This window comes from Vicia villosa, linkage group LG2 (genome assembly GCF_029867415.1).
Source record: "Vicia villosa cultivar HV-30 ecotype Madison, WI linkage group LG2, Vvil1.0, whole genome shotgun sequence".
Taxonomy (NCBI): domain Eukaryota; kingdom Viridiplantae; phylum Streptophyta; class Magnoliopsida; order Fabales; family Fabaceae; genus Vicia; species Vicia villosa.
The window spans coordinates 99,418,461-99,490,549 of NC_081181.1; positions in this window are offsets into that span (position 1 = coordinate 99,418,461).

Genomic DNA, 72,089 nt, shown 5'->3' on the forward strand with positions numbered 1-72,089 from the left:
TCTGTAAAGGAACATGTCATACCCCAAAATTTGCCCATCTGATTTCCCTATTCAAGCTAATACTAAAGTTCAAGGCTCAAAGACACACTCTCCTAAACAATGGCTCAAGGAATTAGGGCTTTGATTTCTCTGAAGGAAATCAATGAATCAAAGGCTCCAATGAATTTCATATAGCTTATGATTTTTCAAACTATCTCCATGCCAAAATTCATGCTTCAATTCCAAGGATTGACCACTCAATTGCTCAAAAAGTCAACAGTCGACTAGTTTGACCTAAAAGTCAACTGTGGTCAAAGTATAGTCAAAACTCCTGATTTTTTGTCATCAACCTTATTTTGAAGTATCATTCATCATTTGATCAAGGATTGATCATGATTCATCAAGGAAAGTTCAGAAATCAACAAAACCAAAAGTTTCTAAATTAGGGTTTTCATAGGAGAAAGTCAACTGAACTTTGACCAGCCATAACTTCCACATGGAATATCATAAAATTTCCATCCAAAGCTCAATTTGAAGGAAATTGAATTATATACAACTTTATCTCTCACATGCCAAGTCTAAAAATGCCTCATTTGAGAGATATGGACCAAAACATTATAGGTCCTTTTTGAAAGTCAACCAAAAGTAGTTTTTTGTCAAAGCCCATATCATTAAGATAAATTATTCAAATGGAAAAAAGCTTCTAAAGTGGCTTGTAGAGGACATCTTGAGGTTTCCAAAAAGTTCTAGAACTCATTCATATCTTAAAAATTGAGGGAGATATGCCTTGTCAAAGTTGGGCAATTTTGAACGAAAAAATATGAAGTAAAAGGTTTCAAATTGGATTTTCTTGCAAAAGGACCCAATCTTTTTTGGCCCAAACTTTTCCCCCAAGTCATCAAAGAGATCCAATCCCAAGGCCAGGAATTTATGTTGATTATTTGATTTTATATTGAATTTTATTCATTTAAAAAGTGATATAATTCAAATAAATAAAATAATTAGCAAATATATGATTGGAGTGAGCATTCCAATCATATTTAATCATCAATTAGAAAATATATTTGATCTAATTTCGTGGAAAGAAGATTGGCAAAAGATTGGATTGAAATTGGCCTATTTTAGTAGTTTTACAAGACAAATTTTCCAAAAAATTCAATCTTTGATTCATCAAGATTTTGCCTATAATTGTTGACCTAATGTGTTCTCTATAAATACATAAACATGCTCAAATGCTAGGGGACATATTTTCATAAGGATTTTCGCCCAAGAAAGTTGTGTGAAAACTCAAGAAATTCAAGAAACAATTCGAACTCGGTTTCTGAAATTGGTGTGGATTCAAGTTGTTTTGAGTATTCAAACACGTTCCTTAAAGATTCCTAAAGTAATTTGGATCATTACCAGGCCTTCAAGCACTCGTAATCATCCCTAAATTGTTCACGGTTTGCGTCCCCTTTCTTTAATTTCGATTACCATTATTCACGCATCATTTACACAATTTGGCCGCACATGTGTGTTTATCTTGATGTATATATTGTTTCTGGTTCGTTTGATTGAAGTTTTTGTATGGAATGAAGCTTTTGCTATAGCTAGGGTTTTAGAGCTCTAAATTAGGGGTTCGTGATGCAGGGAAAATCAGACCAAAATAGGGGCACCACGGTGTTCTTGAGGGTCGGTTTATTTAATCTGGATTATTTTTGTGCAATGTTTGCTGATAATTTGCAGAAATGAGAGATGAACACTTACGGCTACGAAGCAAAACCGTAGCCAAAGGTGTCTGTATTTTTTCTGGAAATCCCATGAAGAAGGAAGAAGATGCAGCGCGCTAACATGTTTTTTTTAAATTTTGTGAATCATTCGTTTTGTATATGTTAATTGGCAGTGGGTACATTAACAGCGAGAAACCTGTGGCCCAATGGTAGCACGCTTGTATTTGACTCCTCGCCCTCAGGACGCCGGTTCGATCCTTGGGGGACTGTAGTTTTTTTTGTTTAAATTGTGTGTTACAGCAATCCAGTTCTCTCTATTGGTGCAGCTTCATGGCGCGTCATCATATCACAGCCTTCAGATTACCACTCAAGCAGATCCAACGAACCAAGAGACGAAGGAGCATCATACACCCTCGGCCATGCGTCACACCCAATCGCAGCTAAGCTTTTTTTTATAATTTTTTTTATTTTTTTAATTACATAGTTTTCTATTTTTTTCCTTTTCTTCTTTTGTTTTGTTTACTAAATATTTATTTTGTTTAAAATCTTTTTTTATTTTATTAAAATTCATATTTTTATATTATTGTTTATTTTATTTACTTTCTTTTTTTTAATCGAAAGTTCAATCTTTTTACGATTTTATTAATAATTGTTGTTTTTTATTTAGAATTCAATATTATTTTCAAATAAATTTTTATCGATTAAATAATTAGGGTTCCATCCAATAATGATTTAATTGATAAATTGATTCGGACTCTCGACTTTTCCATTAACCTTTGGTATTATTTAAATTATTAGTTTTATTTAATCTTATGGTTTCTAACCCTGATTTATCTCGATGAGCCAGGGTTGTAGATCACTCATGCACTAAAATTTCTCTTCTTCTTACCTAATTTTTCAGGGTTAATTAAAAATCCTTCAGCCACGCGCCATACCAATCGAAAAGCTAAGTTCTAATTCTTTTCTTATTTAAATATCATTTTACTTTTAATTTTTGCCTTATAGATTAAATTAGGGTTTGCTTCAACTATTAATGAATTCCTCCTACACTCACCCCTTTTGTTTATTCTTCCTTTGCCAATTTTCAGGGTTAATCAACCGGTCAAAGCTCAAACCTTCGGTAACCCTAAACTCGTTCTCCTTTAATTCTTCTTTAATTATTAATTGTGTTAAACCTATTGCTTATTGGTTTATGTCATTTCTCTCTTCCCCTTCCCCATGGCTATATTCTGTAACTGCTCCTGGGTTGTACTGCGTGGCCTTGAAGGCACTTAAACTGTTATGCATTATATTATAACTGCGTGGTTAGTAATTTAGGGCGTGAAAACCTTGAACTGAATTTAGAATAATTAATTTATAAGATAATATTATCTGAATTGAATCACATGATTGTGCACCCACACACCTTTTATGGTAACCCCTTTTGTTGCCTGTTTCTTGTTGCCTTGTTGCCTTTTCAGTGCAGAATAGTCAAGTCCCTCGGATATGAGGACGCCTCAGCAAATGTTGCCCTCAGTTCATTCTCATCAAAAAAGATCATAAGTCCCAATGATGATGCCTTCGGTTCGGTTATATGATCTCGTCCCTCGAGGTTGCCTACAAATGATGTGATAGTCCCTTTCGATTGCTGAGGTGTCCTCTTGGTTGCCTAATAATGACTATTCTTATCCTTCCCTTAGACTACATGCCCTCTCTATGGCAGGGACAGTCTTATGGTGAACGATAACTACGACGACCCTTCAACCTCCAAATAAAAGGACTTCCTACCCTCCTATGGTATGGATAGCCCTGAAAGGCTAGAATAACTCTTTTACAATGTTAAGGTAATTAGCTCCTAATTGCTTGCTCTGGTTTAAAATCTTTTTCTTACCCTTTATCAAAATCCTTCAAAAAGGCTACGCTTATTCACAAGCTAAAGTCCTTATTCAAATCTTTTTCTCTATTCGCTGCAAACATTTTCAAACATTTCAAAGTGAGCTAAGCAATTAAGATCCCATGGAAAACCATGAATGCAAAGGGTGCCTTACACCTTCCCTTTGTATATATTACCCCCTGAACTCAAAAATTCTTTTAAAGGTTTTTTCTGTTCTTTTAGCCTTTCTTTAAATTGGATAAAATAAAAGCCGGTGGCGACTCTTGCTTACCGCGACATTTTCAATAAAGTCAGTTCACCGTATTATAGAACAGCTAACACTTCTGAACCTGATGTTATAAACTATGTCATAACATCCATGACTGAACAAACAACACAATGCATAAGATAAATAACACAGTTAATTGTTAATCCAGTTCGGTCTAACTACCTACTCTAGGGCTACCAAGCCAGGAAGAAGATTTCACTATCAGTAGTACTATTTTATGTAAACAACCTCAGGTTTACATATAAACAACCTATGGTTTACCTAGTCACTACCCAATGCAACCTTTATCTCAGAACTCCATCCAAGACAAGAGAACCTCTGCTCACTCCCTAGTGATACCTAACTGTTACAACCCTGCAATAGCTATTTACACAATTAACAATGAACAATAACTTGATCTTGCTTCACAGCTTTGATCAAGAATACAATACTCAATTCTTACCTACAGGTTTCGAGTGAGGACAATCACTTCTCTCACCTACAGGTTTCGAGTGAGGACAATCACTTCTCTCACCTACAGGTTTCGAGAAGGACAAGGCAGCCATCCCACAACCTAGGTGGTCTACCTGTAGAAACCCTAATGACTACATTGTTTGTAAACAAGGTTTTCTATATAAAACTAGGTTACAAAGATTTCTATTTATAACCTATTCCCAGTTGGACTTGGGCTTACAAATCGCAACACTCCTTGCTGTTACAAATCTGCATAAATCTTCTGCTACAATCAAAGTCTTTTAATCATGAGTTTCCTAATTTATCTCTAAATTAGAAACTGTTGAATCTTCAATCATCTGATCTGATTCTTCCTGAATCTTCAATCTTCTGATCTGATTCTCCAAATATTCTTTAGACCTTTAAATTTGCGCCACATAGGATTACAAAATATTCCAAGAATATTCTATATCTGTTGAGTATCAGACTGAATCTTCCTTCCAGTTCTGCAGGCGCGATGTCATGAGTTGATGTCATGACATTCCATATAACATCTTTCTTGTACCTGTTTTGTTCTTTTTATATTTGCAAAATTCACAATGCATTATTTTTCGATGCTTGTTATGTTTTAGCCAAACATGGATGCCAATCAGCCAATAAAAACACTAACAATTGTAATCCATAGGGGAAGAACACGGAGTAAATCAGCCTTCAATTCAAAATCAATAGAGCAATACTTGATAAAAAGCGGTTTACCATATATGAAGTAAGGTCCTTGTTTCATAACTTGACTCATTTGCTCGTGGCTCTTGAACCTAACAATGAAGTAACCCGATTCATTGAAATACAATTCTGGAAGGGATACAAAATTCCAAGTTTTCTCCATGAAGTTCTTCACAACGTACATAAAGAGAGATTCCCCTAGCGCAAAGAGGATTATCGCATTTTCCCAGTAGCTCAATTCCTCCACCACATCATCTTCTTCGATAATAATCTTCTCAACATCCTCAATGAATTGAGTAGTCACAAATTCCACAGGCATGCCCCGATTCAGATTCCTGTTGCCATGGATTATCTCCACCTAAGGTTTCAGCATTAACTTTTCCCTTTCCGGCGATTTCACAGTTTCCACCGGAGTCTCCGATTTCCTTGTCTCCATTACCACTACATTTTCCACATTTGGAATTTCTGGTTGTTCTTGTGTTACGGGAGTATTAGCTTTGTTTTCCGCTGAAGTAGGAGGCGCCGCAGCCGTGGATTTCGGCCGACCGACGCGTCGTTTAGCCTTGGTCATCAAAACCCTAGCAGAGGTTCAGCGAAAATTTTCTTTTTTGTTTTCTTTTTATTTTTTTCTTTTTTTTTATTTTTTCTATATTTCGAGTTAGGCTTTGTTAATCCTAAGTCTGGCCTGTAAAAAAAATAGAAGCCTAAGCCTGGCTGTAGTCTGTCGTAGGCTTATTTTTGGGCATGAGTCTAGCCTTTTCGAAGGTCTGCTTAGCCTGGTAGCCTATATAAAAGCCTATTTATTTTAGACATATGTAAATAAGCAATTAAAATAATATTTAAATAGACTAACTTATTTTAACTTACCCATTAGCATAAGTTCTAGGAGACTATTTGTTTAAGAGAACTTATGAAAACAATGTTCATATGGTGTTTTCATCTTATTTTCACAAGTTCTTCAAGATAACCAAGTTTTATTTATGTATTTTAATTCAAAGTACAAAACATAACATAATGATCATAGAAAAAGTATTTAAATTTATTTAAATAGGCAGGCCTGATAGGCTTAAAAGACTTTTTATAGGGTCTGAGACCTAGCCTTTTTAACTAAATAGGCTTATAAAGAAACCTATGCCTTTTCTATTTAAAAATAATGTGTGGTCTGACCCGAGTCTATATAGGCTAGCCTGTAAGCCCCTATTATTGGTCTAGCATATTTCAACCCCTAACGGGAATGTAGCAAGTATGAGTGTTTTTAAAATAAAAGATAGGAGGATTAAATCATAATTATTTCATTAGATATTTGGTCTTGATGAACATTAATTGTTTTTGATTTCATGTGACTTCATCAAGACCAAAAATCTAATCCAATGATTATCGTTTAATCCTGCAATCTCCTTTTTTAAAAACACTCATACTTGATACATCCATATATAAATATATATATATATATATATATATATATATATATATATATATATATATATATATATATATGTATGTATATACGTACTGAGAGTGTAGTGTGTAATGTGATTCATGTGATCAATGTTATGTGCAGGGAATTTAGTCTGTTTCAAATCCATCCTCATCGAAATTTATAGAACCGTCAGGATTTGTTGAATTAAACCTCCTAAAATTTATAGTTATTCTTGGATGAATTTTCTTATGGTTTCTCATTCTGTAGTATACTTGTGAATGATCTCCATAAAAATGTCCCTCAAAAAAGTCTAAATGAAGTGAGGTGGATGTGAATTCATTTAAATCACTGACTAAACATTTCAATTCATGTTCTTCAAAATCTTTTTCTATTATGTCTTGTAATGTCTCTAATGTTATTTTTTCTTGAAAATAAGAAAATTTTAATTTCTTTAGAATGATTTTAACTAGATCAGGGTATGGGAATGCCTGAAGTAAATATGTTATTTTTTCATCAAAATCTTGGATAAACAAGAGTCCTGATAATTGTTTGGTGGAGTTAAGTTCAGAATAATCAAATCCAAAATAGTTTGAAAAATACCTCTGTGTTGTGAAATTAGAATTTTTATTTTCGAGTTCCATAATGTAAATTTAGTTTCTTTTGAGTGAAAGGTGTTTTTGTTTTATATTAATATTCCTTCTTCTTATTGCTTGTTTCTCTTGAGGTATGAGTTCTTCAAATTGTTAAACTTATTTATTTATGTTTATTCTTATTAGTAGTAAATAGTCCTTGTCTATCTAGAAATCTCACCTTTTCATCCCTAACCTACTTCCACAGAGTTTCTTCCAGAGACAACCTCTGCGTCAATGTTCCTTATCGTCTAAGAACCTCATCCTAGAGGTACTATTTTTCCCTCTGGAGTTTCCCTATCGGATTATTTCTTTAGACTAGAACACATTCGGTTCAAGCAGGATTTACGTCTTTTGATTGTGAGATAAACATGAATTAATACTAGTAATAAAAATAAACATACATAAACAAGTTAAACTAATTGTTTAGAAACTCATACCTTTTGAGAGCAATAGGAATTAGGAATAAGGAATTTAGTGCTGGAAATTGAGACTAAGCATGTTAAAAAGCATAGATTATATTTGAGAGCATATGAAGAGTTATGAGTAGTAGTATTCGTAGTGGTGTGTTACAAACTTGGTGAGAGCTTCCTTTTATAAGTGAAGAGGAAGTCTCTAGAGAACAATACTTTATTATTTGTACATTACGAAGAGATAAGATACTAATCTCTAGCCTTATCTAAAGTACTATTTACTTTAATACAAACAAGACAACTTTACCTAACTTCACTTATTAATAATGTACATGATAGAAGTTGAAAGGGACAGGCTCCCTTTCGTAGCCTTGTGTGTCAGGATTACCCTTTCATGTCTTGGAAGGGTCAAGTAACTGTTCCCTTAATAATTGTCTTTTTTAGCCTTTTTCTTGTCGGCAATAATTTTTCCAAATTTTACGTCATCAGTGACGTATCCTTTTTGAAATTTACACAATTAAAGGATTATCCTGTGAGGATTTTGAGGATGGTGATCTTTTTCCCCAGGATGTGCTTCTTCTCCTATATGCCTCTACCAATTTCGGCCTTGAATGTTTGACTTCAAAAGGGAAAAAGAAATTTTTTGTAATATCTGAATTACAATAAATTTTCCCTGTCTTATCTTCTCTTAGAAGATTCTTTTCGTCCATTTTGTATTTGGACCAGCCAAAGTCTTTGGAAATTATTTTGGCTCTAGCAATTTCTATTTGCTGTGGGAGGTCTTCCAAGTGTAAGGTCTTTGGACCAGAATTTTGTACTTGGAATTCTTCAAATTCAATGTCCAAATTCTTGAAATATAGCCAAATTAAGTGATGACTTGGACAATTATTGTGAAAATCTGGATATAACGATCTTATTTCTAGTTTTTCATTTTGTGGAAATTTTGGAATTATAGTCTCTAATGTGTCTGCTAGAAATGCTGGTAAGTATGGAGTGAAGTCATATAATGGTGGAACATTAATTACACTTACCAGTCCATGTTTAAGCAAATTAGTTAATGATATAGGATAATCTCTAAATTTGAATGTTTTAAAAGTTGGCAAAGAGATTCTTGCCTTTCTAATGGCAGAATCTAGTTGACAATAACATTCATCCTCTTGATTTTCAGGGCAGTCTTCAAACATGTTTTGGCATTGTTTATAATTAATGTGAACAAAATCCCATTCAGTGGAGATTCCGTTGTGAATAATTTGGTTGTTACAAATTTGGCTCAAGGCTTCTTGTAACAAAATAAATGTTTTTATTCCCATTTCTTCTACAGAAGTCTTGGGAGGTGTTTGAATTGATGGTTTTCCCAAATTTACCAAACTTGTGGTGATTTTTGGGTTTTTTGAATAATTTAATGTTTCACTGAAAGTTTTTTGTTCTTTCAGTGGAATTTGTGGTCTTAAGGAAACTTCTTTTCCTTTGCCTTTAGGAACAATGTTTTGAATTTCATGTAAAAATTCTTGGTCACCAAAGGTTTCCAAGTGTTTTAAATAATTTTGGTATTTAAGAACTCGTGGTGATATGATAATATCATTTCCACAATTCTTAGTTACCGTGTCTATGGTCTCTTGTATATCATAGAATCCTTTATACAAGGGTTGACCATATCTTGGAAATAATTTAATTTCTTCAATTAATTGGGTCATTTCTTCCCAATCTAAATAAACTCCGGTCTTTGGACCAGTGAATAATGTATAGCAAACAAATGGTTTTTTGCTAAAATGTCTTCCAGTAGCAAAATAAGATGCTAATGCATTTATTAGTGCTACTTTCTTGCTGATACCTTGAGAGGTGGTGGATAAGTTCCAAATGTTGTCTAAAAGACATGTTTCTTCTTCTTTGAGCTGATTTCTCAAAGATGTTTTGAATTGCTCCTTTTCAGGAAATGTCTTTAATTTGGTTACATCAAAGTCAATGACTTTGCCTGCCATTTGTAATGTCTGAATTTCCTGTGTTTTTCTGAAAAATTCAGGCACTATTGTTAACTATCTAACTGTTGTGAAAAACGATACCAATAACAAAGTATAATAGGGAATTAGGGAAGAGAATAAGAACACAAGAATTGGTTATAACTGCTATTCTTTTACTTTCTCTTAAAACAAGATTACAAGTTTACAAGAATAACAAATAACCTCTCTCACCCTAAATTAGGATTTGCAGCTTAGCAATGATGAGAGACTAGTATGCTATTTATAATAAAACCTAACATACTAACTAATGGGCTTTTTCCACAAGGCCCATTACACAAGCCAACTTAATAAACAAGTTAACTTAACAAATTAGGGTTTAAACACTAAACCTAATTTAACATGCTAACAACCCTAGCATCTTCGACACAAGCATGTGAACAACCTTCGACTTCATGCTTAATCTTGTCGAACGAAGAAGCTACCCTTCGGTCATACTAGAGTTCGATCCAATATCTCACAAATCTCCACCTTGGACCTAACTCTACAACGTCAAGGAACAAACTAGCTTTCTTCATGCAGCTTTATCAACTGCATACAGTGGAAAAACTTGCAACTCGGCAATGTCTTGGTGATCATATCAGCAGCATTGTCTTCAGTCGAAACCTTCAGCACTTGGACTTCTCCACGCTCGATTACTCCTCTGACGAAATGCAGCCTCACATCAATGTGCTTAGTTCGCTCATGATAGGCTGAATTCTTCGACAGGTGTATTGCACTTTGACTATCACATTTAACAGTGATACCTCGACCTTGAAGTTTTAGCTCCTTCGCAAAACCTTCAAGCCACAATGCTTCTTTCACAGCTTCAGTTAGGGCAATATACTCCGCTTCAGTGGTTGATAGAGCAACAACCTTCTGAAGTGTTGCTTTCCAACTAATTGCAGCGCCAAACATAGTGAAAACATATCCAGAAATAGATTTTCTGGAATCCATACAACCTGCATAATCAGAGTCGACATATCCTTCTATTACTGCTTTACTATCTTCACCCAAGGCTCCACCATAAATTAGGACTCTATTCAGAGACCCATTTATGTACCTTAAAATCCACTTCAATGCTTGCCAGTGAGCCTTTCCAGGATTCGCCATGTACCTGCTTACAAGACTGACTGCGTAAGCTATGTCGGGTCTAGTACAAACCATAGCATACATCAAAGAACCAACTATATTAGCATACGGAATGCTATTCATATAGGCTCTTTCGATATCAGTACTAGGACACTGATCAATACTCAGCTTGAATTGAGGGTTTGTTGGAGTCACAACTGGCTTCGAATTCGACATACCAAACTTTTCAAGAATCTTCCGTAGATATGCCTTTTGAGATAAGCATAACTTCGACTTCTTTCTATCTCTTCGAATGTCAATTCCAAGAATCCTGGAAGCAGCTCCCAGATCCTTCATATCGAACTCCTTATTGAGTTCAGCCTTCACCCTCGTCACATCTTCAACTTTGTTGCTTGCTATGAGAATATCATCCACATAAAGCAACAAAATAACAAATGAATTACCAGATCGAAATCTGAAGTAAACGCAGTGGTCGAACTGACTTCTAATGAAACTTATGCGTGCCATGAACTTGTCGAATCTCCTATTCCACTGTCGAGGAGATTGTTTCAGCCCATACAAAGATCTCTTTAACTCGCACACATAATCTTCCTTCCCCTTTTCGACATACCCTTCAGGTTGCCTCATCAGGATCGTTTCATCTAAATCACCATACAAGAACGCAGTCTTCACATCCATTTGTTCCAGTTCAAGATCGAACTGTGCCACCATGGCAAGCAACATTCGAATGGACCTATGCTTCACAGCAGGAGAAAACACATCATTGAAGTCGACACCTTCTTTCTGAGTGAAACCCCTTGCAACTAACCTTGCCTTGTATCTTTTCGACGTCACTCCTTCAATTCCTTCCTTAACTTTGAAAATCCATTTACAGCTGACTAACCTTGCCCCAGCAGGTTTCTTGATCAGTTCCCAGGTATGATTATCATGAAGAGATTTTATCTCATCATCCATGGCCTTCAGCCATTCAGTCTTATTTCGACTCCTCATAACTTCCTTATAGTCTCTAGGTTCTTCGTCTAGAACCTCACTTGCAGAGATTAAGGCATAAGCTATAAGATCTGCATATCCAAGTCTTTGAGGTGGCTTGATGACTCTTCTCGACCTATCTCTCGACAATAGGTAGTCATCGTCAGTTTCCTCAACTTCAGCATCTTCTGCTTCTTCTTCGACTTCATCTGGGAAATGCAATTCAGCATCAACATGCTCCACCTCAACAGGAATCTCTACCTGTTCCAGCTCTTCGTCAGATGTTTCTGTACTTCGACCAACATCATCTATTTTCTTAAAAGCCATTTCAGCTTCATTGAAAACTACATCTCGACTGGTGATACACCTCCTGTGACCTGGCTCTAGGCACCATAGCCTATAAGCTTTGACTCCTTCAGGGTATCCCATGAACATGCATTTCAGAGCTCTAGGTTCGACCTTGTCTTGCCTAATGTGAGCATAGGCTACGCAGCCAAATACTCTCAGTTTGTCGAGATCTGGTGGATGTCCCGACCAAACTTCTTCAGGTGTCTTCATATCTAACGCTGTCGAAGGACATCTGTTTATCAGATATGTTGCTGTCGAAACAGCCTCAGCCCAGAACACCTTTGTTAACCCCGCACTAGTCAACATGCATCTGACTCTCTCCAAAATAGTTTGATTAAACCTTTCAGCCAAACCATTTTGCTGTGGAGTACCTGCAATAGTTCTATGCCTTGCAATACCAGAGGCAGCACAAAAACTGTCGAATGCCTCATTGCAAAATTCAAGGCCATTGTCGGTTCTCAACCTCTTGACCTTTCTGCCAGTCTGATTTTCAACCAGAGTCTTCCAACTTTTAAAATTCTCAAAAGTTTCATCCTTAGTCTTCTGGATGAATACCCATAATTTTCTGGAATAATCATCTACTATGGATAGAAAATACCTTGCTCCTGAATGTGATGGACACCTTGCAGGCCCCCAAAGATCAGCATGGATGTAATCAAGGGATCCATGTGTTCTTTGTTTGCCTTTGTTGAACTTCACTCTGCAAGATTTTCCAAGTACACAGGGTTCACAATGTTAGAACAAGATTTGTTCTGATCAATATTCTTAGTTTTGATGATAACAAGGATATGAATTTTGTGTGAGATAATGTGGTACTCTAATACATTGCAATTTCCCTTTCAGGAAATATATAAAGAGTATGCACAAATCAGCGCTCAAAAGCTTTGTCTCAGAAGGTTCAGCATGCAACATCAGAACATGGTCTGGCAAGACATCAGAAGATGGTCAAGGCAGAATCAGAACATGGGTCTATGAAAGCATCAGAAGAACTTGAGGTCAGAAGCAGAAGCACTGAAGTTCTCATGGTATCACGCTCAGAAGCACTTCAAGGTCAGAAGACAAGAAGATGCTATGCACCAAGCTGTTTGACTCTGATGATATTCAAATATTTTATTCACAAACATCAGATCAGAAGAAAGTACAGGTGGCAGGCTACGCTAACTGACAAAAGGAACGTTGGAAGCTATTAAAGGCAACGTCAGTAGACACAACGTGAACAAGGCTCGAGGTAGTTGACAAAAGCGTGAAACATTAAATGCATAGCTGTAAGGAATACGCAAAGCATTAAATGCGCTCAACGGTCATCTTCTCAAACGCCTATAAATATGAAGTTCTGATGAGAAGCAAGGTTACCAATTCTGAACGAAATAAATCTGAAAGACTTGCTGAAACGTTGTTCAAATCCAAAGCTCAGAAACTTCATCTTCATCAAAGCTCACTACATTGCTGTTGTAATATATTAGTGAGATTAAGCTTAAACGTTAAGAGAAATATCACTGTTGTGATTATAGCTTTTAAGAAGCATTGTAAAACTCTTATTTGATTACATTAAGTTGTAAGGAACTAGAGTGATCAAGTGTTGATCAGGATACTCTAGGAAGTCTTAGCTTATGTCTAAGCAGTTGAAATTAGAGTGATCACGTGGTGGTCAAGATACTCTAAGAAAGTCTTAGCTTGTGTCTAAGCATTTGTTCCTGGAGTGATCAGGTTGTGATCAGGATACTCTGGAAGACTTAGTCGCGGACTAAGTGGAAAACCATTGTAATCTGTTGCGATTAGTGGATTAAATCCTCAGGTGAGGTAAATCACTCTGTGGGGGTGGACTGGAGTAGTTTAGTTAACAACGAACCAGGATAAAAATAACTGTGCAATTTATTTTTATCGTTCAAGTTTTTAAGACTACACTTATTCAAACACCCCTTTCTAAGTGTTTTTCTATCCTTCAATTGGTATCAGAGCGCCGGTTCTAAGGTGCAAGCACTTAACCGTGTTTAGAAAAGATTCAGGAAGAGAAAAATGCTTCAGTAAAAGATGGCTGGTGAAATTCCAACAAATCCAGCTGCATCTACATCTGCCTCTGCTGAGCAATACAATGGTAACAATGGTTATACTAGACCACCAGTATTTGATGGTGAAAACTTTGAATACTGGAAAGATAAATTGGAAAGTTACTTTCTTGGTCTAGATGCTGATCTATGGGATCTTCTGTTGGATGGTTACAAACATCCTGTTAAAGCTACTGGTGTAAGGCTCACGAGAAGCGAAATGAATGATGATCAAAAGAAAGATTTCAAGAATCATCACAAATGCAGGACTGTTTTGCTGAATGCTATCTCTCATGCTGAGTATGAGAAGATATCTAACAGGGAAACGACCCATGACATATATGAGTCCTTGAAGATGACTCATGAAGGAAATGCTCAAGTCAAGGAGACCAAAGCTCTTGCACTAATCCAGAAGTATGAAGCCTTCAAGATGGAGGATAATGAAGATATTGAGAAGATGTTCTCAAGATTTCAAACTCTAACTGCTGGATTGAGAGTTCTGGATAAAGGCTACACCAAGGCTGATCATGTAAAGAAGATTATCAGAAGCTTACCCAGAAGATGGGGTCCAATGGTAACAGCATTCAAGATTGCCAAGAATCTGAATGAAGTTTCTTTGGAAGAGCTTATCAGTGCCTTGAGAAGCCATGAAATTGAGCTGGACGCAAACGAGCCTCAGAAGAAAGGTAAGTCTATTGCATTAAAATCTAATATTAAAAAATGCACTAACGCTTTTCAGGCTAGAGAAGAAGATCCTGAAGAATCAGAATCTGAAGAAGAAGATGAACTGTCCATGATCTCCAGAAGGGTAAACCAACTCTGGAAGAGCAAGCAAAGGAAGTTCAGAGGCTTCAGAAGTTCAAAGAAATTTGAACGTGGAGAATCTTCTGGTGACAGAAGATCTGACAAGAAGAAGGCTGTCTGCTATGAGTGCAATGAGCCTGGACATTACAAGAACGAGTGTCCGAAACTTCAGAAGGAGAATCCCAAGAAGAAGTTTCATAAGAAGAAAGGTCTTATGGCAACATGGGATGATTCTGAATCAGAATCAGGATCAGACTCTGAAGGAGAGCAGGCAAACTTCGCGCTGATGGCGACAAAAGATGATGGATTAGAATCTACATCAGAATCAGATTCTGAAGAGGTATTTTCTGAACTATCTAGAGAAGAGTTAGTTTCCAGTCTAACAGAGCTTCTTGAATTAAAAGCTCATCTTAGTATCAAATACAAAAAGCTGAAAAAGCAATTTGAATTTGAAACTAAGAAGCTTGAGTTGGAAAATTCTGAATTAAAAGAAAAAGTTTTAAAATTATCCAATAATGTTGGATCTCCTTCTGATTCAGAAAAATCCACTCCCAGTCTGAATCATATTCTGGAAGAATATGATTTAAGTTTCAGGAAGTTCTTATCTAGAAGTATTGGTAGAAGTCAGCTAGCTTCTATGATATATGTTGTGTCTGGAAACAAAAGAGTTGGCATTGGTTATGAGGGTGAAATCCCATACAAGCTTGAATCTGTGGATGATATGAAAATATCATACAAGCCTCTGTATAACCAATTTAAATATGGCCACTCCAATGATACTAAGCACACATCACATGCACAAAGTTTTCACATAACACACACCAAGAAGCATGTGACACAACCTAAGAAATATCATGGAACTCAGAATAAGAAGTATCATGCTGTTCCTCCTGTTAAATATTTTGCTAAACCCAGGTTCAATCAGAACTTGAGGAGAACTAACAAGAAAGGACCCAAGAAAATGTGGGTACCTAAGGAAAAGATTATTCCTATTGCAGATATCCTTGGCGGCAAAGAGGACAGAAAGCAAAATGTCATGGTACCTGGACTCTGGATGCTCGCGACACATGACGGGAAGAAGGTCTACATTCCAAGACCTGGTGCTTAAACCAGGTGGAGAAGTCAAGTTTGGAGGAGATCAGAAGGGCAAAATCATTGGCTCTGGAACCATAAGTCTTGGTAACTCTCCTTCCATAACTAATGTACTTCTTGTAGAAGGATTAACACATAACTTATTGTCCATAAGTCAATTAAGTGACAATGGTTATGATATAATCTTCAATCAAAATTCTTGCAAGGCTGTAAGTCAGAAGGATGGCTCAATCCTATTTACAGGCAAGAGGAAGAACAACATTTATAAGATTGATCTTTCTGATCTTGAGAAGCAGAAGGTGGCTTGTCTTATGTCTGTTTCTGAAGAGCAATGGGTCTGGCACAGAAGATTAGGTCATGCTAGTTTGAGAAAGATTTCTCAGATTAACAAACTAAATCTGGTCAGAGGACTCCCAAATCTGAAATTCAAATCAGATGCTCTTTGTGAAGCATGTCAGAAGGGCAAGTTCTCCAGACCTGCATTCAAGTCTAAGAATGTTGTTTCTACCTCAAGGCCGTTAGAACTCTTGCACATTGATCTGTTTGGCCCAGTCAAAACAACATCTGTCAGAGGGAAGAAATATGGATTAGTCATCGTTGATGATTATAGCCGCTGGACATGGGTAAAGTTCTTGAAACACAAGGATGAGTCTCATTCAGTGTTCTTTGATTTCTGCACTCAGATTTAATCTGAGAAAGAGTGTAAAATCATAAAGGTCAGAAGTGATCATGGTGGCGAATTTGAGAACAGACTCTTTGAGGAGTTCTTCAAAGAAAATGGTATTGCCCATGATTTTTCTTGTCCTAGAACTCCACAGCAAAATGGAGTTGTAGAGCGAAAGAATAGGACTCTACAAGAAATGGCCAGAACCATGATCAATGAAACCAACATGGCTAAGCATTTCTGGGCAGAAGCAATTAACACTGCATGTTATATTCAGAATAGAATCTCTATCAGACCTATTCTAAATAAGACTCCTTATGAATTGTGGAAGAACAGAAAGCCCAACATTTCATATTTCCATCCTTTTGGATGTGTATGTTTTATTCTGAATACTAAAGATCATCTTGGTAAGTTTGATTCTAAAGCACAAAAATGTTTCCTTCTTGGATATTCTGAACGCTCTAAAGGCTACAGAGTATACAATACTGAAACATTGATTGTAGAAGAATCAATCAATATCAGGTTTGATGATAAGCTTGGTCTTGAAAAACCAAAGCAGTTTGAGAATTTTGCAGATTTTGATATTGATATCTCAGAAGTTGAAGAACCAAGAAGCAAAGCTGCAGAAGCTGGCAGTCTCAGAAGCAATGGATCAGAAGATCAAGTTGCTGCATCTTTAGAGAATCTGAGAATTTCTGAAGAACCTACAGTCAGAAGATCACCTAGACTTGCTTCAGCTCATTCAGAAGATGTGATCCTTGGAAAGAAAGATGATCCCATCAGAACAAGGGCATTCCTTAGGAACAATGCAGAATGTCAATTAGGTCTTGTTTCTTTGATCGAGCCAACTTCTGTTGATCAAGCTCTAGAAGATCCAGACTGGATAATTGCCATGCAAGAAGAACTAAATCAGTTTACAAGGAATGATGTATGGGACTTGGTTCCTAGACCAAAAGGATTTAACATCATCGGTACTAAGTGGGTTTTCAGAAACAAGCTGAGTGAGAAAGGTGAAGTGGTAAGAAACAAAGCCAGACTGGTTGCTCAGGGTTATAGTCAGCAAGAAGGGATTGATTATACAGAAACCTTTGCACCAGTGGCCAGGTTAGAATCTATTCGTCTATTAATTTCTTTTGCCACTCAACACAACATCACTCTTTATCAGATGGATGTCAAGAGTGCCTTCTTAAATGGTTATATAGATGAAGAAGTTTATGTTCACCAACCTCCTGGTTTTGAAGACTCCATGTCTCCAAATCATGTTTTTAAATTAAAGAAATCATTATACGGATTGAAACAAGCTCCCAGAGCTTGGTATGAACGTTTGAGTTCTTTCCTTCTGGAAAATGGTTTCACTAGAGGAAAAGTGGACACTACTCTCTTTTGTAAAACATTTAAAAAGGATATGTTAATTTGTCAAATATATGTTGATGATATTATCTTTGGAACATCTAATGCTACACTTGGAAAGGAGTTTGCTGAGTCTATGCAGGCTGAATTTGAAATGAGCATGATGGGAGAACTCAAGTACTTCCTTGGGATTCAAATCAACCAAACTTCCGATGGAACCTATGTTCATCAAACGAAGTATGTGAAAGAACTTCTGAAGAAGTTTAATCTTTCTGAAAGCAAAGAAGCCAAAACTCCTATGCATCCAACATGTGTACTGGGTAAGGATGAGGTAAGTAAGAAGGTAGATCAGAAGTTGTACAGAGGTATGATTGGATCTCTTCTATATCTAACTGCTTCTAGACCTGACATTCTCTTTAGTGTTTGCTTGTGTGCTCGATTCCAATCAGATCCAAGAGAATCTCATTTAACAGCGGTTAAGAGAATTCTAAGGTATCTGAAAGGTACTACTAATGTTGGTTTAGTTTACAGAAGATCTAAAGAATACAACTTAGTAGAATTCTATGATGCTGACTATGCTGGAGATAGAATAGAAAGGAAAAGCACTTCAGGAAGTTGTCAATTTCTTGGAAGTCATCTAATCTCATGGTACAGCAAGAAGCAAGCCACTATTGCCCTCTCAACTACAGAAGCAGAATATGTTGCTGCTGCTGGTTGTAGCACACAAATGCTCTGGATGAGAAGTCAGCTGGAAGATTATCAGATATATGAGAGTAACATTCCTATTTTCTGTGATAATACTTCTGCTATATGTTTATCTAAGAATCCTATTTTACATTCAAAAGCTAAACATATTGAGATTAAACATCATTTCATAAGGGACTATGTTCAGAAGGGTGTTATATCTTTAAATTTTGTGGATACAGACCATCAATGGGCTGATATCTTTACAAAACCCCTTGCTGAAGATAGGTTTAAGTTCATTCTGAAGAATATCAGTATGGATTTATGCCCAGAATGAGAAGATGAGAAGATCTTATGTATGAGTATCTTCTGAAATGAAATTGGATTTTTGTTTATAAGAAGTTCTGATTGAAATCAATTATAAATTGTGATTCAGTTATTACTAACGTTTCATTGTCTAAGTTGATTCAGAATCTCTTTAAAAGCAAAACAGCTGTAACTGGCTATCCAGATGGTAAACACGTGTTCACTATTTCTGGACAAGCGTGCGTGCAGTTGAGGGGACGTCTACTTAGGTAACTGTGCAAATCACGTCTTTTGTCATTATTATCTCTCCTCACGTCAAATAACATTAAATGCCATTCATCATTTCTTTTATTGTCCTTCTTTTCTTTTTTATATTCCTCGAACGTTTCCCTCTTCTTTTTCCCTCTATTTATTCCTTCATTCCGTTGCATTTTTCCAATAAGTCTTGGCTCTCTTTCTCTTTCTTTTTCTCTCTTGTCCAACAAAGTTTTTCTTTGGCATAAACCCTAGTTCATTCATCTTCAACCTAGCGTTCTTCATGAATCCCTTCAACTCAATAAGAACGAATGGAAGGGTTAATCAGTTACAGGATGTGAAGCATATCTTGGGATGGCTCTCCAAGTCTCCTTCAAGACAGATCTCTTCTTCAATGCTGTTATCAACATTTATCCAAAGGAAGAAGACCTTCTTGAGTGCCTGGAGCCCGTTTGCAACATTAGCTCTCTGTCTATGAACTGTCCCTCACTTCCTCTTTGGTCTCTTGGATCTCTCCTACAGTGGAGGTTCTAGTCTGGACAGGCATGAAGAGCTTTCAAGCTTCCATGGCTGAACAAACTGAAGACCAGAGGGTTCTTGAGTTGTTTGCGCAGTCTTTGCGTAGGATAGAGTCTTAGGCTTTGTGTCTTTGTAGTTTTCTTTCCTTGTTGCATCTGTTTTTCTGCATACACCTTTTGTAATCCTTCCTGTTGAAATCAATGAAAAGTTATTTATGTTTCTTTCTTTTTTGTCTCTTGTTTTACATCTGAATTTTTTTATGCTTTTTGATGTTATGACAAAAAGGGGGAGAAAATATATGATAAATGATCTGATTAATATCATCAGTTACCGAGTAAAAAGACCCCACATTTACTAACCGAAGCTGCAAGCTTCGTATGTTTCTAGTTGTGTTGTTGCAGGAATCGAAGATTCAAGATCAACATAAGAAGCAACAAAATGAATCAAGCTCTTGGATTCTTGAAGCAAGCTGAGTGCTAGGAAGCTTCAGAATCAGAAGCAAAAAGAAAGAATGATCAGAAATTCTGATAATAGAATATGATCCAAATCATTGTCTATTTGCTCTGATACATTGTCTATTGGATCTGATATATTCTATATGGCCTATATGGCTCTGATACATATTTTGTGTTCTGATACACATTTTATGGCTCTGATACATATTTTGTGTTCTGATACACATTTTATGTTCTAACTCATTCATGCTGACTTTTGTCGTTTAGTTTTGTTCTGTAACATTTCAGGATGTAGAGATGCTCTGATGATGCTCTGGTACATTCAACAATGTTCTGATACAATCTAGCATGAAGTGATGTAAGAAGAAATTCAAAGCTCTGAAGCTATCCGAGGGAAGCAGAAATCAGAAGCTGTGAATGTTCTAAAGATCCAGAAAACTCAAGTTCTGAAGCTGTCCTAAATGGAAGCATGAATCAGAAGCTGTGAATGTTCTGAAGATCAAAGAAATTCAAGTTCTGAAGCTGTCCTAAATGGAAGCAGGAATCAGAAGCTGTGAATGTTCTGAAGATCAAAGAAATTCAAGTTCTGAAGCTGTCCTAAATGGAAGCAGGAATCAGAAGCTGTGAGTGTTTTAGGGATCTAAAGAAATTCAAGTTCTGAAGCTGTCCAATGGAAGCAGAAGTCAGAAGCTATGAATTATCAGAAGATAGAAGCTTATGTGATCGTCTCTACCGAAATAATCAGGGAAGTCTTTTATTATTAAAGTTCTTCGAGTATTTATTTCAGGGGGAGATTATTCATCTCAGGGGGAGATTGTTAATCTCAGGGGGAGACATATTCACATGCTTATGCTATAGCTGTGTAATTTGTCTTTAGCAGTCTACTCTTTCTGATCGCAAATTCATATCATTTATATATGTTTTTGTCATCATCAAAAAGGGGGAGATTGTTAGAACAAGATTTATTCTGATCAATATTCTTAGTTTTGATGATAACAAGGATATGAATTTTGTGTGAGATAATGTGGTACTCTAATACATTGCAATTTCCCTTTCAGGAAATATATAAAGAGTATGCACAAATCAGCGCTCAAAAGCTTTGTCTCAGAAGGTTCAGCATGCAACATCAGAACATGGTCTAGCAAGACATCAGAAGATGGTCAAGGCAGAATCAGAACATGGGTCTATGAAAGCATCAGAAGAACTTGAGGTCAGAAGCAGAAGCACTGAAGTTCTCAAGGTATCACGCTCAGAAGCACTTCAAGGTCAGAAGACAAGAAGATGCTATGCACCAAGCTGTTTGACTCTGATGATATTCAAATATTTTATTCACAAACATCAGATCAGAAGAAAGTACAGGTGGCAGGCTACGCTGACTGACAAAAGGAACGTTGGAAGCTATTAAAGGCAACGTCAGTAGACACAGCATGAACAAGGCTCGAGGTAGTTGACAAAAGCGTGAAACATTAAATGCATAGCTGTACGGAATACGCAAAGCATTAAATGCGCTCAACGGTCATCTTCTCAAACGCCTATAAATATGAAGTTCTGATGAGAAGCAAGGTTACCAATTCTGAATGAAATAAATCTGAAAGACTTGCTGAAACGCTGTTCAAATCCAAAGCTCAGAAACTTCATCTTCATCAAAGCTCACTACATTGCTGTTGTAATATATTAGTGAGATTAAGCTTAAACGTTAAGAGAAATATCACTGTTGTGATTATAGCTTTTAAGAAGCATTGTAAAACTCTTATTTGATTACATTAAGTTGTAAGGAACTAGAGTGATCAAGTGTTGATCAGGATACTCTAGGAAGTCTTAGCTTGTGTCTAAGCAGTTGAAATTAGAGTGATCACGTGGTGGTCAGGATACTCTAAGAAAGTCTTAGCTTGTGTCTAAGCATTTGTTCCTGGAGTGATCAGGTTGTGATCAGGATACTCTGGAAGACTTAGTCGCGGACTAAGTGGAAAACCATTGTAATCTGTTGCGATTAGTGGATTAAATCCTCAGGTGAGGTAAATCACTCCGTGGGGGTGGACTGGAGTAGTTTAGTTAACAACGAACCAGGATAAAAATAACTGTGCAATTTATTTTTATCGTTCAAGTTTTTAAGACTACACTTATTCAAACCCCCCCTTTCTAAGTGTTTTTCTATCCTTCACACAAAACTTCAGCTTTTCGATTTTGTCTCCACCAAGCAGATTTTGTTTCCCTAATTCGACCAGACCCCTTTCACTGACATGGCCCAATCTCATGTGCCAGATTTCTGTTTTCGACAAAGGTTTCGTGGATGCAACATTTGTTGAACCACTTACAACTTCAGCCTCAAGGGTATACAAGCCTTGTTTCTTCACGCCTCTCAAGACTTCCTTTGAACCCTTCATGACTCTTAGGATACTTTTCTCTCCTTGGAAAACATATCCTTTCTTGTCGAATTCACCAAGAGAAAGCAGATTTCTCTTCAAATCAGGAACATACCTGACTTCAGTCAACAACCTTATTGACTCATCATGGAGCTTGAATCTCACAGATCCAACACCTGCAATCTTGCAAGCCTTGTTGTTTCCCAGCAATACTGATCCACCATCTTGATCACATAATTCCTCGAACAAGTCTTTGTTTGGAGTCATGTGCCAAGTGCAACCTGAATCCATAATCCACTCCTTCTTAGAGTCACTGCTTGAAACCACAAGAACATCAGATGATTCGAAATCATCTTGAACAATGGCAGCGTTGCCATTATCCTTACCTCCATGATATTTCAAGCGTTCAGGGCACACCTTTCTTGTGTGACCCTCCTTCTTACAATGGTAGCATCGAATGCCAGATGCTTCGCCACTGTAAGTCTTCAACTGGCTTTTGCCTTTCTTCTTGTCGAACTTACCATCCTTTCGTAAGAGTTTTCCTTTAACGGCCAAACCTTCGCCAACAGTCGAAGGTTTATGCTCCTTTCGTTCATTCAAGTCCTTAGAGTACAAGGATGATTGAACTTCTTCAAACGTCAGGGACTCCCTTCCATACAAGAGAGTTTCTTTGAAGTGAGCATGTGATCGAGGCAAAGAACACAATAGTAACAGCGCTTGATCTTCATCATCGATCTTCACATCAATATTTTCAAGATCAAGAATCAGCTTGTTGAACATATCCAACTGCTCAGCCAATACTTTGTCTTCAATCATCTTGAATGAATACAAAGCTTGCTTCAGGTAGAGTCGATTTACCAGCGATTTGGTCATATACAAACTTTCAAGTTTCACCCATAACCCTGATGCCGTCGTCTCCTTTGATACCTGCCGGAGAACCTTATCACCAAGGCTCAACAAAATTGCGCTGTGTGCTTTCTCGATCATATTTGTCTTCTCCGCTGCCGTCAATTCTGCATTCATGGCTGCCTCTCCCTTCAACGCTTCCAAACAACCCTGCTGAACCAGTAGGGCTTTTATCTTCAAGCGCCACAGACCGAAATCATTCACTCCGGTGAACTTTTCAATCTCATACTTTGTTGAAGGCATCTTCTCCACGCTCACCGCACCAATTTGTTGTGAAAAACGATACCAATAACAAAGTATAATAGGGAATTAGGGAAGAGAATAAGAACACAAGAATTGGTTATAACTGCTATTCTTTTACTTTCTCTTAAAACAAGATTACAAGTTTACAAGAATAACAAATAACCTCTCTCACCCTAAATTAGGATTTGCAGCTTAGCAATGATGAGAGACTAGTATGCTATTTATAATAAAACCTAACATACTAACTAATGGGCTTTTTCCACAAGGCCCATTACACAAGCCAACTTAATAAACAAGTTAACTTAACAAATTAGGGTTTAAACACTAAACCTAATTTAACATGCTAACAACCCTAGCATCTTCGACACAAGCATGTGAACAACCTTCAACTTCATGCTTAATCTTGTCGAACGAAGAAGCTACCCTTCGGTCATACTAGAGTTCGATCCAATATCTCACAGTAACAATTTTCTAGACAATAAATCTGGTATTTTATTATCTTTTCCTTTAATATGTTCCCATTTTATCTTAAATCCTCTATTTAAGACAAATTCTCAAAATTTAAGCCATCTATTAGAGGTTAATTTTCTTTCATTTTTTGTATCTACAAATTTTACTATTGCTTCACAATCAGTTCTGATAGTAATTTGTTTTTAGATAAAATAAACAAAGAAAATTTTTCCAATACATAAATGATAGCTAAAATTTCATAGTCAAGGGATGTTAAATATCTTTTTTCTTTGAAAGTTCCTGAAGTATATCTACAATTTTTTTCTAATGACTTTAAAGAAAATTCATTGGGTTTTTTGATTAAGATTCCTCCCCATCCTAAAATGTCTTCCAGTAGCAAAATAAGATGCTAATGCATTTATTAGTGCTACTTTCTTGCTGATACCTTGAGAGGTGGTGAATAAGTTCCAAATATTGTCTAAAAGACATGTTTCTTCTTCTTTGAGCTGATTTCTCAAAGATGTTTTGAATTGCTCCTTTTCAGGAAATGTCTTTAATTTGGTTACATCAAAGTCAATGACTTTGTCAGTTTCTATAATTAAATAATCTGATTCTAATGGTAAAGCCAATGGTTCCAATGCTTTAATTTGTTCTTTCAATTGTTGAACTATTTTGATATCTTGATCATTGAATTTTCTAACTCCTTTTTGTTGTGCCTAATTATATAAGGGAGAAGTTAATTTAGACAAATTTTTGAAATACGGCCTAACATAATTTACTAATCCTAGAAAAGATTGTAATTGTTTTAAATCATCCAATTTATCTGAAAATTCTAAAATCTTTCTAGAAAAGTGAGGTTATAATTTAATAGTTCCATTTCCTATTTCCGCTCATAAAATAAAGATATAATTTTTTCCAATTTCAATTTTCTTTTCTAATATATATATATATATATATATATATATATATATATATATATATATAGATATATATATATATATATATATATATATATATATATAATCGATTTTTATAATTAAATCATTAAAATTATATACATATGTATAGATATATATATATGTATATGTATATGTATATATACATATGTATATATATACATATGTATATAGATATATATACATATGTATATATATATACATATGTGTATATATACATATGTATATGTATGTATATACATATGTATGTACATACATATGTATGTACATACATATATATGTACATACATACATATATACATACATACATATATATATATATATATATATATATATATATATATATATATATATATATATATGTAGATACATATGTACATATATATATATATATATATATATATATATATATATATATATATATATATATATATATATATATATATATATATATATATATATATATATATATATATATATATACATATATATATATATATACATACATATGTATCTACATATATATATATATACATACATACATATATATATATATATATATATATATATATATATATATATATATATATATACATATATATATATATATATATATATATATATATATATATATATATATATATATATATATATATATATATATATATATATATAATCAATTTTTATAATTAAATCATTAAAATTATTTGACTTTAAATACATGGTCAATGTGAAGCATTGTATAAGGCAAAGAAGAAAAATGAATGAATGTATATTTTCTCATTACTTGAATCCATTATATACAAAGTTTAGGAAATAGTTGGAACAATATTAACAAACTCAGTAACTAAGTGCTCACCAAGTAAACTTAAGCTTAACTAACTTATATTAGTCATCAATAACTACGCAGATAAACTAATATCTTCCTTCAAGTTAGATTATGTATGCTTCATAGACCTAAATTAGTAAAAATAGAAGAAAAACGAAGAGTGTAATGATTTAGTGAAGATATCTGTTAGCCGTGGTGCATTAGGAACTGGCACCATATATATGAGTTTTGATGGCATCTTTTTCCCATAAATATGGCAATCTATGTCAATATGCTTATACTTTTTTTTATGACTCATGAGCCATGTAAATTGATGACATTTTATCCTAGTACGTATAGGTAGGTTAGTAAAAGAAAATTTGCAAATCATTAAACAAGTAATTTAACCATTTTATATCACATGTTAATGGTGTTAAGGCACAATATTATGCTTCAGATGATTTAGATACAATGTTTGGTTTTTTTAACTTCCATGAAATAAGGGAAGAAGTAAAAAAATACACAATAACTTATAATTGATCTTCAAGTTTCAAATCACCTAGCCAAGTCAGTCCAACTAATCTATGGAGTTTAATTGCGCTAGATGAAGTAAAAAATTTACTTTTGGTTTGGAATGCTATAAGTATATAAGAATTCTTGTGGCATCCTGATAATGACTAATAAAAGGGTCAGAGACATACTGACTTAAATGTTGAACATAGAAAGAACTACAAGTCCTTGTATTTTTCAAATATATTAATCTTCTATAGGGTGAACAATCATCTAAAGAGATATTTGAAGGTTTTGCACCAAGGAAACATGTTTCCTTTTATTCATAAATATTCTTGAAGTTGACCGTGCTATTTCCAATCCAAAAAAATCTATGTATGTCAAGATTCTTGATTCTAAATTTCTCATCTCGACATTTATTCCCATACAATATTTCTTAACTAAAGTTACCTGCCAAAACTATGCCAACATATATCAACAATGTAGTGAAGTCAGTTCCATAAAAATTGGTATATAATTAATGTTAGCTTATTATTTCGTGTACCCCAAGGAAAGTAATTCATATGACAACGTCGAAGGCCATTCCCTATTGATCAACTTCAAGCCACATATATATATATATATATATATATATATATATATATATATATATATATATATATATATATATATATATATATATATATATATATATATATATATATATATATATATATATATATATATATATATATATATGATGAATGATACGGTTTAGAAGGGGGGTTGAATAGATCTGTTCCTTTTAAAACCTATTCCAAAACATTTAATTTTCACACAATCAGAGTTAAAAGCATGGATGAAAAATGTAACAAGCAGAAGAAAAATCATAAAAATGTAAATCTAAGGGGCTGGATGTCACCCACCATTCAGTATCTCACGCTAGATAAACTGCCAGATGACGAGATCGAAGTCAAGATCATAGGAAGGGTATCTCACCAATATCTTATGGTGGTCGATCTGTTGTACAAAACGGACAGGTCCACCCTGATGCTAATATGTGTAGCCGAGGAGGAGGTCGGGCTTATAATGAAGGAGCTGCATGAGGGCATATGCGGAAGTCGTATCAGGGAAGAGCATTCTCTGGAAAAATACTTAGGGTCAGGTATTATTGGCTGAGTATGCTCCAAGACTGCGCGCGATTCGTGAACCAATGTGAAAAGTGTTAGATCTACGCTACATTCATACACTCGTCGGCCGAGCTACTGCACTTCGTAATTTCTCCATGGCCGTTATATTAGTGGGGATCAGATATTCTTGGTACGTTTCCCTATGCAACGAGACAACTAAAGTTCCTAATAGTGACAGTAGATTACTTTACCAAATGGGTGGAAGACAAAGTCGTGCCTCGAATCACGACCGAGAGGGTGAGGCATTTCTAGTGGAGAAATATTATATGTCAATTTGGTTTACTCGACATCATTGTATCCGATAATGACACAGAATTTGCCAATTCGTCTATTGTAGTATTTTGCAGCCATCTTGACATACAGAACCAATTCAGATTAGTGGAGCACCCTCAGGCTAATGGTCAGGCGGAAGAAGGAAATAAAATCATCCTGTCTAGAATGAAGAAGAAGTTGGACAAAGCCAAGAGGCTTTGGACCAAGTACTTGTATGGGATTTTATGGTCTTACCGCACCACACCGCACTCGAGCACCAAGGAGACTCCGTTTTGAATGGTATTATGGGCCGATGCAATGAATCCAATGGAAGTCAGTTCACCATCTTGGCGTTGGATGCTTTTATTATAGTCTCAACTGAGAAGGATTAGAAGATTCAGTCGATCTCCTAGAGGAAGTCTGAGCAATGGCTCACATAAAAGTGGTCGCGACAAAGGTGAGAATGAACCGTCGATTTAACACCCGGGTTCATCTGAGGAGTTTCCAAGGTCATTTGGCCTTAAAGAAAGTCACATATACAAAGAAGGGTAAGCTCGCTCTAAACTGGGAAGGACCTTACAGGATAAGGGAGAAGGTTAACAATGGGGCTTATAAACTCGAAAACTTGGAAGGAATAGAAATGCCTAGGGCATGGAATGTATCCAGCCTAAAATTTTATTATAGTTGAAATATGTAATGATGACATTAAATAAAAATTGGGGTAATACTCTTTTCCCTTGCAAAGGTTTTAAATAAGGCACCCTTAAGTTTATAACATCCATGTATTGAGTTTTGCAGAAAGATAACAGGGAGAACAAAAATAGAGCAGCTTAGAATCACCAATTTGCGCCAGCATGTTCATGTTAGTAAAACCTCTAATCTCTTTCCAATAGGGTCATGTTAATAAAACCTCTATCCTCTTTGACGTCAACCTCCAAGGGGCTTTGAATATCGGCCATGTTAACAAAACATAAAAATGTTTTAATATGCAACAAAAATTAAGCAGAAAATAAAAGAGTTAACCGAAGAGAGAGAACACCAAAAATTTATAGAATTTAGGTCTTAAAGAATTGACTTACTTCTCTCCCCAAGAGTTGATCTTTAGAGTATCCAATAATATTTTATATTTTTTAGAAATTTAATCTCACGAACCCCCTTATACAAAAAATAAATAAAGTTTTAGTCTAACTTCCAATCTAGAAAATAATTGAGGAATGAAGCGGTTAGTCTTCACGCAAAACAAAAAACAGAGCTTCAACCAGTTAGTCTCTTAGACAAAATGAGATTTTGCACAGGATAATATCGAACCAATATGGACTTTTAAGTTGGCTATCCTCCAAACCGAATAAAGGTTTTACACGGGTTAACCACGAACGAAATCAAGAACTTTAAAAGGCTAATCTCGAACCTACTGAACTTTTAGATAGGTTAAACCCAAAAACCAAGTGAAATTTTATACCAAGCCAATCTTGAACTGAGTGAGCTTTTAACCAGGAAAAGCTCAAGAACCATTTTGAAGATTTTCCACTAGTTATTCTTCACAAACCCAAAAGAGAGCTTTTCTTCAATGGCAGAGCTCACAAACTAAATCGAGACTTATATTGATCCCCAAAAGAGTTTTTATACATGTTTAGCTCCAAACCAAAATAATAACTTCATAAGAAAGAATAATTTACTCAAGATAAAAAGGAATTCTTGGTATATTTACAATAAAGCCCTCATTTGGAACAATTTCCTCACTAAAATAAAAAACGATCTCAAAGAACTATGGTCAAATATATGAGGGAGAAAGAGAAATAATTTAAGGAGGTTAAGAGAAAGAAAAAAGTGAGGAATTTCACGTTTTCAGTATGGTTTGAAATGTTAAGGAAGCCTTCTATTCATAGGCCTTGAAATGGTTTATTTTGGAAACAATGCATGGCCAAATAAATGACATAATCGATTAACTAATTGATTGTGTACTTGCAATAATCAGTTATTATTGCCCAAATTAGAAGGTTTTGATAAAGACTTGTTACCATTTATTAAGACACTATCACAATCGACTATAGACTTGATTATTCCTTATCTAATTTATTAGGTCAAAAATCTAATCAATTAAAAAGTTATAAAAAATCATCTAATCAATTTGAAAAATTCCTAATCAATTTGACAAATTCCTACTCAATTTGCTAGGCTCCAAAACATGTTTGGTGATTTTAATTGAAAAAGAGAGGCACATAAATTGTTTTTAGTGTGTCTGATTTAGCCATACTACTTTTCTAAATGCCCTTGTGTCTTTATAATACACTTATCACTCTGACAAATACGATCAGAAGAGCTTTCACACATTCACTCTTTCATACTCTGAAGCTTCAAGTCCTTTTGTCGGATATACTAATCATACAAGCACTTCACTTGAATCTTTTGTTGGATGAGGCTTGAAATATCTTCAAGTTAGTCACCATCATCAGAGAGTTGTAAAGATATCATTGATGATCATAAACTATAATTTTTAGCTTGATCCGAAGGAATAACATGATCAACCACCTTGGGCATCATTGACCACTTGAGCTAGTTTTAGTACTTTCTTGTCTTCGTGCGTTATTATCATCAAAACTACTTTAAGTGTTGTTACTTCTTTAGGTGTTGTCTTCATCAGAACCATGACATCATCATGGGATGGTTATTATTGAGGGTTCCGCATAATTAATTGTCTCTTAGGCAACAACGATTCTTAGTTGAGGATCTTTTTAGAACAAGATTGGTTCTGCAATACGTATCTTAGTTTTGATGATAACAATGTGTATGTGGGTATGAAAACTTTTTTTATACTAACGTTTGTTTTGTTGAGTACTTAACAAACAGGTTATGATTCAGATGAAAATGCGTGGCCAAAACATCAGAAGCCACCAGATTATGTTTCCGCGCTATGTACATTTTGATAAACAGTAGCAACCACTTCAGAAGCAGAAGCATCTGAGGTCATCACTCTATTACAAAGTCTAAAGAAACTGGTTCTGAATACCAAGAGCTGAAAGACTCTGAAGACGTGGTTCGGAAGACTCTGGAGACTTGAAGCTCTGAAGACTCAAGTTTCAGAAGACGAAGTATTCTGAAGACAAAGTGTTGAAGACTCTGAAGATGTGACTCTGAAGACTTGAAGTTTTGAAGAATTAAAAGCTTATTCTCTTTTCTTCCAACTCATATTGTGAGCCTATAAAGTTTTAGAAGGAAATAAGATAATGTTACTATGTAGTACAAGGTACAAGGTACAGATGAATGTTTCGTTCCACTACCAAAAAAGGACGAACATTGCGTACTATCTTGTCGCCCACTACATTCAAGCCGCCAAACTTCTGAAAGTTTCAGAACTGCCCTCCAACGGATATATTATTGTACTGGCTATATAAAGGGTTGAAGACTCAAAGAAGAAGCTGTCAATTCACGATCACATTCATTCTGTATAGACTATCAATAAGCTTCATATTCTTTTATTCTTAGATTTGAAAAAGAAAGTTTACATTCAGCTTGTGTAGAAGCACTTAATTGTAAACAAACTCTGATCAAAGGTTGTTTGATTGTTCCTTGAGAAACTTAGTGAAGGTTGTCTTAAGAAGTCTAGGGATAAAGAGTCTTAGAGGTTGTTAGTCACAGGGGTGCCTGTGCAAGGCTGTTGCCCGAGCATTGTAGTTAGTCACAGAGGTGCCTGTGCAAGGTTATTCACCGGAGGTTGTCCGTGCGATTGTAATCGGTTTGGTTATAGTGGATTAAGTCCTCAATTGAGAGAGGCGAAGTCACCTCGGAAGGGTGGACTGGACTAGCTTGATATTTGTCAAGTGAACCAATATAAAAATACCTTGTTCTTTCCTTCTTACATCTTTTTGTTAATATCAATGGTGAAGAGTTTGTGGTTTCAAGAAAGGGGAACTGTTTTATTGAAAAACATTATGTTTTAAAAACCCTATTCAAACCCCCCTTTCTAGTGTTTTTCACACCTTCAGTTCGTATCAGAGCCTGGTTCTGAGTAGTGATAAAGAGTTTGAATCTTTATTAGGCACTTAACAGTGTTCAGTATCGATCTAGGTTGTGTGAAAAATAGTGATTGAACCCAAAGGGACTCCTACCAACAATGTAACTGTTGATAATAAGGATAAAGATGATTATAGTTCTAAACTTCCTATGTATTATGGATAAAATTTTGACTATTGGAAGGATAGAATTGAAACATACGTCATGGCATTTGACTTTGATCTCTAGGATCTGGTAGTTGACGGGCACAGTTATCCAGTAGGTGCAAATGGTGTCAAAATTACAAAAAGTGAAATGAATGATGACTAGAAGAAGGCTTGCAAGAATCACTTCAAAGCCATGTAGATCTTGTTATCTGCTATTTCTCATGTTGAGTATGAGAATATCACTGATAAAGGGACTGCTAAGTCCATATATGATTATCTCAAAATGACTCATGAAGGCAATGCTCAAGTTAAGGTGCCAAAGGCTCTTTCCCTAATCCAGAAATATGAAGCCTTCAAGATGAAAGAAGATGAATATGTAGAAACGATGTTTTCAAGATTTCAGGTTCTTGTTGCAGGACTTAAGGTTCTGGACAAAGGTTACTCTACACCAGATCATGTTAAGAAGATTATCAGAAGTCTGCCTATGAAATGGAGACCAATGTTAACTGCTTTGAAACTATCAAAGGATCTGAACAACACCAGTCTTGAGGAACTGATAAGTTCTTTAAGAAGTCATGAGATTGAGCTTCAAGAAGATGAACCTCAGAGGAGAGGAAAATCTGTAGCTCAAAGGTCTAAGTCTGAAAAGACAAAGGCTTTTCAAGCAATAGAAGAAAAGAAGAATCAGAAGAAGAAGAAGACTCAAGTGAAGATGAGATGTCTCTGATATCTAGAAGATTGACTCAGCTATGGAAGCATAGAAAAAGAAAGCTTCAAAAATCAAGAAAATCAAAGGATAGAAGTGGATCATCTAGTCAAAGGAGAGCTTTTGAACGAGAAGTTATATGTTATGAGCGTAATGAACCTGGGCACTACAGGAATGATTGTCCAATGCTTAGAAAAGAAAACAAGGCAAAGAAAGGTCTCATGGCTCAGAAGATGAAGATTCTGATGAAGAAAAGGCTAAACTGGCACTCATGAATGGAACAAATGAAGGTATATCAGAGAATATACTGACAACTGATGATGTGTCAGACTCTAATGAAAAATATGAGTGGTTACTCACAACATAAGATGAGAGAAAGGCGTATGTTCCAACATTTGGAACTTAGGTCTGGAAACCTCGTTGGTTTCAGAGATAGTCAGAAAAGCAAGATTATTGACTCTGAAACCAAAGGCAATAAGTGTTTGTTGTTAAGGATACTGTAGTAGCTCAAAAAGCTACAAAATCTGAAACACAGAAACAAAAACTATGGAAGAATTCTTTTAGTGGAATCTGTTGTTGATCCTTCTGATCCCTTAGAACTGAAAAAAAATTAGTTATTTTTCAAGAATGATGTTTGAAGATCTTGTTCAGAAACCCAAAGGCATTTGAAACCAGTTGGGTGTTCAGAAACAAGTTCAATGAAGAAGAAGAACTGAGTTTGATATATGTAAGATGGGAGAAGTGAAATTCTTTATGGGATTTCAAGCTAAATGAAGATCAGAAGTCATCCACATTTATCAAAAGCCAGCACAATCAGAATGTGTCATATCCATCACAAGCCAACATATCAGAACGCTTCTGGAAAAGATCATCATGCATTCTGAAGAAAGAAGAGGTAAGTGAAAAAGGTATGACAGAAGTTATTTTACATTTTTAATAACCATATATGTTTTGTTAATATTGTTGTCATTTTGTTTAGAACCTCATTCTATCAGAAGATGTCTTCATCCGAAACGTCTCTGATTAGAAGGAAATCATTTGATTTTCCAGACTCTGAGTATATCAAACGTGTCACTTAGCATGGTTAATACGTGTAACGTCATTTTTACTTATTATTAATCATATCTAATGACACTAGAGCAGTGTGATACTTTTTCTTGGAATTGATTAAAAATAAAATTAAAATCTTCATTTATTACCCCTAATGATTGTACTTTTTTATTTCTCTCTCTCTCTTCCAAATACTATATGCACACTCACACACAACCACACCTTTCACTTCCACACATCTTTTGTTAGAAGCCCTAAAACCTAACCCCAGTTCTCTCAACTGTTCATCTGAGTTCGTCATTCTCTTCACAACGTCAACAACTTCAACACCTTCTCAACAACATCGTCATGAATCATCAACAACAAGAAGCTGTGAAGTTCTCACAAGAGTATGAACGAAGCTTAAATAATCCTGGGTCATCATCTACAGTTTCTCCCTCAACATCAACCATTTCTCCTTCATCCTCAAGTGCATTAAGTGTTGATGAAAATCATATTACAAGGAGAAATCTTCAAGTTTACTGCATCACTCCTGCCTAAGATCTAAGAGTACTTCGTGAATATCTGGTTGCTTTTGAGAAAATGGTTGCAAACAATGTTGATTTAAGTCAAAAACTGAACGCACAAGGGTGGAAAATCTATTTCGAAAGAATGTACAGTCCAATCTATGAAGCACTTGTAAAAAATTCTAGAGACAAGCTGAGTGTGATAATCTGCACATTATATCTCACGTTCTAGGCTCCAAGATTATCATAACTGAGAAATCTATTTCATAACTCTTGGGAATGAAATTTTCAGAAGGGAAACATGTATACAACATGAGGAAGAAGTCAACATTTCTAAGGATAACCATCCATAAGGCTATATTCAAGAACTTTACTCCTGATCAGAAGGAATACAAAGCATTTGATCTTCATGAAAATCTGAGGATTTGGCATAAGATCATTTTGGGATGTATAAACCCTAGACCTTACTCAAACTCTTCATATTACTTAAACACAGATCAAAAGTACATGGTGTACTATTTAATGACTCGTAAGAAGATGAATCTTCCCTGCATTCTGTTCTGTTATCTGAGGGACAGTATCTTCAATACCAGAACCACAGATAATGAGAACAGAAAGAATCAACCCTATATTCCTTTTGGAAGACTTCTGTCTGATATTTTCAAAGAAAGTAGTCTAATCAAGTTTCTGATAGAAGAAGTAAAATTCACAGAGGATCTGGTCCCAGCAGTTGGAGAGCACTTCAATGCATATAATCTGAAGAAGATGTCCATATTGAAGGAAATCAGTGTTCCTCCTTTGATAGTTCCCTCTAACACTATCTCTAGAAGAAGAATTCCTGTCAATATGTTTCCCTCTTTCACTTAAAGGAATCAGTGTTATGAAACCTTGGTTCTTCCAACCAATCCTATTGATCATTCCAGAGGCAAAAGGAAACAAGTTTCAGAAGAGTATGAATGTGGAACAAAGAAGAAGTATGACAAATATCAAACTACTAAAAGTCCTTCGTTTAATCTCTATCCAGCATTTTCTATTGATGGTTCTAAAGCTTCTGGTGCTTCTTCAAGTAAGTTTATTGTCTTTGTGGAGTCTGAGCCTTTTGATGAAAATATTAATGAAACATCTTTTCCTATTTTTTTCAACAATTGCAATAACCCCTTCCGAACAAACTGATATATCTATGGCTATGACATATAATCCAGAAACAGTTTCATATCGATTTTTAACTATTCCTGTCTTATCATCTCTTTAGACTTACAGAACATTTGTTATATCTCCAATTTCTGAAGCTATTCACCCTACCATCTCCCAAACCATGTCTGAATTCACACCTCAAGGTTCAATGAACAATGAGTCACTATTTCCTTCACATTCTAATATTTCATCTCCTCACTCTGAGAATGTGCCTGACTCTATCAATTCTAAACTCCTTAACAGAAAACCTTCTGAACAAATAATCACCTCGGGACCTTCATCTCTTGTAACTATTGAAATATCTGTCATACCCCAAAATTTTCCCGTCTTATTTCATCTTCAAGGGTTCAAGGCTCAATGGTTAAACTCAAGTCACTCTCTCCTAATCAAAGGTTCAAATCAGGGTTTTTAACTAAAAAAGTCAACTCAACTTTGACCAGTCATAACTCTCACATGGTTTGTCAGAAATTGTCCAACCAAATCTATTCTCAAGGAAATTTCATTCTCTACAGCTTTGATGTTGGGCCCAAAATCAAGAAATGCACCATTTGGGAGATAGGGACAAAAACATTACAGGTCCTTTTGAAAGTCAATTAGAAGTCATCTTTTTCAAATGAAGCATACATGAACATGGAAGACTCAATTGAGATGAAACAAAAAGGATCATTTAGAAGACACTCTAAGCTTTCTAAATTGATCAAGAACGCCTCCATAGGGTTAAAATTGAGTGAGATACGCATGGTTGAAGTTGAGCAATTTTCAAGACAATGCATGAAACCCTAATGGACCAAAACTTGGTTTTTGGACTAATAGGCCTAGAATTTGTATTTCAAACACATCCATGACATATATAAGGGCCTATACACCCATCCCCACCCTTTCATGATTTTATTTTATATTTATATGGATTTTTATTCATTTAGATACTAGATAAATTAAGGAAAATATTAAAATAAATGGATTAAATTGCATGGACCTTGTTTTAATCCTATAAAGGCTCATACAACATCATAAAATAGTGAAAATTTCGTTTGCATGATCCATGGGGAAGAATTTCCAAATTTAGAAGGAAATAAAGATAAATTTTTCAATCAAATTTCCAACTCATCAATCACTCAATATCCAGGCCCATGTTTAACCCTAATCTAACTTGCTATATATTCTGAGCATTGCAGTCAACCAGGGGTTTTGGGGGAGAGAGGGAGAAAGGTAGGGTTACAAGGTTGAAAAAGATTAAAAGAAAGGTGCAATTTCGTGGTCCACATTGAAGCTCTTTCCAGCAAATTTGGAGAGTTGTTTCGTGTCCCTGAGGGCTTCAGGATCTTGGTGCAACAACCACCTAAGCTTGCAGCCACTCCATACCTCGCCATTCATCTCCATCGGAGGGCCTTTCACTCAAAAATAACGCCGCCATCGAATTCACAGCCTCCTAATTAGTGAATCTGGTTTGTTTTGCTGTTCGTTTCGATCATTTTCGCAGGTGGTGAAGATTCTCCCCACCGGAGAAGATGACCGGAACCGCGTCGGTCCGGTGGCCCCAGGGTTGTGGATGCACGCGTGGCCCTTTGACCTTCCCTTATTGGCCAGTCAGCTAATATCCGCTCTCTCTCCATGCGTGGCAGAGATGTGTTGGCTGGTCAAACTTCAAGGACTCTCTCTCCGTTTCTCATTGGATATACGCGTTGGTGGTGGGCCCAGGTGACTGTTGCATAGCTGGCAGGGAGTAAAAGGTTGGGACCCCAAGGGCCTGGGTTCGATCCCAAGGTTCCAATATATGTTTTTATGAATAAACATCTTTCTTGATCCAGTGCACAGCATCAACAGGAGACATACGATGCAGCTCTAATCTGGGCCATAGGATTTCCCTCAGCTCAGATCCAACACATATGAAAGGGAGGCGCATACTACAGATCCACAGAGCTGCCACACACAACAAAAACCAGGTTTTTTCTATATATTTATTTATTGTATTATTTAAATATTTAGATTAATTAATAATTAATTATATTTGATTTAGTTAATTTATTTAAATTAGGATTTAGGATATAAATTAGGATTAGACTAGGGTTTAGGATTTCCTCCCGATTATTTCAATTATATCGATTTAATCTATTTAATTAGTTTTAACTATTAAATCACAAAAACCTTAGAAAGGTTATATGCCTTAGGGTTTGCCAAATCCTACTGCCCATTTGGCAAAGAACATTAACGCTTAATTAATTCTTTTCTCGACCCGACTAAATCTATTAGTCGCATTAGACAAGAGATAAAAATATAAAATAATGGAATTCATCATCGTGTAATAACTGGATCTATTGGTTATGAAAGGTGATGGTAAAAATACAAAATTTAAAATACTTTATTTGCTGCCCGCGACGATCGAATCTATCGGTCAGAGTAACCAGCAATACATTACTTAATCCGTTAACTATAATGATCAAATCTATTGATCATCGCACCTAACGGTAACATATCAAATCAGGGTTGTACACCCAAACATTTAAAACACACTAAACCACGAAACTACAGATTTTCATCTCTTCAATACTGCGATTTTCAAATCTACGACAAGGTAATTCAAAGTACCTTCGAACTTCGCATTTTAAAAACTACGATAGGCCATTCAAAAAGCCTAAAAACCATATCAAATCAAATTCAAAGGCGTACAACCCTGTGCCCGAACTACGTTGACTCTGATCCCCCCTAAGGAGATACGTAGGCACTTGGTAACAAGGCGAGTCCCCTTCCCCATAAATCTCATTTTTTTCCCTATTCATTTCTTTAGCTATTAAATCCTAATATTTTGGCCATAAAACTGTTACCTTAAATTCAAAGCCATAGGAAAGGGTTGAGGGTACCTAACACCTTCCCTCGACCTGATTATAATAATCTTACCCCGATCTCTTAACTGCGTAAGGTTTCCTATTCGCCTTGGTAGAATAGGTGGCGACTCTAAATTTAATTTTTAGGGCAGGTTGCTACAGCTGGCGACTCTGCTGGGGATAACTATAATGGTGAATTATTAGGCTCCTAAGGCTTGAAAGGGTTTAGGTTTTTGGCAAACGGTTTAGGTTTTTTGGCAAAATATTTAGGGTTTCGGATTAGGGTTTATGGTTTATTGTAAATATTTAAAATTTTATTTATTTATTTATTTACTTGCAATTACATTTATTTACCGCAAGTCATTTATTTACTGCAATTCAATTAAATGTTTATTTATTTGAATATGTGTTATTTCATTGCTTTTTGGGATATAAATTGCTGTTAAACCTAAGCATGGGAAATATATCTAAGACTAGAGGGGAATTACATCGCCTACGAGTCTTATTATAATTCCACTCAGAGTGGGTTGAATATCCAGAAATGTCTGATACGAAGCTCGACTTTGTTGAGGGCAGGACTTGGTATTTGGCTGATCTCTGTGAGAACCTACCCCTAAAATTCGAATCTCATGGATAAAATGAGCTATTCCAAAATCCAAAGAGACAAAAAGTCTCGGCGGCTACGAACGACCCCATGAGACCTTCTAGAACGTACCAATGGGAAGAGTAGGCACCCTAAGCCGTTACGTCGGACCTATGAACCTAGGGCTTATGTGCTTATGTGCTTATTATATATGCAATTTATATACTGCGAATGTCTTGCGTTTAATTTTTGCAGGTATTCCTACGCGTTCCCTGGCCTGCAGGGACTCTATTTCCCAAACCATGTCCTTCCCACGAAGGACACCTCCATGTATGCACGTCAATTGGCCTCCTGATGGCCATGAGACCGAGTGACTATCTTGAACAGTCACCTCACGCCTACATCTATGCACTCCCTAGCCTGTAGGGATTTTCTTTTTATACCTTGGTATTTTTCCAACTACGTATCCTTCCCACGAAGGACATCTTCGTTAGCATACGTCGATTGGCCTCTCGATGGCCATGTGACCTAGTGACTGTCTTGAACAGTCACCCCATGCTTACGTCCACGCGTTCCCTAGCCTGTAGGGATTCTATTTACAAAATCGCATCCTTCGTACGAAGGACATCTTTATTAATGCACGTCGATTGGCCTCTCGATGGCCATGAGATCCACTGACTGTCCTGAACGGTCACCCCGTGCTTACTCCTACGTACTCCCTAGCCTATAGGGATTTTCTTTTATGTCCATATGTTGTTTACAACGACGTGTCCTTCCCCTGAAGGACGTCCTCATCAACGCACGTCGATTGGCCTCCTGATGGCCATGAGACCGAGTGAGTATCTTGAACAGTCACCTCACGCCTACATCTATGCACTCCCTAGCCTGTAGGGATTTTCTTTTTATACCTTGGTATTTTTCCAACTATGTATCCTTCCCACGAAGGACATCTTCGTTAGCATACGTCGATTGGCCTCTCGATGGCCATGTGACCTAGTGACTGTCTTGAACAGTCACCCCGTGCTTACGTCCACGCGTTCCCTAGCCTGTAGGGATTCTATTTACAAAATCGCATCCTTCGTACGAAGGACATCTTTATTAATGCACGTCGATTGGCCTCTCGATGGCCATGAGATCCACTGACTGTCCTGAACGGTCACCCCGTGCTTACTCCTACGTACTCCCTAGCCTATAGGGATTTTCTTTTATGTCCATATGTTGTTTACAACGACGTGTCCTTCCCCTGAAGGACGTCCTCATCAACGCACGTCGATTGGCCTCTCGTTGGCCATGAGATCTAGTGACTGTCTTGAACGGTCACCCCGTGCTTATTCCCGCGCGCCCTCTAACTTGTAGGGTTTGGATTTCCATCTATAAATCTTTCATCCCTAGCCAGTAGGGATTTCTCTGCTACCTTCTGTGTACTCCCTAATCTAAGGGATTTCCGTTGGCGTGTCATCTAGCTTGCACATATTTCACTAGGGTCTAGTGTCGCCTCTAAGGCTATCCCTAGGATTATATGTCACACGTTTGCATTGCATACACGGAGTTATAATACAAGGAGTCTCGCATACCCATGCATTTCTATCGTCGCCCGCATCCACACTTTCTGTGCTAGCCGATTTCCCGAGACTCATGGAGAAAAATCAAAGGATCATAAACTACGGAGAAAGGAGGATAAAATATCAAGAATGATCTTGGTCCTACTAAGGAAAAAAAAGGATGTTTTTCGCCATGCCAGCCGCATCTCCATGCCTTGTCGTAACAGGATTGTAAATGCAACGCAGGTTATCATCGAGCAAGGATTAGTTCAACAAAGAAGTTCCCTCATAGATACACTCAAGAGGTATCTAGCCATTAAGGGGTTCATCTTAGAACACATCAAAACTTACTAGGACATTCTACGATATCCTGGGGCCAGGATCAGTCCAACTGGGGCAATATCCTGAACAAAGACGCATAACTACGATGGAGGGAAGGAGACATGTGTTAAATCCACACCAAGGGGCAAAAGGGTCATTGGTTTTCTTCATCAATCTACGAACTCCGAAGGTTGCGAATGGTGTGATACTATCCTCTGGAAAAGAAAAAGAGGTTCAGTCTAAGGAAACTCATGAAGTTCCGAAACGACGAAAACCCACCGCTAACAATTTATTCCCGACAAATTTGACGTGCCCAAGGAGAATTCGAGGTTAACCTTTACTTCTACAAGTCTAGGAACTAAGGAGTAAAACAAGGTCAACGGATTTACAAAGGAGATTGTCCCTAGGATCAATAGGTGTTTATCATGTCAGAATTTCAATCCCTACGATTGCTAAGTGTTACTCAGGATAAAAGTTGTACCTTCAGATTAGCAATTCTAATGGGATAACCATGCAGGTTTTGGAATCAATTCATTCGCTTCATTCGCTCACTACTACGACTTTCCACGCGCACACTTCTATTTTCAATTTCAATCCTCAATTACTAACAAACTTAAGGGAGAATGACGAATACAAATAACTAAGTCCAGCTAAACATATGCTTTCAAGGTAAGACCGAACCGACGATGTAGAGGCCTTGTTTCAATTCCCAAATAGTAGAGATATAAGGATGTTAATCCCTCGTCACCTCCTCGAGCCAGGAGTTGGAGTTTGTTTCTACTTTTTCAAATAACCTTGATTTCAACCGGGGGCAGGGTTGATTTCGATTAATTCAATGGTGTATTTTGGTTGTCAAGAGAATCAATCAATGGAGTAAAGGTTCAAGCATAAGGATCAAGCAAAGCAAAGGTTCAAGCATGTCTTCTTCCTCGCGTTCATCCAAGATTGAGGAAGCAATGGAGATAACATTCACAATATCTTCTTCCTCAATACATCATTCAAGATCGAGTACGTATCAAGGTCGAAGCTTACAAATCAAAGTTAACACGGCAGTCACAATATTCAAAATCCAAGGATCAATATTTCCAAAGGAGCATTCAAAACAAAAAGGAGGAAAGCGCCCGCTAAGTCAAAATGGAAAATTTTCATGAAAGAAAACAAAAACGACTTAGGCAAAAATTAGGGCATCCCGATGAATCAAATTCAAAAGAATTGGCTCATGCAAAAATAAGGGATAAACAAACAAAGGCAAAATACAAAGAATAATCTTGTGACTGCTAAATCATCGAAGCTTCCCATCAATGCTTGAATCTCTACATTTTCATCAATGCTTGGATCTCTACTGAGGCTTTTACTCGACATCGAAACCGAAATGATTCTCTTACATACAAAGCACATCCATTGGATTAGGCGAATTTTTAGGATCTGGAGAACATCAAGGAGAAAGGGGTGGGTTAAATAAATTTTGAGCCTTGTATCCATTGTTTCTTAAAACCGTGAACCAGGCCAAATTACAACATTCAAAAGTCCTAATTGAGGCGAGGTTAACTACGAAATCATATTAAGCAGGATTTTGTTATACCGACTCCTATGTTTGTTAAAACTACTCCTAACCACTACGCTTCTTCAAGCATTCATTTCTAATCATCCAATCATAATTCATAACGGACTTTCGACGTCAGAACTTGCATACGCATCACATTGGAAGTTACTTCTCAAAGGGTACAACGTCATCTACGAATATACACTTAGCATCGAGGAGATCTCGAAAGTGGTTAATCAAGGGCGATCACTTCTAATAAGACCTTTGCAGGGGGGAACCACATCTAGAGGGTTCTCCTAAACAGGGGCAAAATTTCAAGGATCACAGGGGCATGCAATCAAACATCCTACTAACTAGGGGCATTCATCCTAAGGTTCAATCGACTCAGGTCACATCTCGAAGCAATCTCAATCAGGGACATGTCAAACATGGGAGAAATTTAAAAGGATAGAACATCGTGGATAACCTTCCGTATCCTGGAGATCAATGGCATACCCTTCAATCTAATGACAAGGTTACTTCTCGAGGCACTTCCTTCATGGCTTGGAGATCATTTTTTCATTAAACATTGGGGCATTGGATATCAAATCCATAAGGTAAACAACTCAAAGGGTTAAAGGCGTGGAGAACCTCAAAAGGTTAAAGGCGTGGGGTATTTCAAAAAGCCAAGCTGGGGCAGGGCGCACAGCATAAAGAAAAAGGTGTTCTCACACTTTACAACATCTTTCTCCTAACTACGATCTTCAAAGTTCCCAAGCAGGTATTGGGAAATCACGCTAGCATCCAACAACCTTACAACTTTAACAAGCTATATACGCTTTCGGTAACCAACAACCTAGCATGCATTACATACATTGGTTAATACATTACAACATCCAAGTCATCATTCTGGTACTAAACCATACTATCCACCTGCTTCCCGGTAACCTTACCGATGACAGTAACCTTACTGATGGTTTATTTCCAATCACCTGATTGATGCTTCTGGTAACCTTACCGATGACAGTAACCTTACTATTGGCTTATTTCCAATCACCTGATTGATGCTTCCGGTAACCTTACCGATGACAGTAACCTTACTGTTGGTTTATTTCCAATCACCTGATTGATGCTTCCGGTAACCTTACTGATGACAGTAACCTTACCGTGGGTTATTTCCATCACCTGATTGATGCTTCCGGTAACCTTACCGATGCCAGTAACCTTACTGAGATATTCTTCCCAATCACCTGATTGATGCTTCCGGTAACCTTACCGATGCCAGTAACCTTACTGAGATATTCTTCCCAATTGCCTGATGGATGCTTTCCGGTAACCTTACCGATGCTAGTAACCTTACTGATGATAGCAACCTTACGGAGATATTCACCCGATCACTTGATTGATGTATCCCGGTAACCTTACCGATGATAGCAACCTTGTTGTTCATTTCACTCATGTAGCAACCTGCCCTAAAAATTAGCTTTTAGAGTCGCCACCTATTCTGAAGGGCGAATAGGAAACCCTACGCAGTTAAGAGATCGGGGTAAGATTATTATAATCAGGTCGAGGGAAGGTGTTAGGCACCCTCAACCCTTTCCTATGGCTTTGAATCTAAGGTCAAATTTTATGGCTAAAATATTCAGGTTTGATAGCTAAGGAAGTGAATAGGGGAAAATTTGAGATTTTATGGAAGGGGACTCACCTTGGTTATCCAAGTGCCTACGTACCTCCTTAGGGAAGATCAGAGTCTACGTAGTTCGGGCATAGGGTTGTACGCCTTTGAATTGATTATGAAGTTGTTTGAAGGCTTTTTAAATGGCCTATCGTAGTTTTAGAAGTTGTGATTTGAAAGGCATTTTGAGTTGCCTGATTGAAAAGGATGAAAATCCGTAGTTACGTGGTTTAGTGTGTTTTGAATGTTTTAGTGTTTTGGGCGTACAACCCTGGCTTACTATGTTACCGTTAGTTGCGATGATCAATAGGTTTGATCATTATAGTTAACGGATTAATGGGCATTGCTGGTTACTCAGATCGATAGATTGATCGTCGCGGGCAGCAAATAGAATGTATTTTAACTTATGTATATTTTTATCTCTCGTCTAATGTGACTAATAGATTTAGTCGGGTCGAGGAGAGAATTCAAATAAAGGATTAATTAAATTATTAATCAAATAAATTAAATTAATCAAAATTATTTCTCGCCTACTGCGACTAATAGGTATAGTTGGTTCGGGGAGAAAATTAATATTAAGATTAATGTTTTGCGAAACGGTAACGGGATCGGGAAAACCCTAATATTTTGGTTACACACTCCTAGGGTTTTTATGATTTTATAATAATTAAAACTAATTAAAAAAATGATTAAATAAATTAGATCGATATAATCGAAATAATCGGGAAGATCCTAAATCCTAATTTAGTCTACCATAATCTTATATCCTAATCTTAATTTCATAAATTAATTAAATCTAATTATAAATAATTAAATCTTATCAAAATAATTAAATAATAATAATAATAAAAAAACAATATATGAAAACCTGGTTTTGATCCCATGTGGCTGGCTGGGAGATGCATGGTATGCCCCCTCAATCTGGATGCGTTAGATTTGGATCATAGAAGATCCTAGGGCTGGCAACGAGTGTGTATGGTGTGCCACGTATGGGCTGGAGCACTGGATCTGCTTGCTTGTAATTCCTAAAAATATATGTTAGAGCCTGGGGATCGAACTCAGGTGTATGAGGTGATAGGGTAATTCTCTTGCCAATGGAGCAATTAGTGTTTTTTATTTTTATTTACAAACAAAACAATAAATATAAGAATATAAAAGCTATAGGGAAAATTTAAATAAACCAGCGCGTGGGACCCAGGATGTGCACGCGTCCCATGATCATTTGAGGGAGAAGATTGACTATCCAAATAGAATTGGAGAGAGGAACCCTCGTTGTTGACCCACCAACGAAATAACGCCACGCCATGGTCCTTCTCCCAGCGCCCCTGTTCATCATCCCTAACCTATTACCTGCAGAATTTGATGCGAAATCTCCCAGGGAATTACCTGCGGATTTTTGCATATTCATCTTCTCCAATTATGCAACCTTGAACCTGCCATGAACAGCGTAAGATGACTTCAAAACTCACCCAGATCCAATGAAAAAGACCTCCTGAATCCAATGGTGAGGTCCGTTTGTCCTAAAAATGCTTGGATCAACGAACCCGATTGCCCACACTCCTTATGCCCTAATCATGGTGGCTTATGGCTGTGACGTCGCACCTTCCATGTGAGGGTTCAAAACTGTCGTAGTGGAGTTCCTGAATACATCTATGCAAGAGAGATAGGTTATTAACATATGAATCCACGAATTCAAGATTTGAACTTAGTTGCTTTTAGTGAGGACGAAGGGAGATCTTCTGCTCAGTGCTGGACGTTAATGATGATTGGAGTACTCTCGTGAACTCCTCAGGAAGGAGACCCAACACCTATAATCATTTGAGACTAGCTGCCGGTTTTGTCATACCCTAATTTTGACCCACCCTGAGATGTCATATCCTCAGGCTTTTCATCAGATCAAAGCAAAGAGAAAACTCAAGCAAAGGATCAAACAATGAGAGGATTGATCTGAAATACAATCATAGGATTCAAAAAGCCTATGGTTGATTAGACACCCAGTCATATGAGTATTGGTTTACTCAGGTCACCAGACTAGGGTTTTTGAGCCTATCAAGGACTGAAATCAGGGATCACCTTTGGGAAACCTTAAAAAGCTCCAGGACATCTATTAAAGACTTCAATCATCTTCAAATGATCCATACAATAAGATCCACTGGACATCACACCTCAATTCAAGATCCACAGTCACCAATTTCATCTGGTCGACAATTAGGGTTTTTAACCTAATTCATCTGGATAGTTGACTTTTAATCAGGGCATGGATCCAAAACTCAAGACATGATTCAAGAACCTCTACTACCTCAATATAACCCATTTACATCACTCATTTGAGGAGAAGATCTTAATTCTACACAAAAGTCCAAATTTTCACTTTATCAGGAAAAAGTCAACTGTATGGGATCACCTTTGACTTTTAAGATTTTTGGTCAAACCATGACTTTCAAAGATCAATATCATCAATATATGGATATTAAAGTCATTTGACCAAAGAAATTCAAGAAGAATCTTCAAGGAGCAAAAAGTCGGGAATTAGGGTTTTTGAGGGCATTGTGGGAACTCAAAATTTCACCTACACAACTCAAAAAACTTCCAACATGAAAGTTGTAGATCTTGCAAAATAAAACAACATCTTACAATGGAACTTTTTTCAAAAGATCAATCATTTAAGAGATTTGGAAATTTTGAAGTTTTAGGTCATAAAAACTTAGAAAATTTTCTAAGTGTTTTTAACCTAGTTTTCTTCCAACTTTGGCCTCATTTTTCACAAATTTGCCAAAGGATTCTGAAGGAACCATAAACTAATGATTTGAAGTATATGTTTAGGGATTTCCAAATTGTGTTCAACCTTCTCCAAATTCATTTTGAGCTAAGAGTTATGCTTGTTCAAAGTTGGCCTCATGAAGTGAAATTATAGGTCATGTACAATTTGAAACTTTGCAATTTTGTGCATTTTGCTTCACTAAGTGATGCTACACGGCCTCTAATACATCTGCAAGCATGCCATACATCAATTTCCATCATTGCATAAGGATTGGAGAATATTCCCAAAAACAAAGACATGTGATTATGTAATCATTACATTTGAGAATTTATGGCAAATTGATGAATCACCAAAGGAATCTCTTCCCAACCAATTGGAGCTCATTTCTGTCTCAAATTTGTCCCCTAAGATCAAGCAAAACCGATGGCTAGGGAGTGGTATCAAAGAACTCATCACTGCACTTGGGATATTCTTTGAATTCCTTCATGCTTAAGAAACCAAACTTCTTTCATTAAGCAAGCTCACCACAGCCAATTGATCTGCATTCATTTGCCTATAAATAGGAGGGCATACCTCAGTAGAAAAACACACCAAAGCAACCATATTCCTTGCTTTCTCTTTCTCTTCTCATGCTTATGGTTTTTCAAAGTTCTTTGGCAAGAAGAATCGTTTTCTTCAAACCAGAGCTTATCTTTGGAAAGTAAGCATTCTAACATCTCAAAGGGGTTCATTTGAGGTGATCCAAGCACTTGGATCACTTCTGTAAGTGGAGGAACGCCATTGTTGCTCTCACTTTGGAGCTGTTGCAGTTGGAGGTCCATAGAGCAATTCAGAAGGTTTCCAACAAAGCCAAGCATCCAGGCACGTTCCTCTGGTCATAGTGAAGCTGTTCAGATGGCTGCAGCTCGTCTGTAACACAAGAATTATCACTCTCCATGTCCACTTGAAGCTCAAATCGAGGGAGGTCCATAGAGCAATTCAGGAGAATTGAAGTTACAATAAGCATTCAGTTAGCATCACTGAGTCCCAAGGAAGCTTTAGGGATCATTCATACAAGCTCAGGTGCTCTCTACCATCCTCACGACCTCCATTTTCAGAGGTAAGTTTCTGAACTCCACCTCTTTAATTTAAGCACTCTTTGTGATAAAGCTCGATTCTATCTTGTTCAGCATCATCAGAGGATTGAAAACCCTCTATCATCATTCATTTATCTTTAAGTATAGCCATTTAATTTGATTTTTTAAATTTTAGGGTTCTTCACGTTTTCTGGTAAATTAGTTAGATATAGTTAATATAAATTTATGTTAGTTACATATTCAGAATCGTGAGTGAATTTAGAGCAAGTTTCATGTTTACACCTTGGCCATTGGTTGAGATTTGAGAGAATTAGAATTTCAAAAATGTTGGAGCTTGAGGTTGAAGACGAAGATGGAGGGTGGCGCCATTTTCAAATCTGAGGGCCAAGCTTATTTTATTTTGAATGGTTTGTGTTTTACAAACGAATTCATCGTTTGCCCTAGTGGCCTCACATGCGCTCTTAGTCTCCTCATGCCCAAGGTCTGGGGTTCGAATCCCCCTCGCCTCAGACCTTTTGATTTTATTTTCCTTTTTGCTCCTATACACTTGAGCAATATATGAATTGCATTGAAGCCAGGTTGTTATCACCACACGCGCGTTGGCTCAGTGGTGTTGGTTTTGGGTGTGTGACCTATAGGGCGTGTGTTCAAACCTTGGAGGAGACAAAATCATTTTTTTTACCACTAATTTCCTTCACTTTTCTCACAACTTCACACAATTAATTCACCTATCAAATTAATTCATTTTCACTTCATTTTTCACACACTTGTTATTTAATATACCTATTTTATGAATAATCAAAAAAATCATAAAAATATTATTTATTTCATATATTTTTATTAGGTTTAAAATAGTATGTTTTAAGTGTTTTCTTAAATACTTTAAAATATATATTTTCATTTTTGTTTTAACCTAATTACTTTGTGAATAATTTTATGATAAAACCCTAATTATTTAGGTCTTAATTAGGTATAGATTTCATCTTTGCCTTAATTAAGTTGACTTTTGTCAATTTGCAAAACTGTTTTCAATCTCCGATCAAACAGATGATTAAGGTTTTCAAACAACAAAACCTTATATCATTACAAATCATTTTCAACTGTTTCTCATAACAGTGAATCATTTTCAAGTGGGCCTCTAATAGAGTGTAAGTCCCAACACCTTCTTCTCTTCTTAGCTTGTTTTCAAAAACTGTATTTACAAAATCTCCTTTCTGTTTTCAAAACATTCTTCTGGTATTTGAAGGGCATTATTCCCGGTGAAACTCTTCAGATACCTATGTGACCTTTGTCCATCTTCACTTCTTCTGTTTTCAAAACCATTAACTGTTTATCATATATATATATTCAATTGTTATCCACCAATTACTGTTAAGGCTCTGTACATACTTCTTCAATGGCCTCCACTCCATCCAGGTTTGGCTTTACAAGCTTTCCATTTACAGTCTTTATATAAATTACTGTCAAATATAAACTGTGCATATATTAGTTTAGAACTACGTTTGAGTATAAACCTTAGGACAGTTAAACTATATATATATTATAGGAATATGACCTAGGATTGAGAATGTCTTCCCGGTGAAGGCTCTTTCCTAATTAGAGATCTGTAGTTCAAACCCCCAAGATGAATTATTCCCGGTGAAACATCTTGGCAAAAACCTTAGAATCCAAAAAATAGGACACATCCACCCAAAGAGGAATTATTCCCGGTGAAACCTCTTACCCATTTGCTTAAAGCCAAAATAAGTTCAAAACCACATAGCTTTCTCTTGTGCTATAACAAGGACCCTGGATGACCCTCGATTAGCCTCCTCTTGGGCTTTGTACAAGGACCCACAGGCTTCTTAAAAGCATTTCCAGCTTCCTCTTGAGCTTGTATACAAGGACCCATCAGGTTTCTTATAAACATAGGAGCAGGTCTTTAGTCACCTTTTAACATACCCTGGTGAGTTTCTTCCAATTTAAACCAGACTTTAAACAAGCTAAGTTTGTCTCAATTTTACATTGAGTACACCTTTTGGAATGAGAGACATGGACAGTCTCTGTCACCCTTATCTTCATCAATTTTCCTTAGCAGAGTCTAGGATCCATGTTTGCTTATCCTCAGTCAGTGTCAGCCTTCATCTTGGGCTTTAAACAAGAAGTCTCCACTAGAAAATCATTTCTTTCATCTTAATAAAAATCCCTAGAAAGGGTTAGCCTCCAAAATCATTTCTTTCATTTTAACAAAATCCCTGGAAAGGGTTAGCCTCCAAAATCATTTCTTTCATCTTAATAAAAACCCCTGGAAAGGGTTAGCCTCCAAAATCACTTCTTCAAAAACCAAAGATTCATTCTCTTAGGAGATAATTTCCCCAAAAGAATTAAAACCCCTGGAAAGGGTCAGCCTCCAAAAACATGACAAAAATCAGTCTTTTAACAGACAATTTCTCCAGCTGAGTCAAAATCCTTGGAAAGGGTTAGCTTCCAAAAAAAATCAGTCTTTTAATAAATAAATCCTTCAATAGAGTCAAAAATCCAACAAAAATTAGTTAGCCTCAACCTTGGGCTTCATACAAGGCACCAAAACAATAAAACTCCCCTGTTAACAATCAGTCTCAACCTTGGGCATTGTACAAGGCAGATAATAGAGTCTCCCCTAGTGAGTCCTTCATTGTTCAGTAGCCACAACCTTGGGCTTTGTACAAGGAAGATAAACCATATGTCGTGTGTCAAAGATTCCTAACATCTAGGATCTTTTCCCATAGAGTCATCCATGCTCAGTTTATTTAAGAGTCCGCCACAACCTTGGGCTTCATACAAGGCAGAAAATAATATTTCCCCTAGTTAGAGTCAGCCTCAATTCTGGGCTTTGTACAGAACACCAAATAAAATCCATCAAAATAAACACTCCCTAAGTAGAGTCAGCCTCAATTCTGGGCTTTGTACAGAACATAAAAATCCCTTGTAAATTAATCCCCAGTGGAGTTTTTCTCCCAGAGTCATAATAATAATCAATCAAAAAAAGCCTCAAGCTTGGGCCTCATACAAGCCAGTTAAAAAATCAAAATCTTTTATACAGTAGATCGACATAGCTTATCTCTATAGAGAGATCTTTCCTCTATCTCACCACATTCAAACAAACAAACATTACATCATTTCATTTTAATTATCAAGTCTCCCATTTAGGATTTTGAAAGGCATGAGCTGGCAGTAAAACCCAGACATGTGGTAACTTTCCCTAATTTGGATGAGCATCTTTCTTTCATTTAAGAGGCATTTGACTGGTATACTTGCACATACACAAGTAAGGTCCCCCTCTTGAATGAAATGAATTAAGTTATTCTGTCACTCTTTTAAAATGTTTGTGGTGGAATAGTAGAAATACCTCTCTATAAAGATGACTTCATGTCTCTTTACTGTAAACAGAGATTTAATTCAAGCTTCAACCTTGAGCTTCAAGCAAGGCACCCAAAAATAATTAATAATTAATTAGTTCCCCGAACTACATTAAGCTCTGACTTCCATTAGGGATATGTAGGCATGAGGTTCACAAGGAATCTCAGCGAGCTAATAAAATACCAAAAATAGTCTGTCTGTCTGTCTGTCTTTCTTTTATTCAATTCAATTCCTTCTCCTAACACAAAGGAGAAACTTTCCCAATTAATCATTAGCAGCACAAACACATTTAGACACAGAGAAGGTTCCTGTAGAGTACTACAGATATGTAGGGTGTTTAAACACTTCCCTATGTATAACTGACCTCCCGGACTCCAGAATTTCTAGTCTAGGTGAAATCCCCACACTTAGCAAACTCCTAGGGTTTAGTTGAGATCTTTTTTTCCCTTTCCTACTCGTAGGACAAATAAGAAAGTTCGTGTGATATCGTAGGAAGAACTAAAATAAAATTCATCCCACCACGGGCGCATTCTCCTTCCAAATTTCGCGTGAAGGGTCTAGCGTGCCGTCCTCCCAAGTGAAACGGGGAGGTAAAAAAAACGACACCGCAGAAAAAATGGCGACTCTGCTGGGGATATAAGTGTTAAAAACCTTGGTTTTTCATCCAAACCAATGGTTGACCTGTTGCTGGTCCAGCCCCAATGAGGAATTAGGGATGCCAAATTCCCCCTCAAACAAGAGAGGTCCTGCCTAACCTCTGTGTCATTTCATGTGTTTGCTGCATTTATATTTGTTTATCTTGTTTATTCTGTATCGGGAAAGGGCTTGATTCCCCCTTGTGGTGAGAAATCCTATACCCGGATTTGAGTGCAACATAAGATAGGATGGAGGATGTCTTCCCGGTGAAGACCCTCTAATCTTGGTTCACAATTCTACTCTTGGGATTTGCCTGGCTGGTTGTGATTAACTGCGCCAATGCATTTCGAGACTGATTTGTACCAGGAGGACCTAGAAACACATTAACCCCACTTAAAGCCTTTTGTTAGGACGTAGAGCGGTGATTACGGAAGTAATTGTCACGCAGATACTACACTCAGAGAAAACTCTCTTATAGATACCAATCAACGTATCTTTAAGGTTGAGCAAAAACTCTGAGACCCCTAGAACCCGTTCTACAGGTACAAAAATCCTTATCCTTAGTTTACCATTGGGGCGAGGTTTGCGTTTTGACTTCATGACCACTATACCCTTCAACGCCATGTTTGTTTAAAACTCTTGTGTGTGCATTCATGCATTCATGCATCATTCATTAATAATTAAAACCAAAAAAAAAGAGTCTTTTTCGAGTCATTTTTCAAGGAAACTAAATAACGAACGTTTTGAACTTCATAGAAAGAGAGAAACGGAGAAAGGACTTAAGGATCTATACCATGGATTACGGAAGAAAGAGAGCTAGGAAATACACCTTCAAGATTCCCCAGGTCGAGGAACTGGGAAAGCTCGGAAAACCGGTGGTCAACCCCTAGGCTTTCAAGGAGAAGTATGGAAAACTTCTGCCTTTGCTCAATACCAACATTGTGGATGGGATCCTTCCCACCTTGGTACAGTTTTACGATCCAACGTATCACTGCTTCACCTTTCCAGATTATCAGCTCATGCCTACGTTGGAGGAGTACTCTCGTCTGATTGGAATACCCGTGTACGCGCAAGATCCGTACTCCGGTTTGGAAAAGAATCCTGACGACATTATCATTGCTGCAACTACTCCTTTGAACGTAGTCGACATTAGAACTCATATGGTGAGTAGAGGAGGAATTCAAGGATTGCCCTCCAAATTCCTGTTTGATCAAGCTCGGTACTTCGTCAGCATCCAAGATATGAGCGCTTTTGAGGAAATCTTGGCTTTGCTTATCTACAGATTGTTTTTGTTCCCTAACATTAACGATTTCATCGACATCAACGCAATTAAGATCTTCTTAATTGGAAATCCAGTTCCAACCTTGCTTGCGGATGCTTATCACTCTGTGCATTCAAGAAACCTGCAGCGAGGAGGATTAATCACATGCTGCGTACCGTTGTTATACGAATGGTTCGTCTTGCACCTGCCAAAGTCTAGCACTTTCTGGAATATGAGGGATGGCCTCTACTGGTCACAAAAAATCATGTCCCTCACTCATACGGACATTGATTGGTGTAGTCCTGACAACGACGAAACCAAGATCATCTTCAGTTGCGGAAGTTTTCCCAACATACCCCTTTTTGGAACTAAGGGAGGAATCAGTTACAATCCAGCTTTAGCCCGTCGTCAATACGGCTATCCCATGAAAAATATACCAAGTAACATCCAATTGGAGGGTCTGTTCTTCAAGAATATCGACGATCATGGCAACATGCTGAAAAAGGAAATTGTCCAAGCCTGGCATCTTGTTCACAACAAAGGGAGAAGATTGTTAGGAAAACATCTTTGCATCTCCCTGGATCCTTACCTTCAATGGGTACGCGTCAGAGCATTCAAGCTCAGGATGCCATATCAGCATCAAGAACCCATTCCCCTAAGGGAACCAATTTACCTTTTCTCCACCGATGTTGAAAAATTACAAGCGGCATTAAACAAGGTATGCCAAGAAAGGAATGCTTGGAGGAACAAGTATCGAATCGTCAACACAGAAAACATTGAGATTCATAACATCCTAAGAAGGAAGGATGAGTTACTTGAAGTGCTCGATCGACAAGTGTCACAAACGTCACTTTCTCATCTATCCCTTCTGCTTCCTGGATCATCGATCAGCTCACGTCAGAGAACGCTCAGCTCAAGAAACAGAAGAAGATGTTAGAACGTGAAGTCGGCTCTTCGTCAAAGTTTTAGAGTCCTTTCTCTCAGTTTCTCTGTATTTCCATTTTCAAAGTGTGTAAAAAACGGCGTTTTCGCTTAATCAATAAAAGTTCGATGTTTCATAACGTAATTATGGTGTTTCCTTGAAAAATATTAACTTAATTGCATATCATACATCGCTTTAGTCGTACGCACTGACACGAGAATTGTCGCGGATCTAATAGTCACTTTCCTTTCTCCAGAAAGAGAGGAGGAGAAGGAGGTGAACCAAGACTTTCAAGCTGTCTCATCCATACAACACTCGTTCAAGTTGCAAGAAAAGAATGGAAGACTTTGAGCAAGAAAATGGAGAACTCAGAGAAGAGATTAATACTCTCAAAGATGCTATTGAAAGGCTCAATAGTATGGTAGAAGCCCTGGTAGTTGCACAGAATCGACCAACGCCAGAAGAACCACAAAGGACTGTGGTTTCTGAGATTGTTTCTACTCCTATTCCTCAGTATACCATGCCGCCCGATCGACCTTGGGGCATGCCGTATAACTTTACTCCAGAAGGGTACATACCCCCAGTTTCTGAAGTTCCAAGAGCTACAATGGAGATGCAACCGCCGGAGGGTTACAAACCTCTGGAAATTGAAGTTCCAAGAGCAACGGCAATGGGTTTCACACAATAGAATGCTGAGATTCCAAGATCTGCAGTCATGGCTTCTCCACAGCCGATTATGCATACTTTTCCTCCACAGGGCAGACAAGTATATCATCACGCTCCCAGTGAGGACACTGGCGTGTATGAAAGATTGGACGAGTTCCAGGAACAGTTTCTGCAAATGCAGAAGGAACTCAAGACTCTTCGAGGACAAGATCTATTTGGAAAGAATGCTGCAGACCTCTGTCTGGTTCCAAATGTTAAGATTCCTCACAAATTCAAAGTACCAGATTTCGAGAAGTACAAAGGGAATTCATGCCCACAAAGTCATCTCGTAATGTACGCTCGAAGAATGTCAACTCAGACTGATAATCAACAATTGCTCATTCATTATTTTCAAGACAGCCTGACTGGTGCTGCACTCAAATGGTACATGAACTTGGACAGTTCAGAGATTCATACTTTTCGAGACCTCGGAGAGGCCTTCGTCAAACAGTATAAGTACAATCTGGATATGGCTCCCGACAGAGATCAACTCCGGGCCATGACTCAAAAGGATAGGGAAAGCTTCAAGGAATACGCTCAAAGATGGCATGAAGTTGCTGCACAAATCTGTCCACCACTTGAAGAGAAAGAAATGACAAAAATCTATCTCAAAACTTTGAGTCCATTTTACTACGGACGAATGGTTGCAAGTGCACCAAGTGACATTACCGAGATGGTAAACATGGGTGTACGTTTAGAAGAAGCAGTTCGAGAAGGACGCTTGAACAAAGAACCAGGATCTTCCATTGGTCCAAGGAAGTATGGAAGTTCTTTCCAGAAGAAAAAGGATCAAGATGTCAGCAATGTCTTGCACAAAATCAAGAAGAAATTTCAACCTCAAGTTGCAGCAATAACTCTGGTTGTTAACTCAGCACCAGCTTATCAACCTCAGGTCTCGCAACAACAAATTCAACAAAGATCGCAGCAACCTCTGTCGCACGCTCGCGAAAAATGAACAGAGTCGCCACCAATATATTTATCCCATAAAGGAAAGGAATATCAGAAAACCTAACAAAGGAAGGAACAGGGTCTTGCGACCAGAGAATCAAGGTACGGGAGTCGGTTACGCGAGGGGAAGGTATTAGCACCCCTCGCGCCCATCGTACTCGATGGTATCCACCTATGTTTGTTTCTATCTAAAAGGTATATACTATGTCTATGTCTACATGCGAATGAATGCAAAAGAAATACGGGGAAAAGAAGGAAATATTTACAAGTGTGCTCGTTCAAGCCCCGCGACTTGATGCCTACGTATCCTTTTCAGGAATCAGAGCGCCGTAGTTCGGCTCCATAGTTTTGTTTGTTTTTGTGTTTTTTAGTTGGGCGGAGTTAACGCTCGCGCTCTTGCATAAGGGATCGACCTAGGATGCAATAGAGCAGAGATAACAATGCCCTTAAGAAAACGAGAGAAGAGAGAGAGTTTGAGTGTTTCGAGGGAATCCCTAAAGCAAGGGAAACTCGAGTTACTCTTTGGTTTGTGTCTTTTAACGTTGGGAACTTACGCCTGAATGGGACCCTTAAGCAAGGGAGATCCAAGCACTCGAACATTCCCTTAAGCAAGGGACGTTCAAGCTTCCATTCCCTTTTTAATGATTTTCACTTTGATTATTAGTGTTTTTTAAGTGTTTTCTTTGTATTTTTTAAAGGGGATTTTATTTTGAATATTTTTAGATGTTTTATGTGGAAAAGAAAAAGAATGAAAAAAGGGGAACTAGTCCTAATTTCTAAGTCTATGTTGATTAATTCTAAGTCTAAAGCTATGGTAACAATTCTAAAAGGAGTATTTAAAATGGTATTAACAAAGTAGGCCTAAAATGTGGCCAAAACAAGTGACAAAAATCACATCACAATTATACAAAAAATAGCATGGAAATCGTACAAAAGAAAATATTCGAGCATTAGTATGATATTAATCTAAAAATACTATTATTTGTTTTTATGGTTTTTTATGAAGTTTTCTAAAAGAATCTAGCAATTATATTCTAAACAAATTACCTAAACTCTACTTAGCAAAAAGATGATGATTTTTATTATGTTTTAATCCTCTAAAATCTAACCAAAATGAAATGATTTATCAACTAAAAATAAAATGGAAAAAAACTAAGTAGAAAACCTAAATTCTATCAATTTTAAAATGGAGTCAGGGGGTACAATGTGAACTCTGGGGGTTTGATTTAGTAAATGCGCAGGGCCTAGCAGCAAAGGCCCAATGGTATTTTGTTTGCACTCAGAAAAACAAGGGGTTCGTGGACTGAAGGGGAGGTGTGCGTAGTGATAGGCCCGATGGTTGATCCAGATTTGATCCAACTTTGTTTTTTAGAATTTTCAACTACCATTAAGATTTGTCAATTTTCAAACTTTGGATTTATTAAAAAAGAATATAATAAGAAAAATGGATTTAGGGTTAATTGTCATGTGACGATCCCCGTCCCCTCATACTCTCGTTTCCCATTCTCTCCAACGGCGGCGGTAACCTCCCCCTCTCTCCGATCAAAGAAATCAAACTCCACCGTGAACCCCGGCCTCGCCACCAACGTACTTCTCTCTGTCTCACTCTCTCATTCCTCCCCAACTCAGACTCTCATCCCTATTTCCTCTTTAAGAACCCTAAATCTAAGAAACCGAGTTAAACGCTCTACGAGTCGTGAATCAAACGGACGCTATGGGGTTAAGAACCAGGAAGGCTCAATCTTCACAGTGGCAACAAGAAACGCAGAGAAAACGAATAACTGAAGGGATTCGAAAGACGTACCTGAAGTGGCGCACGAGATCGATGGAGCAGAAGACCAGATAGGAGATAATATCTAGCGTCCAGGTAATCTTCTTCCACCTTGCTTTACTTTTCGTTACGAGCGATTCTCTTCTTCTCCCTTCTTCTTTCTGTTTTTGAATTATTCTGGAATTTCTGTGTGTTGCCGCTGCTGAGTGATTGTTGTTGTGCGTTGAGAGAGAATGCCGAGGGAGATGATGGAAATTAGGCTTAGCACACCTTCATTCAGAGTTCAAAGATGGAACTCTGATGAAGATTGGTGGTTGTGCTTTGGTGAGAATGGAGAAGATGTGGTTGCAGAGAGTGAGCAGAGAGAAGATGAAGATGATTGGGGAGTGTGATGAATGAAGCGTGTGACATGGAGAATTGAGATGAAGAATGGTAGAGTGTGGTGGTTATGGTGTGAAGATGATGAAGATTGTGGAGAAGGTGAAGTGAGAATGGAGAAAGTAGCGTGAAGTTTCAATTGTGGAGGGAGAGGAGAATATATAGGTGAGGTGAGAGGATGTGAGCCATTGGATTAGGGGGAGTTTGTTACATGATTGAAGGGTGAGGATTGAATCAGTTAGGAGTTAGTTATCTCTGTTTTTTTTCAGTTGTTATTGTTAGTTATTCTGGACTCACTGAGTTGATTAGCAACTCAGTTAGTTACAAATCAGAACTCAGTTAGTTGGGAAAACAATTAGTTAGTTTATGGAGTGAAGTTTGTGTTGTTAGTTAGCAGTTAGGGATTAGTATAGGTTGTTATGGTTAGGAAAAGTTAGGAATTCTGTTTTTGGTAGTTAGTTAGATCAGTTAGAAGGTGGTTACAGGTAGTTAGCTGAGCTGGATCTTGGTTGTAACTGTTTTGTTAAAGTTCAATAGAATGTGGAGGCAAGGTTAATTCTTCTAGAAACAATAGGTTAGCATTGGTTTTGAAGCTCTGTTAGTAGCTGTTAGTTACGCTGCCATTTCTCTGCTTCTGAAATTCTCTTCTGGTTTTTGTTTGCTGAACCGGTTTTCTTTCGATTGCGTTTTGGTTTTTCTTTGGACTGTTAGCTCAAGTCTTCGTGTGCAGAATTTTCTCTTTGAGCTGATACCGTTTATTTTTGTGCCGCTTCAGTTTATTTGCTGTGCAGGTCTGAACCGGTTTAGTTCTTTATTATGCGGCGGGTCGAGTTGGTTTTGCAGTAGGTATTTGGCATGGCTTTGGTTAGTGAAGTTGGTAACTGAATGCTAAAAAGTTTGTTCTGAAAATGTTATATCTAAGCTTGTTTATGAACCTTTCTTTGGCAGGGTACATGGATCTTGATATAGTCAAAGCGACATGAGGTCAAAGGTTGGAAGATGAATGGAAACGGCTAATGGCATAAGTGCAAGTGAAAGGTTTTAGCAAAACATGAGTCAACTGTATTTTTTTTGTTGAAATTTTCTATGTAGTTGTAATATAGGGATTTGTAATGAAGTAACTTTGTGTAATTTCTTTGAGTGTAAGATGGTTTGAATTTTTGCAATGAGTTTTTTAGAAGAATTTTGGAAATAGGCTTAGGAACAGGATTTCTCTTTTGCATTTGTACTCGAAGTTTATAATGGATTTGGACTTTTGACATGAAATGTAGTGTAATGAATTTGAGTTTGAATTCTGACTTATGATTGAACTTTGAATGAAGTTGGATGAAACTTGCCTTCTTGTTTTGTTTTTAAATTCAAAGATTTCATGGTCCTATAGAATCCAGTCTGACTATTTTGCTTCCTGTATATCAAGTGATCACGGTAGAGGACTTTTCTTGGTTGACCTTGACCAAAAAGTCAAAGTCTTGACATATACTCTCCAACCTTGAAATGATTCATAAGTTCCACCATGTTTCACCTATTTCTTGCACAAAATCTCAAACTGAGTGACTTGTAGTTCAAGCAACCAAAGTGAACCAAGTAATAATGCAGCCACTCCTTAAATGACGAAGCTCTTAGTAAAACTCCTTGATAATCATAAGGCCATGATCAATAAAAGCCTCTGTTGAACAAGTCCACATAGTGTAGAAATCCTGAACATTGTGAAACCCTAGATCTTTCCATGACCGTTGATCCAATGCCCCAGGTGCCTTATTAATTAATGATGCATGATGCGTTATAAGACCTAATGGGAGGTATGTAAATGAGATTATGAGATGCATAAGCCAGATAGAATTGCAAAGGGGTAGGACAAATTTGGGGTATGACAGCTGCCCCTATTTAATCATCTTAAACCTGAAGGTGAGATTGGCGCCAGCCTTTCGAACATTTAAGGTAGAAGAAGATTAAATATCAAAGTACCAGAAATTTGTCTTGAAGAGAGTATGGTGTAGGTGTTATCCTTATTTTTTGTTTTGTTTTGATATCTGCTGGGGAGAGAGAATTTTTGTTTTTTCTGGTGGAATGATTTATGGATGCTTTGGTTGAATGGGGAAAGAGAATAATGACTTGTTGGGGATTGGGAATTGGTTTTATAGTAAGAAATTAGGGATAAATGGTGGTTGTCAGGCGGGAACTGATTCACCTAGGATATCAGACGAGGACTGAAAATGGAAGAAGTGATTTGCCAGGGCGAGGACTGGACTTTGAAAAGTGTTTGCCAAGGCGAGAATTGGACTTTGAAAGAAAAGTTTGCCAAGGCGAGAATTGGGCTTTGAAAGAAAGTTTGCCAATGCGAGAATTAGGCTTTGAAAAAAGGTTTGCCAAGGCGAGAATTGGGCTTTGAAGAATGATTACCAGGACGGGAACTGGACTTGGAAAGATGACTACCAGGACGGGAACTGGATTTGGAAAATGATTACCAGGACGGGAACTGGATTTTGAAAATGATTACCAGGACGTGAACTGGATTTTAGAATGATTACCAGGACGTGAACTGGATTTTAGAAATGATTACCAGGACGGGAACTGGATTTGGAAAAATGATTACCAGGACGGGAACTGGATTTAGAAAGATGAGTACCAGGACGGGAACTGGATTTAGAAAGATGATTACCAGGACGGGAACTGGATTTAGAAAGATGATTACCAGGACGGGAACTGGATTTGGAAAAATGATTACCAGGACGGGAACTGGACTTGAAAATGATTTGCCAGGGCGAGAACTGGGCTTTGAAATTGTTCGAATGTTTGAAGGTAAAGGATCCACAACACGGGGGTTGGACCTGAAAAGTTTTCCCATACGGGGGAAGGGACCACGGAGACTAGTGACGACTAGACTCGATCAAAAGACATCGGTAAACAGTGAAGAATCACGGAGATGTTGATGCTGGCGGAGCATAAGAGTTACATTAATCCCTCAGGCCACAGGCGGGGTGTAACTCTTCAAGAGTGGCAATCGTTCGAATTGCCACACACCAAGTATGGTTATTCAAATGATTGAGAAAATGAGATGGGTTGAATGCCCACCCTCATTCACACTCTAATCTTCACGCAGCACACGGGAAATAACCTCGGAGACAACGATTCTGACGAAAAAAGACATTGTATCCGATCCACATTGGGGAGAGAACACGATACTTCTTTTGGGGATTGAGGATACCAGGTATTGGCACCATGGTTTGAGGAGATTTGTGATGTAGTAGCAGATATCAATCGGAGTTTGTAAGGATAACATTTTCTGTGGGGATGTATCATTGTCTTGATTGAATGTTGATTTGTATTATCTGGCTTATGCTTTGTATGCATGTTTGAATTTTATGGCGTAATGATCCATTGTAATGGATATGCTACGCTTTGAGGATGCAATGCTGTATGCAATGGATTCTATATGCAAAAGTGCTAAATAAAGGCGTTAGAGTGATGGAGAAGCATGATTATTGGGGTCCATTGCTTGTTGTCTTGAGCTATCAATATGAATCGGTGTTGGAAACCCTGTAGTACCAAAGATCATTGGCAACTGCACTGAGGGTTGAAATGTAGCTTTGTTGGGGAGGAAGTGACTTAATCTGACTTTCCCTACATCTTGAATTGCTTGGGGATGGTGAGCTTGAGGAGATTCCCTCGATTCACCATGATGAGGATGAGAACTTCAGAAGAGGAGACCAGGTCGGGGGAATGGGACAACTCCCATGAGAAATAAACTCATGTGCTTGGGGAGAAACCATGGTTCCAGGAGAAATAAACTCCTATGATCGGGGAGAATCAATAAAACTCAGAAGATTGTGCCCCAAGCTTTGTGAACTACGAAGGAATTTGCCCCAAAGGATCCTCGGAGAGATTTTTCAAATCTCGACGTAACTGCCCCAGATTGATTGACCCCAAGAGAGATTCCTCGACTTGATTGCCCCAGATTGATGGAATCTTGAATGGATGCCTTAATTGACACAACTTGCCCCTTGGAGTAGTCAGCCTTTGAAGAGAATGGCTCATGGAATCGATCAACTTTTTATGCAGTTGTTCATTGTTTGGTCTTCCTTGATGTCAAGTGTTTATTCACAAGTAAAAGATATTTGTTTTGAAGATGATAATCTTAATGCAATGCTTTTGCTAGCTTCGACATCAAAATTATTAAAACAAGGTTGTGACATTCAGTGTTTGAATTATTTGTCATATCGATATCAACATAAATGGTAAGCAAACATCTAGGAGTCAGTTTTACACAACTTGCTTTTGAAATAAACCCTGCTTCAATTAGGTCTTTTAAGGGTTGTAACGTGGCCTGGTTCACGGTTTTTTTGGAAAGAAAGGATTTAAGGCTCAAAGTCTAACCTAACCCACCCATTCTTCGTGATGTTCTCCAGTCCTAAGTTCAACTTAACCTGATACGAGCGTCCATCCTTCAAGAGGAGTTTGAGATGATTGAGGAATCAATGAAGTCTTCTTGGACATGGCAATCACTTACTTTCTTTTTGGTGTCTGATCACACAACTTTATTCCTTTGATGAGGATCTTTATGTTGTAATCCTCGTTTTCCGCTTCTGTTTTACATTTCTTTTTTGTTCCCTAACTTTTGCCTGGACAAATTCTTTTGAATTCTATTTTTGGAGTCCAGCGGGATGCCCCAATTTTTTTGCCTAAGTCACTTGTTTTCAAGTCGTTGACTTAGCGGGCTCTCTTTTTTTTTTCAATCTTTTCTTTTTGTTATTGTTGAACAAGTCGTGTGATCCTGAATCTCTGAATTTATTGGAAATGAGTGACTTCCTGAGTCTTTGATTGATGAGGGGTTACCATTGTGGCATTGACTTTCCTCAACCTTTTGAAAGATAACCATTGTTGTATCTTTGGATGCACACTCCTGATGAATTCTGAATGCTCGATCAGATTAATTGAATGCTACCCTGCCCCTGGGTTAAATGTGAGGGTTTTTTCTTTTGTATAGAAAAGAAACTCCTACTTCAAGGCTCAAAGGGGTTAACGAAGGTCTATCTCCCTTATATCTCCAGTGTTTGGGGATTAGAAGCAATGCCTGTACATCCTCAGCGGGGTTTTATTCAAAAGCACACAAATTAAAGATTTTGCATTTATTATATTTTCATCATTCTCCTTTTGATGTTTTTTGCTTAATCAAGAGTTTGATATCGATAGACAGAAATATATGAGTGAACACGAATGGATTGATTCGAAACTAGCATATGCAATGTATTTTTATTTTCATTAAAAACAAACAGGTTTTACATGGAAGAAACATTTAACAAAACAAGGAAAATTACAAATGAAATGCAAAAATGAATTGATGATTGCCATGGTTGAGGAGGCTTGACTCCGTCTGGACTTGTTGATCTTGAATACTTTCTGTAGTTCCTTCCAAACACTTCAGATTACTTCAAAAGAGAACTCCAACAAAGTCATCCAAGAGTTGTAAATTTTTGTCTTACTTTAGGGATTCGAGCAATGCGAGTGATGCAATGCTCAAGATAAGAGTACGTCTTGCTTATCCCTCGTGCGGGAGCCCCAAGCATAGATGTTGGAGAGATATTCACCATCAAACACGGAAGAACCTTGCAAGTTCATCAAACTTAGAAAAGCTATCTTTTGTAAGGAAAGCTCGAAACACCAACTGAAACACCAACCCTCAGGGATTCAACTGAGCACAAGAACCTTGGGAAGGAGAGGCGCTTTTATTATTATCATATCAACGAGTTTAAACAGGGAATTTGTTGATTTTTGAGACTTTCTAAAATCCAGGCTCTTACTCGGGCAAGGGAATTCCATTCACACACATGTTTCCTCCTTGAAGGGTTATGTGCCTCTCATCAATCAACTGTTGTACTTTGGCTTTGAAAGCGTTGCAGTCCTCAGTTGAGTGCCCTGCTGATCCAGCGTGATATCCACATTGCACATTAGGGTCATACCCAGGTGGAAACAGTTGTGGTGGAGGCTTCAGAGATTTGGGAACCACCAATGAGCTTTGAACTAGATATGGAAGAAGTTTACTGTATGTCATAGGAATCTGGTCTAACGGAGCATTTCTTCGTTCCAAATTACTTCTAGGTTGGCGTTGATTCGGATGACCTTGTTGATGTGGAACACATTGCTTTTGTGGCAAATACTGAATCGGTTGTTGTTGGACCATCTGGGGTTGTTGATTGATAGTGGTGGCAAAGGCTTGTGGAATATATTGGCTAGGAGAAACTAGGACCATCTGATAGTTAGGAACCTGAACCTGAGGATAAACAGAGACTTCCTCTTCTCCATTCTCTGAAACTGCGCCTGTTTCACTTTTCTCTTCTTCTGTGAATTCGGAAAGATTAGCAATATCCTAGATTTTACCCATCTTTAAGGCGTTTTCAATTCTTTCTCCTACGACAACCAAACTTGAGAATTCGGAGGAAACACATCCAACCATCATATTCAGATATGGATCTTTCAAAGTATTCATGAACATGTCTACAAGCTCTCGTTCCAAAAGAGGAGGTTGGACTCTGGAAGCTAATTCTCTCCATCTTTGTGCATACTCTTTGAAAGACTCATCAACCTTTTGAGTTAAACTTTGGAGTTGTAGTCTAGTAGGAGCCATGTCACTGTTGTACTTGTAATGCTTGAGAAAAGCCTCTGCTAATTCATCCCATGTGCGGACATGGGTTCGTTCAAGTCGTGTATACCATTCAAGGGATGCCCCACTGAGGCTATCCTGAAAGAAGTGCATTAGAAGCTTGTCATTTTCTGCATACGGTGCCATCTTGTTGCAGAATGCCTTGATGTGACTCATCGGACAAGTAATACCCTTGTATTTCTCAAAACTGGGGACTTTGAACTTAGCAGGAATCTTGATATCAGGCACTAGGCGCAAATCAATAGCATTTAATCCTGAGGAGCTTCGACCTTCTAAAGCCTTCAATCTTTCTTCCAGGAGATGAAATTTCCTCTCATTTTCCTCAATTGGGAACTTGAAAGCTTCGAGTTCAGAATCGTTCTCATGATGTGAATCCTCCTTATTTGGAACTTCCACGGGCACAGGTTTTGATCCTCCATTAGCAACAGTAGTCGGAGTACTATTAGCCAATTTAGCAACACTTTGTCTTAGCTCTTCTTGCCCTTGAACAACAACATGGAGAGTCTCAAAGAGTTGGGTCATCCTTTCTCCCATAGTATCCAAGTCCTTACGAAGCTCAGCCTGATTCTGTTCGAGATGGTCCATGATTCTCTTCTGATTAATCCTTGTATGCTACGGATGTAGGGAAGTCAACTTTGTTGAAGAAACAGAAATCTGGATTGAAAGGACCCCAATTAGCTTCTGATGCGGAACCATGAAATGCATGATATGAATGCAATGTTTCATTTCCGAGGAATCCTAAAGTCTTTTCACACGCTTTTCATTTTTTCTTTTGAAATCCAAGCTTTATTTTTTATAGAATATCTTTTCTTTTCTTTTCTTTTCTTTTCTGCTTTTCTATTTCTTTTTCTTTTCATTTCTTTTTTTTTGGAAATAGACTTTAGAATTCCTCACAAATGAAGTGGATAAAACAATGATGTTATGCAATGCAAGCATGGGATCAAGGTCCATATGATCTGAGTAACCACTACACAATCCTCTGAATAACTGATGTGAAACCTCTGTACAAGCCAAATGTCACAAGATCAAAGGTTCGACGCCTTTTTGAATACCAGAATGTCAAACACCATGAGAACGGACCAAATAAAGGTCCGACCTCAAATATGAAGAAGCAATGGTATGTAGGAGCCAAGGTTTCCTGTCCCACCCCAATCTCACGGGTATGAAGTCTAGACACGGACAAGTGGTCCCTAATGGTCACTAGGGTCTACAGTTCCCATGGGGTACAAAGTGTTTGAGGCAACAAGCGTGCTAGACACAGTGTTCCATGAAAGAACCTCGCCCAGTTGTGGTACCCCATGTCAAGCTCGATCGTAGCAAGAGCCACGGGAGTCAACATGAGCATCCACGCTAATCCTATGTGTCACTGGCCTGGGTAGTGGGCCTTTTACCTCACAAAAACCCCCCACCTGCAAAACAAAGCAGAAAAATATGTGGCCCCCACGGGGACCCATAATATAGTCCAGATGCATGCGGAAAGTAAACATGATATGCAAGCAGGAAAATAGACATGATATGCAAACATATATACAAGATGTAAACATATAAACAAATAAAGAAACACCCAATAAAAGAAACAAACAAAGGATAGGATCGACTCGCTTAGGTAATTCCCCAGCAGAGTCGCCAGCTGTCGCACGCTCGCGAAAAATGAATAGAGTCGCCACCATTATATTTATCCCATAAAGGAAAGGAATATCAGAAAACCTAACAAAGGAAGGAACAGGGTCTTGCGATCAGAGAATCAAGGTACGGGAGTCGGTTACGCGAGGGGAAGGTATTAGCACCCCTCGCGCCCATCGTACTCGATGGTATCCACCTATGTTTGTTTCTATCTAAAAGGTGTATACTATGTCTATGTCTACATGCGAATGAATGCAAAAGAAATACGGGGAAAAGAAGGAAATATTTACAAGTGTGCTCGTTCAAGCCCCGCGACTTGATGCCTACGTATCCTTTTCAGGAATCAGAGCGCCGTAGTTCGGCTCCAAAGTTTTGTTTGTTTTTGTGTTTTTTAGTTGGGCGGAGTTAACGCTCGCGCTCTTGCATAAGGGATCGACCTAGGATGCAATAGAGCGGAGATAACAATGCCCTTAAGAAAACGAGAGAAGAGAAAGAGTTTGAGTGTTTCGAGGGAACCCCTAAAGCAAGGGAAATTCGAGTTACTCTTTGGTTTGTGTCTTTTAACGTTGGGAACTTACGCCTGAATGGGACCCTTAAGCAAGGGAGATCCAAGCACTCGAACATTCCCTTAAGCAAGGGACGTTCAAGCTTCCATTCCCTTTTTAATGATTTTCACTTTGATTATTAGTGTTTTTTAAGTGTTTTCTTTGTATTTTTTAAAGGGGATTTTATTTTGAATATTTTTAGATGTTTTATGTGGAAAAGAAAAAGAATGAAAAAAGGGGAACTAGTCCTAATTTCTAAGTCTATGTTGATTAATTCTAAGTCTAAAGCTATGGTAACAATTCTAAAAGGAGTATTTAAAATGGTATTAACAAAGTAGGCCTAAAATGTGGCCAAAACAAGTGACAAAAATCACATCACAATTATACAAAAAATAGCATGGAAATCGTACAAAAGAAAATATTCGAGCATTAGTACGATATTAATCTAAAAATACTATTATTTGTTTTTATGGTTTTTTATGAAGTTTTCTAAAAGAATCTAGCAATTATATTCTAAACAAATTACCTAAACTCTACTTAGCAAAAAGATGATGATTTTTATTATGTTTTAATCCTCTAAAATTTAACCAAAATGAAATGATTTATCAACTAAAAATAAAATGGAAAAAAACTAAGTAGAAAACCTAAATTCTATCAATTTTAAAATGGAGTCAGGGGGTACAATGTGAACTCAGGGGGTTTGATTTAGTAAATGCGCAGGGCCTAGCAGCAAAGGCCCAATGGTATTTTGTTTGCACTCAGAAAAACAAGGGGTTCGTGGACTGAAGGGGAGGTGTGCGTAGTGATAGGCCCGATGGTTGATCCAGATTTGATCCAACTTTGTTTTTTAGAATTTTCAACTACCATTAAGATTTGTCAATTTTCAAACTTTGGATTTATTAAAAAAGAATATAATAAGAAAAATGGATTTAGGGTTAATTGTCATGTGACGATCCCCATCCCCTCATACTCTCGTTTCCCATTCTCTCCAACGGCGGCGGTAACCTCCCCTTCTCTCCGATCAAAGAAATCAAACTCCACCGTGAACCCCGGCCTCGCCACCAACGTACTTCTCTCTGTCTCACTCTCTCATTCCTCCCCAACTCAGACTCTCATCCCTATTTCCTCCTTAAGAACCCTAAATCTAAGAAACCGAGTTAAACGCTCTACGAGTCGTGAATTAAACGGACGCTATGGGGTTAAGAACCAGGAAGGCTCAATCTTCACAGTGGCAACAAGAAACGCAGAGAAAACGAATAACTGAAGGGATTCGAAAGACGTACCTGAAGTGGCGCACGAGATCGATGGAGCAGAAGACCAGATAGGAGATAATATCTAGCGTCCAGGTAATCTTCTTCCACCTTGCTTTACTTTTCGTTACGAGCGATTCTCTTCTTCTCCCTTCTTCTTTCTGTTTTTGAATTATTCTGGAATTTCTGTGTGTTGCCGCTGCTGAGTGATTGTTGTTGTGCGTTGAGAGAGAATGCCGAGGGAGATGATGGAAATTAGGCTTAGCACACCTTCATTCAGAGTTCAAAGATGGAACTCTGATGAAGATTGGTGGTTGTGCTTTGGTGAGAATGGAGAAGATGTGGTTGCAGAGAGTGAGCAGAGAGAAGATGAAGATGATTGGGGAGTATGATGAATGAAGCGTGTGACATGGAGAATTGAGATGAAGAATGGTAGAGTGTGGTGGTTATGGTGTGAAGATGATGAAGATTGTGGAGAAGGTGAAGTGAGAATGGAGAAAGTAGCGTGAAGTTTCAATTGTGGAGGGAGAGGAGAATATATAGGTGAGGTGAGAGGATGTGAGCCATTGGATTAGGGGGAGTTTGTTACATGATTGAAGGGTGAGGATTGAATCAGTTAGGAGTTAGTTATCTCTGTTTTTTTCAGTTGTTATTGTTAGTTATTCTGGACTCACTGAGTTGATTAGCAACTCAGTTAGTTACAAATCAGAACTCAGTTAGTTGGGAAAACAATTAGTTAGTTTATGGAGTGAAGTTTGTGTTGTTAGTTAGCAGTTAGGGATTAGTATAGGTTGTTATGGTTAGGAAAAGTTAGGAATTCTGTTTTTGGTAGTTAGTTAGATCAGTTAGAAGGTGGTTACAGGTAGTTAGCTGAGCTGGATCTTGGTTGTAACTGTTTTGTTAAAGTTCAATAGAATGTGGAGGCAAGGTTAATTCTTCTAGAAACAATAGGTTAGCATTGGTTTTGAAGTTCTGTTAGTAGCTGTTAGTTACGCTGCCATTTCTCTGCTTCTGAAATTCTCTTCTGGTTTTTGTTTGCTGAACCGGTTTTCTTTCGATTGCGTTTTGGTTTTTCTTTGGACTGTTAGCTCAAGTCTTCGTGTGCAGAATTTTCTCTTTGACACCGTTTATTTTTGTGCCGCTTCAGTTTATTTGCTGTGCAGGTCTGAACCGGTTTATACTTTATTATGCGGCGGGTCGAGTTGGTTTTGCAGCAGGTATTTGGCATGGCTTTGGTTAGTGAAGTTGGTAACTGAATGCTAAAAAGTTTGTTCTGAAAATGTTATATCTAAGCTTGTTTATGAACCTTTCTTTGGCAGGGTACATGGATCTTGATATAGTCAAAGCGACATGAGGTCAAAGGTTGGAAGATGAATGGAAACGGCTAATGGCATAAGTGCAAGTGAAGGGTTTTAGCAAAACATGAGTCAACTGTATTTTTTTTGTTGAAATTTTCTATGTAGTTGTAATATAGGGATTTGTAATGAAGTAACTTTGTGTAATTTCTTTGAGTGTAAGATGGTTTGAATTTTTGCAATGAGTTTTTTAGAAGAATTTTGGAAATAGGCTTAGGAACAGGATTTCTCTTTTGCATTTGTACTCGAAGTTTATAATGGATTTGGACTTTTGACATGAAATGTAGTGTAATGAATTTGAGTTTGAATTCTGACTTATGATTGAACTTTGAATGAAGTTGGATGAAACTTGCCTTCTTGTTTTGTTTTTAAATTCAAAGATTTCATGGTCCTATAGAATCCAGTCTGACTATTTTGCTTCCTGTATATCAAGTGATCACGGTAGAGGACTTTCCTTGGTTGACCTTGACCAAAAAGTCAAAGTCTTGACATATACTCTCCAACCTTGAAATGATTCATAAGTTCCACCATGTTTCACCTATTTCTTGCACAAAATCTCAAACTGAGTGACTTGTAGTTCAAGCAACCAAAGTGAACCAAGTAATAATGCAGCCACTCCTTAAATGACGAAGCGCTTAGTAAAACTCCTTGATAATCATAAGGCCATGATCAATAAAAGCCTCTGTTGAACAAGTCCACATAGTGTAGAAATCCTGAACATTGTGAAACCCTAGATCTTTCCATGACCGTTGATCCAATGCCCCAGGTGCCTTATTAATTAATGATGCATGATGCGTTATAAGACCTAATGGGAGGTATGTAAATGAGATTATGAGATGCATAAGCCAGATAGAATTGCAAAGGGGTAGGACAAATTTGGGGTATGACAACCTCAGCAGCAGGTTCGACCTCCAAATTACAACAATCGGGCTCCAAGGTATCCTGCCTTTGACCCCGTACCAATGCCGTATGCGGAATTGTTTCCAACATTATTGGCAAAAGGACTCATTCAGACAAGGAGTCCTCCAAATCCTACAAACAGTTCCTCACCATGGTATAAGGCTGACCAATCCTGTCCCTATCATCAGGGGGCACCAGGTCACAATATTGAGAACTGTTTCCCTTTCAAGATTGACGTCCAACGATTAGTGAAGAGCGAAATGCTATCCTTCAAGTATACTAATCCAAACGTCCAAGCAAATCCTTTGCCGTAGCATAAAGAAGCTTCAGTAAATCTGATAGATCAACACCCTAACGTCATTCAAATCTACGACATTCGTCAGATAGGGGAAAATCTTGTCAAGATGCACGCTAAACAAGCTGGGTACGGCCATGTACCACCTCACAACTACTTCACATGCGATATTTGTCCAAAGAGTAATCAAGGATGTGTCGTAGTTCAAGCTGCATTACAAGAACAAATGGATTTAGGATGGATTCAACATATCCGAGTCAGAACTGAACATGACGTCAACATGGTTCAAGGATGTCCAGGAGAATACAAAATCTACAAAGTTGAAGGTCTCGAAGGATCGGTAGTCAGGTTCCATAAAACTTTAAATGGACTTGCCTACTTTGGAACGGATTTCCATCCTTACAGTAGAGGCAGAATTTGTCGAAGAAATTCACAAGGATGTTTGCGTGTTCGCAACGACATTCAAAAGCTGATGGATGACAATACCATTACTGTTCTTGCCAACAGGGAAGATGACGAAGTCTTTACCGTATCCCCCAAATTAATCAAGTTGAACCAATGCAAGTTAAGTATGATAGCAGGAAGACAGCAGTTGCTCCATTAGTCATCTACTTACCAGGTCCTGTACCGTATGAGTCCAGCAAGGCTATACCATACAAGTACAATGCTACATTCATTGAAAATGGTAAGGAAATACCATTACCGTCTGTTGTCAACATTGCTGATGTTAGTCGAGTCACCAGAAGTGGACGAGTCTTCAACAGAGCAATAGAAAATGTGGAGAAACCTTCGGAGGAAGTACCACATAGGCAAGACAATCATCCGACCAATGCTGTTCAAGCGAAAGAAAATGATGAGATCTTGAAGTTAATCCAGAGGAGTGAATACAACATTGTAGATCAATTACTACATACTCCGTCTAGGATTTTTGTCCTTTCCCTACTATTGAGTTCTGAAGCTCATAGGGAAGCTCTACAGAAAGTTTTGGAACAAGCTTTCGTAGAACCAAGTGTTACTGTAGGGCAATTCAATAGCATCGTTGCCAACATCTCCGCCGGAACTAACCTTAGTTTCTGTGATGAAGATCTTCCTGAAGAAGGAGCAGACCATAATCTTCCACTTCACATCTCAGTTGGCTGCATGGGTGATATACTCACAGGAGTCCTAATAGACAACGGATCCTCTCTCAACGTCATGCCGAAATCAACATTGTCAAGATTATCTTTCGAAGATTACCCTCTAAGAAAAAGTCATGTCATCGTCAAAGCATTTGATGGATCAAGAAAGTCAGTTTTTGGAGAGTTAGATCTTCCCATAACTATTGGACCTCAGACGTTCAAAATCACTTTCCAAGTTATGGATATTCCAGCACAATACAGTTGTTTGCTAGGTCGCCCATGGATTCATGAGGCTGGGGCAATTACTTCAACACTTCATCAGAAACTGAAGTTCATTAGAAATGACATATTGGTAACCGTATGTGGAGAACGAGCTCTGATCGTCAGCAACCTGTCGTCATTCTCCGACATAGAACCAAAAGAAGTTGTTGGAACTAAATTCCAAGCACTTTCCTTGGACAAAGGAAAGGAGAAAGCAGCGTCTATTTCTTCCTACAGAGATGCAATCCAAGTTGTGAAGGATGGCACTACCAGTGGTTGGGGGCACATTAATATTCCTACCAACAACAAGAACAGAACAGGAGTTGGATTCTTTCCAACATCATCAAAGACTATTCCAGGAATTGAGGTAGTTCTTCCAATTCAAGAAACTTTCCGCAGCGGAGGTTTTCTTCAACCTGTTCAACAAACAGTCAATACCATCGGTACGGAAAACACCGATGAAGAGGAATGGCTATCCTATCTTAACAAAG